This window comes from Mirounga leonina, unplaced genomic scaffold, assembly GCF_011800145.1.
Source record: "Mirounga leonina isolate KUSES-001 unplaced genomic scaffold, KU_Mleo_1.0 Mir_53, whole genome shotgun sequence".
Lineage (NCBI taxonomy): Eukaryota > Metazoa > Chordata > Mammalia > Carnivora > Phocidae > Mirounga > Mirounga leonina.
The window spans coordinates 99,848,094-99,900,521 of NW_023270807.1; the positions used below are offsets into that span (position 1 = coordinate 99,848,094).

General features: G+C 39.0%; 1 protein-coding gene across 4 annotated transcripts; it reads right to left on the reverse strand.

Annotated features, from left to right (window-relative positions):
• Nucleotides 1-383: 383 nt before the first annotated feature.
• On the reverse strand, nt 384-52,114 carry LATS1 (large tumor suppressor kinase 1). Of its 4 annotated transcripts, XM_034990993.1 has the most exons (9): nt 51,873-52,114; nt 50,938-51,020; nt 29,723-30,211; nt 24,002-24,149; nt 16,035-17,545; nt 13,448-14,030; nt 9,560-9,742; nt 9,290-9,396; nt 384-4,224 (listed from the first exon to the last, which is right to left on the reverse strand). In XM_034990993.1, exons 3-9 carry the CDS (start codon nt 30,062-30,064, stop codon nt 3,715-3,717), a joined length of 3,384 nt encoding a protein of 1,127 aa, XP_034846884.1. In that variant the 5' UTR covers nt 30,065-30,211; nt 50,938-51,020; nt 51,873-52,114; the 3' UTR covers nt 384-3,714. The 4 variants fall into 4 exon arrangements, with proteins under 4 accessions (XP_034846884.1, XP_034846882.1, XP_034846883.1 ...); XM_034990991.1 differs by lacking the exon at nt 50,938-51,020; XM_034990992.1 differs by lacking the exon at nt 51,873-52,114 and having other exon boundaries at nt 50,938-51,704.
• Nucleotides 52,115-52,428: the final 314 nt, after the last annotated feature.

Genomic DNA, 52,428 nt, shown 5'->3' on the forward strand with positions numbered 1-52,428 from the left:
CACTCTCCCTGCTTGTGTTCCCTCTCTCGCTGTCAAATAAAATATTTTAAAAATAAATAAATAAATAAATAAATAAAGCAGACTCAAATGATACTAAATGAGTCTGATAATTAGAAAGGTTTAATTCTGTGCTAATCTAAAGGAAGCCTTTAACATGAAATATTTATTGTACTTATGTTGGGCAAAATGAAAACATTTTACTGGGTTACACTAACTCTCCTCAGTTTGCCTTAACCCTATTATCATTAGTTATATATATTTTGATTTTAAAACACTGAATTTTTAATCATAAATTATCTCTGAGGAAAAAAGATTAAAATATATTTTTGAAAATGAAAATCAATATACGTTAAGTGCCTTGATAGTCAGCTTTCCACACATAATTGAAAGATCTGAATTTCTTTTTTATTATTATCCCAGCAAATGTTACACTAGAGAAAATGATTGGGAAAATACAAATAGAGTCATTAAAAACACAGGCTGATTATTCATATCTACTACATTCAGAAGTATGCAAAACAATTTAGTTATATTGCAAAGCTGTAATTCCTTTTCCTAACAAAGCATTATTTTATAAAACTGTAGTGTTGTATTGATTCAATTTTAATACAAAATACTTATATATACAATACAATATAAAAGTAAACTGTGGGACAGTGCCTTCCGCAAAGGGATATATTAAGGCGCTTTACAAATATACTAATATATTGACCCAAATTATTTTTTGCTTTAGATTAAAACAAACAGGCTAAATAAATGTTTCACTTTAAATACCAAAGGGATTTTGTTTATTTTCGTTTATTAAAGAAAAATTTCTAAAGTACCTTAGGTAACAGCAGCAGCAATATCTAAAACTCCTCCCACTGTATTCTCTAATTTCTAACATATTATTAAGTCAGAATAAAACATTTTCACTCACAGTTTTGCACTTTGCAACAGCAGAAGGTAATAACTTTTTAAAAAAGTCAATCTCAAAGTGACTTCTTAGTCATACATTCTATAGTTCCTATTACAAATAAGGTAGAAAAGATACAGCAATAGGGCCTGCCTTAGAGTGTCACTGGACAATACATAATAGTATCTACAATTACATAATTATAGAACACATTTTATAAATACTATTGATATACATAAAAAGGGTAAGTATAAGAAAGACAGCAAGTTTTTTAATAAGTGGAAAATTATTTGAAAAAGAAAACACGTATAACCAATGTTTTCACTCTATTTCAACTGAAAGCATATAGGTTTTTTCATGTTGTTCTCATCTTTTTGGTCAGGAAGCACCAGATTCTGTGCTCTAAAAACTGGATATGTCTGGGAATAAAACAGCTAATAAGTATATCCAAACTGTTAAAACTGCAAATATCAAACTGCTTTACATAGACAGCAAAAGCTTATGTTGTCAGAGGAAATTTTAAAAGAACACAAAATTTGTAGTGTCAACACAGATTTTGTGGGGAGGGTGGGGGAAGAGAAAGCACCTTAGTTTTCCTACAACATAAATGTAACAAAGTTGGTTTTGTACTGCATTGCACCACAATCCAGAAGTAAAACAACCAAATGGAAATTTCACTAAATCTGACTGAGAAAACCCAAAGAGCCACAGGGATATCTTAAAATTTGAGTACTGAGCTAAAAATTCTTGAACTACTTTGTTTGGCATAGGATTTTACAGCACTAATCAAATGTTCCATGAAGTGAAGGCTGCCAACTCATTATGGTGCCTTTTCTTACAACTCTCTGATTAGCAGTCCTTCAGAAATATTTCCGTTATCAAGCCTGTAACATGCCAAACATCTATTTCAATGCCCTCAAGAGTATGTTTAGAATGTCTTAGTGCTGTACCAGCAAGAGAGAGGCATTCCTAGGGATATCTTAATACATGGTACAGACTTTTCCCATCACAAATTATCAGTGTTTATACAAGATGTGCGAATCTGAGTACTAATCAGTAAATTTAAAGCAAAGTTCTTAGTTTAATATATCAGTGTTCTTACAGGACAGAGGTCCTTAACCAAGTTTGTGAGTTTTCAACATGTCCAGAATTCCTAAGACTGCATGCGGCATTATATATGTGTGTGTTGATGTGTATTTTTCTGGGAAAAGAATCCCCACCTTTCATCAGATTCTCAAAAAACCCAATGAACTCCAAAGACCCGTGGTTTACAAGCTGAGCTCTGAGAGGGACACCTAGAGAAAGCTGGGAAGTGTAAGCTAATAAGTCTTTGTTGCCCGTCCCAGTTCAACCAGAACAGCTTTGCCTTTAATTTTACTTACACATGTGACTTCCACTAGCTTTTTTCTATTAGTTTGATAATCACTAAAATTATGCCTCTTCTTATCCAGACATATAAAATTTTGATAAAACAATTCCCCACCAGTGGAGTTTAAAGAAAAGGAAGTAAAATACAAATTTTACTTATGTCAGAAAAGAGCCCTTTTCCCCTTCCTAAAAGAGAAGCTAAATGTATTTTGGTATGAAACCACAAGTGTTCTTAAAACCTAAACATTATATATAATAGGCATGCTGAAAAACATATTATTTAACCTTAAATTAAGTTAGGAGGATTTGAATTTTCTACTAAGACCACTATGTAACTTTTTCTGATTACTAATGGCCACCTTAATTAAGAATTAAATAATAATTAATTTTTTCACCAGTTAACCTGTCTATAGGTAAAATATGGCCAAATAGCCAGATTTCCTTTGCCATAACAATCCATGTATACAGCACTGTTCTGAAAGAGGAAACGTGTAACATTACTGATGACATAACCAAAACTGTCACTACAAAGAAAAAGTAATTTTCTAGTGAGTACCCACAAATACATTTTCTAATTAAAGTTTCATATGAAACTGAAAATAATCTCTCTGCTTAGGATGGTAGAAACTTTAAAAAAATTTAGAAGTAAAAATATGGAAGAAGGTTAGCATTCAGTACTGTGAATTTTGACTTATGGCAACTTTGTTCCCTTTTAAAAACTAGAAGCAGCATTAAAAAATACCGGTATAGAAGGAAAAATAGTAGTGCTTTGCTTCTTTTAAAGCCAGTAATTCATGAGAAATAAATGCTAGAAGATTAAATATTCCACAGAGGGGGGAAAAAAAAAACCCCAGATAATCTGCATTATTTTTTCTTCTGATGAACATACTATTTCAACCCTGTATTTCTCAGTTCCAAATGTAAATTATCAGATTATCATTAGCCTAGGAACACTCATCACCATCATGGCTTTATTTCTATAGCTTATTTGCACCAAAAACAAGGTTATGGGGTTTAAAAAAAAAAAAAGAGCTCTTTGAATGTGGGGTACATTTCATATTTGGTTAAAGCAAGATAAAACTAAACCTGTCTTTCAAAAAAGTTTCAAACACTCTTGTCTTTTAAAATTATTTAGTGTATGTACAAATAGATACCAGGCTTCTCCTTTTAAACAAAGCACTATTTTTTTAAGTACTTTAAGTACCCAGAACTGACTATAATATTCAGTTCATAATTTACTTTATAACAATTTTTTCTAAATTACTGATTAAAAAGGCTGGAATAAATTAACATTTTAAAAAATTTTTCCATAATTTAGGAACATAAAATATTGTACACAGAGCACTCATACATAGCTCTGTCACATTTGCATAATTTTACTCTTAGAGCCTCAAAAAACTCTGCGTTTCAGGTCTTTTTGCAAATCCTCATTACAATAATTTCCTAGTGTGTTAAACATATACTAGATCACGATTTTTGATCTCTGAGCCTGTGTGATGATCATCTTCATCTGACTGTTGCTCTGAGCCTTGTGAATTAATATATTCATATTCAATAGGCTTTGGATAATTATATGGGTAGCCATTGTCATCAAAAAACCTCCGAAAGGTAAATTCATAGAAAGCATGTTCAGGGTGCTTTCCATTTTTATACCATCCGTTGAGAGTGTCGTTTACATTTTCTTCCTCATTATCATCACTCCATAACTTATCAGGATCAACAGGATCAAAATTTGATGTATCTGTTGGGTGTGTGATTTTAGGAATATATGAAGCCGACTGCTGTCTCAGGTCACTGGAGAAATCAATTGTTTTAAAAAATGGATGAGCTTTTATTTCATCAGCCCCATTCTTGCCTAAGCGATCTTCTGGTCCTCGGCAAAGTTTAATAATAAGATCAGACGCTTCAGGACTCAGCTTAGCTTGAGGTGGAATGTGAAGAGATGTCTGCCAGTTGATAACCTTCAAAGAGGATTTTTAGAAATTAGGAGGGAAGAGATAAATAAGAAAAACAAAAATTTCCTCCAGGTTTTATACCAAAAAGTTTTACCAGACTATTCGCATCTTTAAAAAGAAATCACATGGTATTTTGCCTTCCTTACCTTTAATAATAAATGAATCAGTGGTGGGAAATAACCTTTCCTTCCATTCCCTCCACTCCAGGCAACTTATACTCACATTACAAGACTCATCATTTTAAGTTTTAGCTCCCCTGTTAAGCTCTTCTACCTATGGCAAAAACGACTTTTTCTACTGTGCCTCCCATTCTATGTATTTACTATTACCATAGTATCTTTAATACTTTGTGGCACCTATTTATGTCTGTGTCCTTCTACCACAGAAAAAATTCCATAAGGCTATACACCATGTTTTGTCTTTGTATTTCTCAGTGTCTGGCAAGTTGCCTGGCACATAATGAATAGATATTCAATAAGTATTTATTCTGCGGGTGCCTGGGTGGCTCAGATGGTTAAGCATCTGCCTTTGGCTCCCAGGTCATGATCCCAGGATCGGGCCCATTAGGCTCCCTGCTCAGCGTGGGGCCTGCTTCTCCCTCTCCCTGTCCCCCTGCTTGTGCTCTCTTTGCCTCTCTCTCAAATGAATAAATAAAATCTTTAAAAAAAAGAGAAATATTTATTCTGGCTTTGAATAAAACAGAATGAGGGAGAGAGGGAAGGAGGAAGGAAAGAAGGAAGGAAAGAAAGAGAGGGAGGGAGGAAGGGAAGGAAGGTAGTAGGTAATGAAGAAATATTTGTTACTACTGAGTTTTGAAAGTTCTTTTTATAGTCTAGATACAGCCCTTTCTGGGAAATGTGATCTGCAAATATCTTCTCCCAAGCTGTAGCCTGTCTTCATTGTTTTGACTGTGTTTTGTTTAGTTTTTAAAGACTTTATTTATTTGAGAAAGGGTGTGCATGACCGTGCACGTGCATGCTGCGGGGGATGGAGGGGGCCTGCGGGGCAGGGGGGAAGAGCAGAGGGAGAGGGCGGGGGAAAGAATTTCCATCAGACTCCTAGCTGAGCGTGGAGCCCAACACAGAGCTCAATCTCATGATCCTGAGGATCATGACCTGAGCTGAAACCAAGTCAGACGCTCAACTGACTGAGCCACCCAGGTGCCCCTTGACTGTGTCTTCTGTATACTGAAAGTTTTAAGTTTTGATAAATTCCAATTTCTCAACTTTTTCTTTTATGGATCATGATTTTGGTGTCATTTCTAAGTATTCTTCATCTAACCCTAGGCCATAAAGATTTTTGCCTATGTTTTCTTCTAAAAGTATTATTGCTTTATGTTTTATCTCTAGATCGATGATCCATTTTGAGTTAATCTTTGTGTAAGGATGAAGTTTACATTGAGTTTCAGTACTTCTGTATATGGCTGACCAATTTTTCCTATATCATTTGTTGAAATACTATTCTTTCTCCACTTGCACCTTGTCAAAGATCAAATGGTCATATTTGAGTGGTTCTATTTCTCCATTCTCTATCCTGTTCCTGACACTTGATTTATGTTTGTGTCCTTTTGCCAGTATCACCCTGTCTGGATTACTGTAAGTCTCAAAATCAAGTTGATTCCTCTTTCTTTTTATTTTATATTTAAATAAATAAATAAATATTAAGTAATATTTAAATAATAAATATTTATTTTTAAGTAGGCTCCATGCCCAGCGTGGAGCCCAATGTGGGGCTTGAACTCACAACCCTGAGATCGAGACCTGAGCTGAGATCAAGAGTCAGACGCTTAACTGAGTCACCTGGCAGCCCCTTTGTTCTTCTTCTTTTTTTTTTTTTTTAAGATTTTTTATTTATTTGACAGAGAGAGAGAGCACAAGCAGGCGGAGTAGCAGGCAGAGGGAGAGGGAGAAGCAGGCTCCCTGCCGAGCAAGGAGCCCGACGCGGGGCTCAATCCCAGGACCCCGGGACCATGACCTGAGCCGAAGGCAGTTGCCTAACCAACTGAGCCATCCAGGCGCTCTGTTCTTTTAAAAAATTGTTTTCATTATTCCAATTCCTTTGTCCATCCATATACATTTTAGAATTGGCTCATCTATGTCTACAAAAATTAGAACAGAATTGGGCGCCTGGGTGGCTCAGTTGGTTAAGCGACTGCCTTCGGCTCAGGTCATGATCCTGGAGTCCCTGGATCGAGTCCCGCATCAGGCTCCCTGCTCGGCAGGGAGTCTGCTTCTCCCTCTGACCCTCCCCACTCTCATGTGCTCTCTCTCATTCTCTCTTTCTCAAATAAATAAATAAAAAATCTTTAAAAAAAAAAATTAGAACAGAATTAAATCTACAGATGTTTTTGGAGATAAGTGATAGCTTTACTATGTTGAGTCTTTCAATCTATCAACATGGCATGTGTCTGTATTTATTAAGATCTTTCTTGATTTCTTTCATTAGAGTTTGTAGCTTTTAGCATACAGATCTTGTTCATGTTTTATTAAATTTATACCTATATATTTCAATTTGGGGAAGCTTCTATAAATGGTACTGCTTTTAAATTTCAGTTTCTGGTCATTTATTGCTTGAATACAGAAATACAATAGATTTGTATGTATTACCCTTATATCCTAGGACCTTGCTAAACTCACTTAGTAGTTCTATGGGTTTTTTCATAAATTCCCTGGGATTTTCTTTTTCTTTTTTTTTTTTTAAGGTTTTATTTATTTATTTGACAGAGAGAGCACAAGCCCCAAGGATATCTGTTCTTACCAGTCTTATTAAGCATAGTTCTGGAAGTCTTAGCCAGTATATAATATAGCAACAAAAGAAATAAAAGGCATACAGATTATAAAGAAAGAAAAACTTCCCCTATTCAGAGATCATGACATAATTTTCTATATAGAAAATCCCAGGGAGGGGGAGCCTGGGTGGCTCAGTCAGTTAAGTGTCCACCTTAGGCTCAGGTCATGATCCCAGGGTCCTGGGATTGAGCTCTGCATAGGACTCCCTGCTCTGCAAGGAGCCTGCTTCTTCCTCTTTGCTGCTCCCCCTGCTTGTGCTTGCTCTCTCTCTCTAATAAATGGGTAAAATCTTAAAACAAAAAACAAAAAAACCCCCAAATATCCTTGCCTTGTTCTTTTATTTTTTTAAAGATTTTATTTATTTTAGAGAGAGAGAGAGAGAGAGCAGGAGTGGGAGGGGCTGAGGGGAGGGAGAGAGAATCTCAAGCAGACTCCATGCTGAGGGTGGAGCCTGACGCGGGGCTTGATCCCAGGATCCCAAGGATGACCTGAGCTGAAACCAAGAATCAGATGCTTAACCAACTGTGCCATCCAGGTGCCCCATCCTTGTTCTTGATTTTAAGGAGAAAGCATTCAATTTTTCACACAGACACACAAACACACACACACATTTTTATATACATATATATATATAATTTTCATATATACATATATTACAATGAAAGTGAAATAAAGACACTTTCAGACAAAATAATCTGAACTAAACCTGAGGGAATGCATTACCAAAAGACCTATACAAAAGAAATCTAGGGGTGCCTGGTGGCTCAACTGGTTAGGCAACCGACTCTTGATTTTGGCTCAGGTCATGACCTCGGGGTCCTGGGACTGAGCTCCGTGTTATGCTCCAGGCTCAGTGCAGAGTCTGCTTGGGATTCTCTCTTCCCCTCTCCCATTGCCCCTACCCCGCTCGCGTGCACACGCTCTGTCTCTCTCTCAAAAATAAATAAATAGGGGTGTCTGGGTATCTCAGTTGGTTAGGCATCTGCCTTCGGCTCAGGTCACGATCCCAGGGTCCTGGGATCGAGCCCCACATCGGGATTCCCTGCTCAGTGGGGAGTCTGCTTCTCCCTCTCCCTCTTCCCCTCCCCCAGCTCATGCTCTCTCTCTCTCTGAAATAATAAAATCTTTTTTTTTTAAGATTTTATTTATTTGACAGAAAGAGACAACGAGAGAGGGAACACAAGCAGGGGGAGTAGGTGAGGGAGAAGCAGGCTTCCCACCTAGCAGAGAGCCCAATGTGGGACTCGATCCCAGGACCCTGGGATCATGACCTGAGCTGAAGGCAGACGCTTAACAACTGAGCCACCCAGGCGCCCCTGAAATAAATAAAATCTTAAAAAAAAGAAAGAAAAAATATAAAGGAAGTTATTTTTATCTTATTTATTTTTAAGTAGGCTCCACACCCAACACAAGACCAACATGGGCTCAAACCCACAAGCCTGAAATCGAGACCTGAGCTGATATCAAGAGTTGGACACTTAACCAACTGAGCCATTCAGGCGGCCCAGAAGTTTTAAATATAGTATATTAAATGCAATAAAGAAGTGGTTACAACTTAGGGGGAAGCATCATAGAAGAGATAACTTCAGATACTTAAAGGATGATTAAGAATGAGTTAGTTTAGTAGTTAACCATGTTTAAGAAAGTGGGGAGGGTTGTGGAAGATGGGAAAGAAAGGAGGACATTTCAGACAGAGGAATGGTATGGACAAAGGAAAAGAGGGTAAATTTGGATTTTAATCCATGCACATGGGAACCACTGAAGGGGTTTTAATGGGACTGTTTACGGTCCAAATCAAGGGCAACTTCTCATTTAAGTGCCAGAGGTAATTTCAAGTGGAGATACATACTTTGTTTGTAGTTTGGGGGTAGAATGTGCATGGAAGGTAACAAAGCCAGGAGCCAGAAGGTGACAAAAAATAAATTAGGATAAATCTGCAAATAGTACTAAAGACTTCCATGAGAATGAGTGAGGGGGAATATAATAGTATGACAACAGTAGGATGATGCAGAGTAAAATGCACCTGTGGAATTTTAGTGGCTTCCTATAACCTTACAAGTTCATTTTTTTTTTTTTTATATAACTCTATCCCCAATGGGGGCTCGAACTTACGAACTCATGACCCCAAGATCAAGAGTCACATGTTCTATCAACTGAGCCAGCCAGCAACCCCCTTACAAGTTCATTCTTAAATTCCAAATTAAGATGCTCTAAGTAAAGGACTGCTAAAAGTCTGTGATATAAGGACTTTGTGAAATTCTTTGGTATAGATTCTAGCTTACCTTCATTTGTGTTTCTAATGGTGTTTGTGCCAAGAAAGGCGGCTGTCCCACCAGCATTTCAAAAAGAATTACACCAACACTCCACCAATCACATAACTGTGTATAGCCTAAAATAAGATACCAAAGTTATAGTATACAAAGTTATAGTTTCTACAGCTTATGCTGTAGAAATTAGTATTTTTACTATAAACCTGAAAAATAAGCCACATGCTAATTTAAGTTTCAGATGGTTTAAAGGACTATTGAGATATTATGAAACTAATGTTTTACCTGTTCGTAACAACACTTCAGGTGCAATGTAATTGGGAGTCCCAACCAATGAGTGTGCAAGACATCGCTGGTGCTGGCGTGCAGCTCTCCGCTCCAGTGGCTTCAATCTGTCTCCACATCGACAGTTAGAGGGGTCACCCCACTCATTACTGAAATCCATACTGTCTTGCCGTGGATGGTCACCTGTGTAGGAAATAGGTAAGTAAATAAAAGCATCAAGAACAAGAGCGTACCTAAAGCCTGTTTCATCTTTTAGCACCACGGTTTAGAGTTAACAAACTTTTCTTTTGACAAACAATGTGTGCCTATCATTGATGGTATTTATTACTGACTAGAGCCTGTGCTCTGAGATATCAATAGGACAGGTTTTAGTGTAAGATTCAGTAATTCACTCAATGTTAAATGATGATAATCAAAGTCATGAGTAGGCAGGACCAGGAATCTGTTATTCAGATTGCTCCCCATTACTAATCTGAACGAAGTTTCAAACAAATTACATCAGTGTTTCATTCACTCAACAAATGATAAGGATAAATAAGAAAGACAAGGTTCTTCTCTCAGGTAGCTTCTCTGTATGGGACAAACACAACCAGTACATATGTAATCCATATGCATCCTATTCGGAGAATCAACATAGGGTGATATGACAACTATACCAGGGTGGCTCAGGAAGACTGAGGTGACATTTGTAAAAAAACAAGAAAGACTCAACCATTTGAAAACCAGGGCAAGGCATTCTACACAGAAACAGTAACAGAGCAAAGACCAGTGCAGTTAGTAAAGGAGAGAATGGTAGACAACAGAGTGGGAGCCAGTGTACATGGGTTTTATAAGCAAAAGAAATGATTTGCCTTTTACTCCAAATACAGTGGGAAGACAGCGGAGTTTGATGGAAGAAAATGACAAGATCTGATTTACGTTTAAAAAAGAAAACACTAGCTGCTGTGTAAAGACTAGTTTATAGGGAGGACAAATGTGAAGAGAGACCAGTTCAGAGGCTATTGCAGTTAAACTTGGACTATGACTGGGGCGCCTGGGTGGCTCAGTCGTTAAGCATCTGCCTTCAGCTCAGGTCATGATCTCAGGGTCCTGGGATGGAGCCCCACATCGGGCTCTCTGCTCAACGGGAAGCCTACTTCCCTCTCTAGCTGTTTCTCTGTCAAATAAATAAATAAATAAAATCTTTAAAAAAAAACAAAAAAAACAACTTGGACTATGATGGTAACAGCTGAGACAGAGAAAAGTGAACAGATCCAGGGTATTTTTAGAGGTGGAATAAGCAGGATTTATTGATGGACTGGATGTAGAGGGTGTGGAAGAAAAAGAATCAAGGATAACTAAGTGGGTGGTAGTAGTGCAATTTACTAAAATGGGGAAGACTGGAGGGGGAGAAATTAAGAGTTGTTTATTGGTAACGTTAAGTTTCAAAGGCCCATTAGAAACACACATGCGGTGCCTGGGTGGCTCAGTCAGTTGAGCCTCTGACTCTTGGTTTCGGCTTACATCATGATCTCAGGGTCCTGGGATCGAGACCCGCATTGGGCTCCATGTTTGGCACGGGGTCTGCTGGAGTTTCTCTCCCTGTGCCCCTCCCCCTGCTTGTGCACTCTCTCTCTAAAATAAATAAATAAATCTTAAAAACACACCACACACACACACACACACACACACGAAAGGGAAGAGGCCATTTCTAAAGAGAAATTTGGAAGTCGCTGATATGAGATGGCATTTAAAGCCATGACTGGCAGCACCTGGGTGGCTCAGTCGGTTAGAAGTCTGCCTTCAGCTTGGGTCATGGTCCCAGGGTCCTGGGATCCAGCCCCGCATCAGGTTCTCTGCTCAGCAGGGAACCTGCTTCTCCCTCTCCCTCTGTCTGCTGCTCCCCCTTTTTGTGCTCTCTCTGTGTCAAATAAATAAATAAAATCTTAAAAAAAAAAAAAGCCATGACTAGATGAAATCATCTAGAAAAATACATCTGAAATTAACCTGACTGTAATAATCACTGGGGATGTTTGACTAAAATACAGTTTTTTGGGGCGCTTGGCTGGCTCAGTTTGTAGAGCATACAACTCTTAAACTCACGGTTATGAGTTCAAGCCCCACGTGAGGTGTAGAACCTACTTAAAAAAATAAAAAGCAGGGCGCCTGGGTGGCTCAGTTGTTAAGCGTCTGCCTTCGGCTCAGGTCATGATCCCAGGGTCCTGGGATCGAGTCCCACATTGGGCTCCCTGCTTGGCGGGAAGCCTGCTTCTCCCACTCCCCCTGCTTATGTTCCTGCTCTCGCTATCTCTCTCTCTGTCAAATAAATAAATAAAATCTTTAAAAAAAATAAAAAATAAAAAAAAATAAAAAGCAAACTTAAAAAAAAAATACAATTTCTCCCCTCCAGTGAATATTTTCAATCAGAAGACTGGAATAGAGCCTAAGAATCACATTTTTAAGAAGAACCCCAAGTAATTCAGGTGAATCTGGGGAGACAGGTTCAGGTGTCTCAGTTCTATCCATTTAATGTTCAATTTACTGTGTTCACTTAAGCACAGAAGGCTAATAAGACTTACCTCAGAAGACTGCTTTGACCCTTAAGTTAGAATATATACAAAGAACCTAGTCATAATAAGTATTCAAGAATTGTTAGATCGACTTACACTTCCATTAGGCGCTTTGAAGGGATCTTGGTGAGGCAGTGTGGTGTAGTAGAAATAACACGGGCCCTGTAATCAGACAAACCTGGGCTCAAAGCCTAGCCCTTATACTTCTTTTCTGTCTGACTTGGGCAAGTTATTTCATCTAAATAAGCCTCAGTTTCTTTATCCTGTCTCACAGTGATATTGTGTACATAAAGTGTTTACATTTATTTATTTTAAAGATTTTATTTATTTATTTGACAGAGAGAGATAGCGAGAGCAGGAACACAGCAGGGGGAGTGGGAGAGGGAGAAGCAGGCTTCCCGCCGAGCAGGGAGCCCGATGCGGGGCTCGATCCCAGGACCCTGGGATCATGACCTGAGCCGAAGGCAGACGCTTAACGACTGAGCCACCCAGGCGCCCCAGGTGTTTACATTTAATAAGTTGTAGTCATACAATGGAATCCTAAATAGTAGTGAAAACAGATGTCATATGCAGTAACACAGATCAACCTCAAACACATAAAAGAAGTGAACACAGAAGAATACATACAGAATAGTTACACGTAAATAAAGGTGCAAGAGTAGACAAAATGAAAAAAACATTGTTCAGGGTTACAGACATTATGTAGAAAAAGTATAGAGAGAAGTAAAGAACTGATTACAGAGTTCTGAAATAATAGTTACCTCTACGGAGGAGAAAAGGGGAAGCGGTCGTTTAGGGGCTACAAAAGTACTGATAACTGGTTCTTTTTTTTTTTTTTTTAAGATTATTTATTTATTTATTAGAGAGCTTGTGCATGAGCGGGGGGGAGGGGCAGAGGGAGAGGGAGAAGCAGACTCCCCGCCGAGCAGGGAGCCCGATGCGGGACTTGATCCAGAGACTCCAGGATCATGACCTGAGCCGAAGGCAGTCGCTCAACCAACTGAGCCACCCAGGCGCCCCCTGATAACTGGTTCTTAAGTTGAATGGCAGGTATGGGGTTTCATTTCAAGATTTTTTAAAATGTTATTTGTCTGACATATTTCAAATTAACAAAATTTAAAGAGATTAACTCAAGAATATTAATGATATTTAGAAATAATTGAATCTAACATATTCTTTCATTTTATAAGACTAGGTGTCTAAAGGATTCACTCACATTTATCCAATAGTCAAGACCTGAAACCAGGACTTCTGGCTTTCACCCAGTGATAATACCATCTTATATCTTATTGCATTAATACATCATATTAATATGTACAAATTTTATGATTTTACTCACCACTCTGATAGTACTTAGAATCATGTGTCCATCTGAAGCCAGTGCAGAGGCCGAAGTCAGTCAGTTTAATATGACCATCACGATCAATCAAAATATTATCAGGTTTAATATCTCTATGTATAAAACCCATTTTATGAACACTTTCGACTGCACAGGTAAGTTCTGCTATGTAGAATCGTGCCAGGTTTTCTGGAAAGATGCCCATCCTAATTAATAGGCTCATCATATCACCCCCAGGAATATAGTCCATTACAAAGTATAAATTGTCCTTATCTTGGAATGAGTAATATAGACGAACTACCCATTCATTGTCAGCTTCGGCTAGGATATCCCTCTCAGCTTTAACATGAGCAACTTGATTTCGAAGAAGAACATCTTTCTTTCGAAGAGTTTTTGTTGCATACAAAGCCTTAGTATCTACTTTTCTTGCTAGACAGACTTCACCAAATGCTCCTATTCCTAGTGTCTTTATCTTCACAAACATAGACTTGTCCATTTTGGCCCTCTTAAGACGGATGTAATTAGACTCTTTTTGGCAAAGCATCCTTCTCATTTGATCCTGTGCATCTTGAGATAATCCAACCTAGGCAAATAAACTAAAGGTTAAATGAGGAATTATCTTCTATACCAAATATTTAAAAATAGTTTGGAAAAAATTCAGGCATATAAAGGTTAAATGCATAATAATTTTTAATAAAGCATGTTAGAAATCTAGAAAATACTTCAGAGAAAATTAATTATCAAAAGTGCAGCTTAAGGGATAGTTAACAGGATATACGAAGGTGAGTATATATGCAGATTCTGCTGTGGAGAGCAAGAAGACGATACCAACAGTCAGCCTTCAACTGCTTTCTAATGCACCCCCAAAAAAGTTCCCAATGTGCAATAACCAAACATCTGTTAACATGCATCCTCATCTATCTCTCCATGCATATTCATCCCAAATTATGTGATTAGATTGCCTTCATTATATGCTTCTCTTGTGGAATGCCTAGGATTAAAATATTCTATTTTACCTTTCATGAAAAAAACCTCTTCCCATCCAGATCATTTACTCTAAAAAATTGATGTATTAAGAACAAAAGAACGCCTTCTCTAACCAAACCACTCATTAATAGTCCATCTTTCCTTTCATCTTTCTTTTATTTTTCTCAGGCATTAGAGTAAGGGTAGGACTCACAGCCACCACTAATGCAAAATGCAAAGGCTTTCTCCTACCTTATTTAAAAGGGACAACTTGTTTGATTATAAGGTATCTTTTAGACATTTTGGAACATTTCAAAGGATAGTCATGGTGACTTATGAAGATACCAAAACACAGATTAAAAACAAAAGCCAACTTCTGAGTAGACATGGACTACCTGGATTTAGAAGGAAGTTTATTTTTGGCTAGTTCAATAAAGAACTAATTTAAGGGTTTAAACAGAAAAGGAATTAAAGAAGTAGAGTCTAATTCTAGAAATGCAAGCCTAATTAGAATATAGCAACCTCATGCTTCTGTTAGGATGCGCATTTCCATGCAAAATCTTTAAAGAAGGGTGGCATGCCAGACTTAGAACTGTTTCTCTTAAAATCTTACTTGCCTACACAGTAATGGAGGCTACAGAAGTCAGCAAAGCTTCCAACACCATAAAAGTTTAAATCAGCTATTAGTGAAAGTGAAGAGGAAAAAGGAAAAATAAACTAAGAAAATACATAGATAGACTTTAGTAAGAAATCCTAAGAACTAAAATATGGATAAGTCCTACAGATTATCATGGTATTTCTCATCTAAGAAAGTTCAATTAATAGCAGGAATGACATAACTGTGAAATCAGATTTAGAAAAATTATCTTAAAAGACTGGCTCTCAAGTTATGTGAGAAAGTTTTATCACAAATTTAAGCCTCCTGGATTCTGAGTGATAGATATAAGATTGGGAGTCAACCTCTGAACTGTAAACATGTGACAAAAATATCAACAATGATGGTACCACCATAACAACTAGTGAAGATATATATATGGAATCACAACAGAGATTTATCTAAAATGAGTGAGCACTAACTCTGGTCTCCTTTTTAGTAGTTTAAAAATTTCAGCACATTTTCCAGTACATTATAAAAATAAAATTAGAAGATGAAATAACAGAAGGAACAGGTCTTTGACACTTTCTAATGAGACCAACCAAATGAATAAGCCTGATAAATAAAGCCCCAAAACTACTATAAGTAAAAACAAATGTTTCAAAAGTATATAAAGAGATGGGACCCAGATATTTCTAGCTTATTTTAAAATTGTGTAAGATAATGTGTAAAACCTAGAAAATAACCTTTGCTCCTATTTCCATATAAAGGGATTATGAAACTAAACAGCACACTATAAATTATATTTTTTTTAATTTATTAGAACTTCATTCCAGGAAATTCTGAGTAAATCTTGAAATACTAAAACAAAATGGCATAATCAAAAGTACTTTAATTTATTGACTTTTAAATAACTGATAATATATTTAGGTATAAAAAGAAAGAAAAATACTGGACCAATATTTTAAAATAAACAGTAAGCAAATAGATGATCAAGCATGAAATGGGCATTTTAAAAGGTTTTACCCGCATCATTTCATTCTCTAATTGTTTTTTACGATGTAGACGCTGCTGATGAGATTTGAGTACATTTTCTACATGTTGCTCCATAAAGAATTTAAATGCCTGAGGAGAGTAACTTTGAATACGAGATTCCCTTCGCTCTTCATCTTTCTTGTTTTTCCTAACGGTGATAGGTGAGGTTGTAATCTGTTTCTTTTCTTTATCCCCACTATCAACATTTTCATAACTTTTTTCACTCTCATCTTCCTTGGGCACGCTCGCCTGATCCTCTTTGCTAGATTTACTGATTGATTCGTATGGAGGAACAGATGGGTTTTGGTGTAGCAGATGCTTGGGATAAGGTGGAGGTGGACCTTGATAGGTTGGAGCTTCAGCAACAGGAGGCATAACGGTCATATTTGAAGTGGTGCCCTCAGAAAAAGGACTAGGTTGAACCGTTTGAATTGGCTGTGGTATCCAAGAAGGGTGTGTAGGGGCTAATGCAGTCTGTAGCTCTGGTTTTAATACACGTATACTTTTCACAGGCTGTTGAATAGGAGCTGGTGTAATAGCAGTGACTGTTGTAGCTGAAGGCTGAGAATTAGCAGGATGACTTGTTCTATTTCCTAATGGATTATTAAAGGAATTGGACCTCACTGGTATGTTAGGCTGCCATGTGGGGATTTCATGCCCACTGCTTGGGGACGACTGGGCTGGAGCAGAAGATGACTGAGGCCAAGTTGTCTGCAGTCCAGGTGCATTCATGTTATAAAGTTCCATGTTATGACTGTTTCTGTTTGGCACCATCATAGATTGGGGAAGATTTCCATTTGTATATGATGAAGGAGCAGCAGATCCCCCCGTTTGTAGAGCAGAAGAGCTCTGTCCATTAGCTGGGGCCAGAGGATATGGAGGCGGTGGCTGCCGATTCACAGTGCCAGCAGGGACATTTTGGTGTATCATAAAATCAGTCTGTCCACTACCATTCTGAATTCCAGGTCTTCCTGGTGGAAAGTTAAATTTGTTGGAACTCTGCATGATGATTGGTTGTCTGCCAACAGGAACAGAACTAATGCCTCTCTGACCCTGATTAGGAGGATTCATTGCGGACGTGTTCAGAGGTGGTGGAGGATAGCCCTCCTGCCAGGCTCCAGGTGGAACAGGAGAGATTCTGGAGATTACATATTCCATGTTCCCGGAATAGCGCTTTGTTTGAGAGTTTGGTTCCCATGAGGGGGGAGGTGGAGTTGTACCTCTTGGAGGAGGAGTCTGGCCTCTGGGAGGTGGTGGAGGAGTGACACTCCTTACTTGAGGAGGTGGTGGGGGGTTCACTCTCTGTCCATTGCTAGGGTGAGCTTGAGCAAAAGCCGTTATACCAGAGCCTGACAAAGGTCTTCCTACATCTGTCTGCGAGTTAGGACTTTCAGAACGATAGGCTACACTTTCTCCTAGTGGTGGGCCATGTCTCTGAGGAACTAAGGATTCTTTGGAACCTTTCCAGCTTTGTTTGCGGTTAACTGATTGTTGCACACTCCCTATGGTCATAAAACAGAGAAAAAAAAACACGTTTTTAACCTCTTATTTTTGAAAAATTTAGCTTGGAATTCTGACATAGCTAAATGGTAATTCTCTTTTGAGAATTATAAAAATCAAATTTCAGTTAAGTGGTTTTATGTTACCTTTCAAATTTTTACTTGACTAGGTAATACATTCTCATAGCTCAGAATTCAAGAAGTACAAAAGTATACCCACCTCTGTCCTTTAGCCAACCAACTTCCTTCCTTGAAGGTAATCAGTGTCATCAGTAAGATATATTGGGGATATGCAAGTAAATACACTACCTCCTATGTATACTACTGTGCCTGGCTCTTCTCATTAAAATATTGAAGATTCTATATCAGTATATAAAGTGTTTGCTTACTTTTAAAAAGTTTACCACAGTTTTCACTGTATGGATGTACCCAAATTTAATTTTTTTTAAAGTAGGCTTCACACCCAGCATGGAGCCCAATGTGGGGCCTGAACTCATGACCCTGAGATCAAGACCTGAGTTGAGATCAAAAGTCAGCTGAGCCACGCAGGTGCCTGGATGTACCCAAATTTAATCAGTTTCCTTACTGAAGAATAGTAAGGTTGTTTCTAGTCTTTTGCTGTACAAAAAAAGAAAAGGCAGTGAAAAATTTTGTACAGATACCATTTTTTTTTTAAAGATTTTATTTATTTATTTGACAGAGAGACAGAGAGAGAGAACAAGTAGGCAGAGAGGCAGGCAGAGGGAGAGGGAGAAGCAGGCTCCCCGCCGAGCAGGGAGCCCGATGCGGGGCTCGATCCCAGGACCCTGGGATCATGACCTGAGCTGAAGGCAGCTGCTTAACCAACTGAACCACCCAGGCGCCCCCAGATACCATTTTTTAAAATATTTTTTTTAATAAAGATTTTATTTGAGAGAGAGAGCATGCGCAGGGGAAGGGGTAGAGGGAGAGGGAGAAGCAGACTCCCCACTGAGGAGGGAGCATGACATGGGGCTCAATCCCAGGACCCTGAGATTATGAGCTGAGCCGAAGGCAGATGCTTAACCGACTAAGCCACCCAGGCGCCCCCAGATATCATTTCATATATGTTAAGTAGATAAATTGTCAGAAGTGGCATTATTAAGCCAAAGGGTGTGTCCATTTGTAATTTTAATAGATACAACAACTACTTTTAAATATATTTCAAAGATACCAGGAGACAATTAGCTGAAATAAGATACAGATTTTATAGTTTCTCTTTACTGGAATTTCCAACTATGAAACAGGCAAGAAAATAAATGATACAAAAAAAAAAAAAACTGAAGTATTTAAAGTAGTCTGACTACTTGGAAAAAGATCTTTAACACATTTAAAAATACATAAAATGCATTTATATAAAATGCAATACATATAAATAATACATTCCAGATAGAGAATATACAGTAAAGATAATTTACAGATCTAAATACATAAAACATAAAACACTTAGCAAATTCAAAACAAAACACATATGAGGAAAAATTGGTAAATGTTCAGAATGTACAGCTTAACACTGTGTTTCATCGAGGCTGGGTAGCATTCTGGGCCTATGACTTCAGGAAAAGTCATCACTCCAGGCAATCCAAGCAAGTCTTCTGGCCACCAACCTCAGTTTCACCTTCCTCAGATACTCAGCTGAGGCTAAATACAACAGGTCTTCACTCACTAAGCTTTTACCAGTTAAAATATTAGTCTCCGCGAGCCTAGAGTATACTGCCATCTCTGTTCTGCACCTCTCATAAAGCTCTCCGTGCTCTCCCACTTCCCAAACCCTCCCACTATTGCCCCCCAGACGTGCTTGCTCTGTTCTATAACTAACAAATGCTCCTATATCACCGTCTGCTCCAAGCTTTCCCACCAACTCCTTAAAGCTGGTTATCTTCTGCTGACACTAGTTCCTTTTCAGCCCTTTGCAATTAAGGTTTTCTTTAAAAATAAACTGGGCTAGGGGCACCTGGGTGGCTCAGTTGGTTAAAGGTCCGACTCTTGATTTCAGCTCAGGTCGTGATCTCAGGGTTGTGAGATCGAGCACCATGTCGGGCTCTGCACCTGGCATGGAGCCTGCTTGAGATTCTCTCTCTCTCCCCCTGCCCCTCCCCACCTCCCTCTCGCTCTCCAAAAATAAATAATTAATTAAAAAATAAATAAACTGGGCTAAAGGTGGGATTCTACCTCTCATTATTCTTTCATACTCTTTTAAAAAAGCCAGCTCTTTGGATGCTCTTTCTATCTGGGAGGCCACATTCATTCCTCTCAATTAATGAACTCTTATTTGCTTGTCCTCATTCACCCATAGTTTTGACATTCAGTCTACCCTAAGCCCTGCCAACATTCTATAACTTCAACATCCACGTGGACAAACCATCCATCACCCTCACCTCAGTTTCTTGACCTCCTCCCTCAACCTCCAATATCACTCCTAAGATCATATTTCTAATTTTGATATTAACCATATCTGCTTTTTTCAAAATCATTTCTTTAAAGTTTATACACTTGGACTACAACTCTCCTTTCATGTTTAACTACCACTACAAACATTTTTCAACTTCACCAAGACCTTCATATCCCTACTTCACTAGTCCTCCACTTTCTTTATGCGACACTGCGGCTAATTTAATTCCATGGTCCAGTAGTTCTTTCTCCCCTCTGTATTCCTTTTCTCCTCCCCTCACTTCTATTCATTCATTAAATTTTTATTGAGCATCTACACCATCCAAGTACAGTGGTGAACAAATATCCATGGCCCCATGGAACCTCCATTCTTGGGGGAGAAGACTGACAATAAACAAGTAAATAAATAAGGTAACATCTGGGTATGATAAATCCTAGAAGGAACCATAAATGGTGTCAAAATGGTAGAGAGTAAAAGGGAGATAGAAAGGGATGAGATTCAGCAGTCAGAAAAGGCTCCACCAAGGAGATGACATATGATCTAAGACTAGGCAAAGGTCCTGAAGGGGGAGCTTGGTATTTTCCAAGAACAAAAAGAAATTCAGCATGGCTGGAGAGCAGTAAATGAGGGAAAGTGGGGGTACTGGAGGAAGTCTGACAGCAGCAAAGCCATCAAGAGGAGTCTGGAAGGAATGAAAAGCCCCTAACAGCAGAGCAGGAATATGCCTTGATTAAGGATTTAAATCACCCTTTCAGCAATATTCTGTCCTCCCTTTATCTATCTTATTTTGTACTTGTTTAGTAGAACTCTAGTCACAGATGATTCCAGCTATCTAACTTTTTTTTCATGCCTGCTAGAAAAGGTGATGTAAAGTGCAGATTGATTCCACCATAAATTCAATGATCAGCATCATCAAATGGCTTTAGCACTGCCAGGAAATCCTGTTTCTTTTGGTCTCCACTACAACTCTCTCTAGTCCTGGGTCTCCTCAAATTGCCTGTCCCATTCCTCACACACCACTCTCAGCAGATGACCTGATTTTCCACTTTGGAGAAAACTGAAGGCATCAGAAAGGAACTCCCTTATCTTCCCCACATAACCTGGGCCTGTTAGTTCCTGTTAGAGCAAAATGGTTGATTCCTCTTCCTCTATAAGGCTAATAGTCTGTCATCCTATGCTTTGGATCCTTTCTTTTCCTGGCTTCTCAGGAACCTTACTTGATCCTTTTCTCTTGAGTATTTAATTTCTTTATCTTAACTGGAGTTTTGCAATTATCTTTTAAACATGCCTAACTCTTTACTATTAAAACAAACAAACAAGGCTCTCCCTCCATTTTCATCTGGAGCACTACCTCAAAATGTTGCTACTAGTCCACTAGAAGTATGGAAGTGGAGAACAAAAACTTAGAAACCTTTACAGAAATCTAACAGTGAAATTTCATGTCTGTTAAATATAATAATAAACTATTTGTACTTATATATGTCATTTTAAATTTATATTTTGGAATAATTCATCATTATTATATTTTATAAAATTAGGGCCCACCCTAAGTGACCTTATTTAACCTTAGCTGCCTTCTTAAAGACCCTGTCTACAAATATAGTCAAATTTTGAGGTACTAGGAGTTAGGACTTCCTGAATTTGGAGGAGGGAGGACACAGTTCAGCCCATGACACATGGGGTAATTTGTTTCTGTTCAGTCATGGGAGCATAATTCAGAATGGAATGGGTTGAGGAATAAATTGATGTGAGGTAAAGAATTCATGTATAAAAAAAAAAGAATTATGTATAAACAACACTTTGAGAAGTTTTTCTATGAGGGTACAGTGAGGACATTAGCAAGTGTATGCTTCTTACACAGTGAAGATCTTTTTATTTTTTAAATTTCCAATTCATTACAGATTAATAATTTTATAAAAAACACTCTTGGCTTTCAAGACACTTTTTTTTTCCCTTCCTCTTCAGCTAATTCTTCTGTCTTTGCAGGCTTATCCTCTCCTGCCAGCTACTAAGTAATAGGCTTGGTTCTAGGCCATCTTGTCATTTTTGTCTACATAATCTCCCTTAATGACCTATTTCATATACAGGGCTAATTGTACATATATCCATCCAGCTCCCTACCTGACATCTTCACTTGGGTAACTCAATGAACCTAACTCAACCTGAGGTAAAAAACCAGACTTACGATCTTTTTCCATCAAATCCTGTTCTCTCTTAGCATTCACTTTTATAGTGTGGGGTATCGCCATACTGAATCTATATTTCTGCACCAGAAGCATAGGAATCATTCCTCTCCATTATCACCCCTTGTATGTAATTTATCACCGGGTCCTTGTCAACTTTACCCCTCTCATCTCTCTTAATTCATTCACTTTTCTCCACTGCCCTCTTCCAGTCTAAATAACCCTTGTTTCCTGGGAACTACCGTATCTCTTATCCAGTCTATCCCAATACCCAACCCCCAATCCATTCTTATCCACTGCAGCCATCTTTTTGAAACACAAATCTAATCATATCATTACACTGCCTGAAGTTTCCCTAACTTCCTGCTGCTCTTAGGATAAGATCAACACACAGTCCTGCATAGTCAGGCCCTATGTATTTCTCTAGTCCTATTGCATACTCTTGTTTTCAGTTCTTCCAGTGTAGCATCAAAACCTGCCAAACAGGCCATGCATAGGGACACTGTTCCTCACTAAACATTTCCCATTAACCTTAGTCTTTCTTCAGCTATCAGCTCTACTATCAGTTTCACAGGAAGGTTTTCTCTGATCTCCTTAAGTCAAAAAACCCTTTATGATATGAGTCTACAGTACCGTATAACTCACCCCACTTCATTCACATGTATGTAGCTGTAATCCTATGTGTATTTATTTGTGAGAGGGTTTGATCTCCCTTACCAGAATGTCAGCTCTACAAAATGGCAAGAACTTTATACCCAATGCTGAGCAAAGGGCCTGAAACAGTGGTGAACAATAAAATTTTGCTGAATGAAAAGAATGAATAAATAAGGCCTCTTATAAATCAATAAAAAAGGATGAACACAAAATTAACAAAGAATAAAAATGCCAATTAAAAAATAACCAATAAATAAATAAGTAAATAAAAATAATTGATAACCAAATGTTTAATACCAGTGATCAAAGAAATGTGAATATAAAACAAGACAGTAATTCCACAGCCATTAAATATATAAAAATCATAATACCTAGGATTTATAAATATAGGCATTCTTATATTAAACTGATCAGGAGAATATAAGTTGGGAATACCTTTCTAGACAGCAATATCTAAGAAAAACCTTAAATTTTTGCAAGACTGAAAATTTTCTTCACAAAATCATCAGGAATGTACAAGATTTAGGTACAAAAGGATTTACTGCAATGCTGTCTATAATGGCAAAAAAGACAAACAAGGCAAATGTCAGAGAGACTGGTTACATAAGGTATGTGATAAGTCTAACAAAATGTAGTTACTAAAATTAATTTGTAGACCATTTAATAACAAGGAAAGTTATGCACAGTATATTAAGTGAATCAAGTAGGTTTTAGTATGACCCCATTTTTTTGCTTAATCAGTAAGAATCAAAATACACATGTAAACCCACTCAGGTTTTCCACAGGAAAGAAGACTGAGAAACAAAACACACCAAAACCTTGTAGGTATTTATAGTGATGTCTTCTTTTTCCTTTACTTACTTTCTAAATATTCTGTGATGAACACCTTTCACTCTTATAATAAAACAAGATTATAAAAAGAAAAAAAAGAATAGTTTGAATATGGTATCTGTGGTAAAAAAAGAAATATTTCAGCTTCAGTATAACCAATCAAGTAGTTTTCAACCTCAGCGGCCGCTTATCGAATTACTTATGAAACCTTAAGGGCCCCATCCTCAAATTCATTTTGGTATAACACTATCATGCTATTACCTTGACTAGACTTTCACTTACTGCGATGCTCTTAACAATTTCTAAGACTAAAGAGTTGACGTAGATAAATATTTTAAAACAATACTATAAGAAACAAGAAAAAAATGTCTGATTGATCACCTGGTTTCAAGCTGGCATTGACAGGTCTGGCAGCTGCTGCGGCCATCTGTTCTCGGCGAGGATCTTGGTAACTCATTTTACTAATGAATTCAATTGCTGCCTCTATACTTCTGTTATTAGTTTTCTGAAGAGCTTGTATAACCATATCCTGATATGAAGTTTAAAAAAAAGAAACAAAGCTTAAACTTTATAATTAAGAGAGAAAGAGCACTATGAGCTTCACTAGAGAAATTCATAATTATGAAGCACAGGGCCCCAAACAATAATATTGATGTCCTGTTTGTAAAACTTCTATAAACATCCATATAATCTCAAAGTAAAAAAGAAAACAAACGCTCAAATTCCTCAAATGTTTCTTTAATATTTTCACCTTTATGTAACGTATCACTTTTTTCTTATAGGATTAGCTTCTGGGGACAATCATAACAACAGAACTCTGATTATTTCTCATTCTTTATTTCATCTTTATTTGTTTGTATAAGGAGACTATCAGATTCTTAAAAAGGTATCAATCAAAATACTGGAAACCACTCTTTTGTATCATTAAAACATTTTAGTAAAGCACCTTTGTCACTGGGTTTACTAAAAAAGCTATGTAGTTCTGATTTCTATCAGATTTCTATCTAAAAGAGCTATGTAGTTCTGATTTCTATCCTCTTAGAGCTTACATTTTCAGAGAACCTTATTTACAAGGACATAAATCTAGGACAAATGGTATAAGAAAAACACTTACAGTGTATATGATTATGTGATGATGACTTTAGGAGGCTACATGGTATGATGAAAAAGCAGAGTCTGGAATCAAACAGAAGTGAGTTTGAGTTCCATTACTATGCTTTTGTTTTTTATGCTTAGAAGCAAAAATACACTCCAGTGATTGCAGATTTATTTACTTTAGAACTGTGTGAACTCTGGCAGATTATTTAACATTTTAGAGCTTAATTTCTTCATCTGCAATACACTTACAGAATTGATGTGAGGCCTAAATAAGAAAACATGTAAAAGCACGTAAGTACAGTGCCTGGAGATTAGATGTGGGTTGTCCTCCTGCTCTGCTCCTTGCCCTTTAAATGTAAACATAAATCATACACTAACATACAGAACGCATACAGATAGGCTTTTTTCAAGAGAGAAGCAGCTATTTACTTGCCCTAGAGGAGCTAGTATTTCAAACAGTATTTTTAAATGGGAATGGAATAGTAAGACCAGTGGGTGAACAGGCTACTGACAGATGATCCTCCTAAAGAAATGACTAGGGTGAGACCAACCACAAAAAAAAATGGTTGTGGCAGGGGCACCTGGGTGGCTCAGTTGGTTGAGCATCTGTCTCCGGCTCAGGTTATGATCCCAGGGTCCTGGGATCAAGCCCTGCGTTGGCAGGTTCCCTGCTCAGCAAGGAGTCTTTCTCCCTCTACCCCTCCCCTCTGCTCGTGCTCTCTCGCTCTCTCAAATAAACAGAATCTTAAAAAAAAAAAAAAAAAAAGGTTGTGGCAGAGACTTGCTGCCTATTCAAGATTCATTCTCCCTTTCCTAGAAAAAGTTACTGATTTTGTTGGAAGAATCCTTCCTTATAGCTACAGTGGCCACATGACAATTCTGGCAATGAAAGAAAAGCAAGGGTTTCTGGAAAAATGTTGCTATCCCTGCTTTAGGTACGAGTACTTCCTGTATCCTGTTTCCTAGACGACAGATCTCACATCTGTGCTACAGCATGATGCCACAAAGAAGGAACATTCAAGAAATTCTTAAGAGTCCTAGGTTCTCACATCTTTAAGAGTGGACCAATACTAGCTATATAAACTGAGTCATCATTTTGTTTAGAGCATTATTATTTGGATTTTTGTTAAAAGCAACCAAACTCAATCCTTAACTGATAAAAAAGTACAGTGTGATCACATTTTACGCCAATCAGATTTCCGCAAGTTTGTAGTGAGATACAAAGGAATTAATTAAGTCTCACTTTGTGTGCAAATTTAAAATAATTCAGGGGCACCTGGGTGGCTCCGTCGTTAAGCGTCTGCCTTCGGCTCAGGTCATGATCCCAGGGTCCTGGGATTGAGCCGTGCATCAGGCTCCCTGCTCAGCGGGAAGCCTGCTTCTCCCTCTCCCACTCCCCATTTGTGTTCCTACTCTTGCTCTCTCTCTGTCAAATAAATAAATAAAATCTTTAAAAATAAATGAATGAATGAATGAAATAAAATAATTCAAATCACTCCAAATTAAAATTCAACAGGGAGGGCTTAACTTCAAAACTGTTTAAGCCAAATGAACTGTATTGATGCTACTTTCACACAGCAGTGTCATCTCACTTGGTAAGAAAACTGGCACCCACCATCCTTTTTCAATATTGTGGGAACGATTTTTTTTTTTAAAGATTTTATTTATTTATTTGAGAGAGAAAGAATGAGAGAGAGAGGGCATGAGAGGGAGGAGGATCAGAGGGAGAAGCAGACTCCCCTCCGAGCAAGGACTCCAGGATCATGACCTGAGCCGAAGGCAGTCACTTAACCAACTGAGCCACCCAGGCGCCCCATGGGAACGATATTTTTGTTAAATGCACTAGAATTTCAGCTGGTGACTAATATGCTGCCTTTTATTTTTGAATATTATTGCTGTTATGTTAAACTGTTTCTGGCATCTGTTAATAATATCGACCAAAGTTCTGTAGGTGGGGGTGTTGGTGCCAGTGTGAAAAAGAGCACCCTTAAATCAGTAACTTTGGAATCGAAGTCTTATGTGATAAGAAAACATCATGTCCACATTACTATGGTTTTTTCCATGCTTAGCAGCAAAAATACACTCATTGATTGTAGACTTATGTGCCCCAAGAACCCATCAATTCCGTTTATCATTTATTCCTACAAAGAAACTAATCTTGAAATACTTGATTTCAAGTACTGATACTTAATTGATACTTAATTTTTACAGGCTACTAGAAACATTCTCAAAAAACTGCACTGCCTTGAACCTGACATAGCTAAAGGAATAAATAGGGTTTATGAAACGATAAAATAATGAAGTGAAGACTAGATAAAAATTTTATTTTTAAAAAAAATTTTTAAAGATCTATTTATTTGAGAGTGAGTGAGCAAGCAAACAAGTGGGGGGGGGGGAGCAGAGGGAGAGGGAGAGAGAAACCCAAGCAGGCTCAACAGAGTGCAGAACCCAACAAGGGCTTGATCTCACCACCCTGACATCGTGACCTAAGCCAAAGCCAAGAGTTAGACACTTAACCAAATGCACCACCCAGACGCTCCTGGATAAAAATTTTAAAGTACCAAGTTAGGATTTTAAACAAATTCTGCAATATAATAAGAAGCTATCAGAATGAGTGATTCAAGGAGACAGAAGTAAATATTGCCATATGCTTTATATCACCGTGGGGATAAATAATACCCTAACTTCTTTATTTGGACAAATGAGAATTGATAAATGTCTAAATGCTTTTAGGAAAGCAACCTTGCTTAAGGGGTTATTAATGTCATAAGGTGACAACTGTGAAATGTGTGATTGTAATAAAGCTAACGTATCTTTGTAATGAGAAGCAATTATTATTATTTCCAAGAGATAAAGAATAGGGCATTGACCTAAGTGAAGTAAGTCAGAGAAAGACTAATACCATATGATTTCACTTACATGTGGAATCTAAGAAACAAATGAACATACAAACAAACAAAAAAACCATACTCAAATACAGAGAAAAAACTGTTGGTTGCTAGTAGGGAGGTGGCTTGGGGGATGAGCAAAATAGATAAAGAGTATTGAGAGTACAAAGTTCCAGTTATAAGTAAGTCATGAAGATGGAAAGTATAGTACACAATATACTCAGTAATATTGTAATAACATTGTATGGTAACAGATGTTGACTACACTTATGGTGGTGAGCACTGTGTAATGTAGAGCTGTCTATAGAACCGTGGAATCAACATGTTACATACCTGAAACTAATGTAACATCATATGCCAATTATGCTTAAAAATAAAAACAACAGAGCATTGACTAATGCTTAGATTTCTTAAAACTGTCTACATTACAAAGAATTTTTAAGTACCTTAAAGGATATAGACCATGTTTGGTGTATGACTCACTACAGGGATCAAAGGGTTCACACATAGTAAGAGCTCCAGAAATACGTATCTATTGAGGTGACTTACCTGACATAACATAACACCACTTAAGGGCCTTTACAGCCATGTGATTTTTTTAAACTCTCTTTCCCTAGCAATATATAATGGGAACAAATAAGGTCAATGACTCATTCCTTTTTTTTTTTTTTTTAAGATTTCATTTATTTATTTGAGAGAGAGCATGAGAGAGTATGAGCGGAGGGGAGGGGAGAAGGGGCCTGCAGGGCTCGATGCAGGGTTGGATCCCAGAACCCTGGGATCATGACCTGAGCTGAAGGCAGACGCTTAACAGACTGAGCCATCCAGGTACCATGATTCATTCCTTTCATTTTTCTTTGCCTTCTGGCTAAGAGATTAGGAAGAAAGTACTCTGGAGAAACTCCATGTTAAGCCATTTCCTTAATCCTCCAACTACTAACCAGGAAAACATCACAGGTCCTCTCCTCTTTTCTCTCTCGATATTTTCAGGTGCAAATCCAATTATTTTTAGAACACTTAACATAAAAATGATAGGAAATAATGTTAGTCAAATGGATGAACGGGGTACGCCAGAAAAGACTCATCTTTTTTCTCTATAGTTTGGTTGAAATCTTCCTTTTCAAATCCTCTACTATAATGCATACTTAAGTTCTGAATTTTAACTGTAGAGATCTCTGAGAATGTGGTCACCAAATTATTAATGATAATGAAAGAATTTTAAAGGTAATTATGTAGTAGAGCTAAAGATAATTTCCAGTGTTTTCTTTACACTTTTTAATTTTTAACAGGAAATAGGTATTTTTATAAGCACAAAAAGTTACTATAATTTCGAAGGAAAACTTAATTAACACTTGCTCATTCACATTTAGTTACATTTTCCATGGCAATTTGTATCCAAAATGATCTCTGCCACCTAAAATATTCACAGAAAGTATGTTATCATGGAAAATAAATTTTATAATCTAAACATTAGATTACAGACCTAAACATATATGATTATAAATATATATATGTGCAATGAAAAACATTCAATGTGAATTTTAAAGGTAAATATTAAAGATTTGGCATAACCAACATGAACTAAAATTTCATTACAATAAAACTTCAAAATTCTAGCAGACTGAGCAACATGTAAATTTTTCGTTTTCGTGAATTTGAGATTTAGACCTGAGAATGATGTGAACATAGCTGCTTAATGAAATCCTGATTTAAAAAAAAAAATGAAATCCTGATTCTACTTCTTTCTCTGTAGTATGAACTTAAACTTCATAAACTGTCATTTTCACACAGCCACTTGGCTCCCCAGAGCTCCTATAGCAGAGACCTCCCTCCCTACCTACTCTGTCCTCCCCTGTAGCTTTCTTCAACTGCACTTCCATCTGACTTCATGACTTGACCTTTTAAATCCCAGAAACCACAGAGAAAACTAAAGAAATAATTATTTTGTTTTACTAATTAATGGAATTGTAAACAACATTCTTTGCTGATTAGAATATACAAATTTGTATACACAGTTAAATTCTCTCAATGGAAACATTTGGGTAGGAGATTATCAAAATAGTCTTATGTAGTGTAAGTAAGAAAAATCCCTTCTTTTGTCTTTCAAAATTCCTACCTCATCAAATCCAGCAGCTTGCAAGTCTTGAAGCATTTGTGGATTAACTTCTGAAGTACTCCGACTTGTTTCATTTGCAAATGGTTGTAGAGAGTTTCGAATTTCCAGCAAGGCTTTATGATGCGTCCCAAATTTGGGTGGATTTCTGACTTGTCGAGGATCTTCAGCTGACATTTTATTCATGTTATGCTCAGCCTTAGCAGCATCTGATGGTTTGGATAAATTCCTAAGGGATTCCCGAATTTCTTGCAACATCTGCCGGCTACTGCCAGTGTAGTTACTGGCAGGAAAGGTCTTAGGCCTCATTTGTCTATATCCTTCTGGCTTTTCACTCCTCTTCATGAAAACATCTATATTTATAACCCACACAAAGGATTTCTTTAAGACCTACTTGATAGATCCAGAACTTTCTCTTGAGCAAAACTGAAAAAGATCCTTTGCAGAAGTCCCCAGGAATGATGAAATTCTTTACAATCTAAATAATTAACCCTATAAAAGAAAAAAAAAGCCATAAAGTGATTAACTGATAAAGTAGTACCATGTGTTTGAGGGAAAACAGAGTAGAGACCTGGGTTATAGTTCTGGCTCCATTAAGGATTACTGTACAGGGGGCGCCTGGGTGGCTCAGTCGTTAAGCATCTGCTTTTGGCTCAGGTCATGATCCCGGGGTCCTGTTCTGTGGGAAACCTCCTCCCTCTCCCACTCCCCCTGCTTGTGTTCCCTCTCTCGCTGTGTCTCTCTCTGTCAAACAAATAAATAAAATCTTAAAAAAAAAAGCGGGGGGGCGCCTGGGTGGCTCAGTCGTTAAGTGTCTGCCTTCGGCTTAGGTCATGATCCCAGGGTCCTGGGATCGAGTCCCACATCAGGCTCCCTGCTCTGCAGGGAGCCTGCTTCTCCCTCTCCCACTCCCCCTGCTTGGTGTTCCCTCTCTCATTGTGTCTCTCTCTGTCAAATAAATAAATAAAATCTTAAAAAAAAAAAAATTAAAAAAAAAAAGATTACTGTACAGCCAGGAAAAGTTAGTTAACCTCTCTGTGCCTATTTCCTAATCTATAAAATTACATCAAGTACTGGTTATGATAAAATATAATTTTAAGAGTGCTTAGTAAACTGGGGTGCCTCGCTGGCTCAAAGACCATGCAACTCTTGATCTTAGGGTCATGAGTTCAAGCCCCATGTTGGGTGTAGAGATTACTTAAATAAATTAAAAACTTAAAGAAAAAAAGGAGTGCTTAGTAAGCATATAAAGTATATACAGATACAAGGATTACCAAGTGAATGATACAATGGACAGCTCTCATTAACTTCACCTTGCAGTTCCAATTCTAGATTTTAAAATTGGACTTTGGGGCGCCTGGGTGGCACAGTCGGTTAAGTGTCTGACTCTTGGTTTCAGACTCAGGTCATGATCTCAGGGTTGTGAGATCGAGCCCTGTGTTGGGATCCATGCTCAGCACAGGGTTCTGCTTGAGATTCTCTCTCTCCCTCTGCCCCTCCCACTCATGCTCTCTCTAAATAAATAAATCTTAAAATAAAATAAAATTAGACTTCAAGTATAAGATTTCTTTAGAAGAAACAGTACTGTTGCTTTAGAATGGTTTTTAAACCACTAGTCCAGAAGGTACCTTTATGCTTCAAAAAACAGATGCTTGAGCTTATTTCACCAACTGTGGACTAGGACTCTAAGTTTATTAATGACAGGACAGGGAAAGGATGTCTGTGGACAACTTGTCTTATGCCTCACTTAATGCATGAATGTCTTTTAAAACACACTAGAATTTGCAATGATGTGGATGGAACTAGAGGGTATTATGCTAAGCGAAATAGAGAAAGACAATTATATGATCTCACTGATATGCAGAATTTAAGAAACAAAACAGAGGATCACAGGGGAAGAGAGGAAAAAATAAAACAAGATGAAACCAGAGAGGGGGGCACCTGGGTGGCTCAGTTGTTAGGTGTCTGCCTTCGGCTTAGGTCATGATCCCAGGGTCCTGGGATTGAGCCCCACATCGGGCTCCCTGCTCGGCAGGAAGCCTGCTTCTCCCTCTCCCACTCCCCCGGCTTGTGTTCCCTCTCTCGCTGTCTCTGTCAAATAAATAAATAAATAAATAATCTTAAAAAAAATAAACAAACAAACAAAAAAGAAACCAGAGAGGGAGACAAACCATAAGGGACTCTCAATCATAGGAAACAAACTGAGGGTTGCTAGAGGGGATGGAGGTAGTGTGGGATGTGGTAACTGGGTGACGGACATTAAGGAGGGCATATGATGTAATGAGCACTGGGTATTATATAAGACTGATGAATCACAGACCTGTACCTCTGAAATCAATAATACATATGTTAATTAATTGAATTTAAATTAAAAAAAAAATAAACTGGGAAAAAAAAACATACTAGAAGAACAGTCACCTAAACTCTACTTAAATATCCTCACTGATAGGGTAATCACTAATGCAAGAAAGCCATTCTACTTGTGACCTGCAGCAAGTGTTAAAGATGTTTTCTTTCCATGGAGCATCGTGAAATCCCACTCAGTACATGTTGAGAGGCTTTTATGGGCTGGTAATAAATAATTTTGCCTACATCCTTATTTAACTATCCTAACAGCCCTGTGAAGAAGGTTTACTATCTCTGCTTTGTACATGAGGAAACAGGTTCAGAGAGTTTGGGAAAAACAGATTGTAAGTGGTACCACTGGGATGTGAAACATTGCTAATTATCATCTACTAGGAGCCTATTTCTATTATATTTTTTTAAGTAATCTCTACACCAATGTGGAGCTCGAACTTACAACCCCTACATCATGAGTCACAAGCTCAGGGCGCCTGGGTGGCTCAGTAGGTTAAGTCTCTGACTCTTGATTTCGGCTCACATCATTATCTCTCAGAGTCGTGAGATTGAGCCCTGTGTTCAGCTCTGCGCTGGGCATGGAGCCTGCTCGGGATTCTCTCTCTCTCCCTCCGTCCCTCTCCCAGCACGCACATGCTCTCTCTTCCTCTCTAAAAAAAAAAAAAAAGATCGACTGAGCCAGCTAGGTGCCCTATTTCTATTCTTATAAATGTAATCACCATTCATGTTACATAAAAAGGTCTATAGGCAAATATAAATACATCCTCCTAGTCATTTAGGTCTCAGCCTTATGTTACCTCCTCAATAGCTCTCAATGACTGGTCACCTAATTACCCTGTTTTACTTTCTTAATAGTACTTATTACTATCTAAAATTATCATAATTGTTTAGTTGTTAATTGTCAATCTTCCCTCACTGACATAAAAGCTCCATGAGAACAGAAGACGTTATTTGTCTCATAACCACTGTCTGTTCAATGCTATCAGAGGCTGACACATAGTGAGCCCTCAATAAATGTATATGTTGACAAATGAAATACACGTGTCTCCTAAACAACCCCAGTTCCTTTAAAGATTTATTTATTTGAGAGACAGAGCAAGCATGATTTGGGGAGGGGCAGAGGGAGGGAGATAGGAAGAGAATCTGAAGCAGTCTCCCCACTGAGCATGGAGCCCTACTGGGGGTGGGGGGCTTGATCTCATAACCCTGAGACCATGACCTGAGCCAAACAGAAGAGTTAGATGCTTAACTGACTGAGTCACCCAGGTACCTCTAAATGTTCCTAATTCTAGCCATACTCTTCTGGATAATGCTCTAGTTTGTCAAAATCCTAGAGGTGCCAGAAAGTAATGGAAAAACAAAAAAATTATTCAAGTACCTGTTCTGTTAATTTTAGCAATGTGAACTTAGGTATTTATTTCTCTCAAAAACTGTCTCCTGAGGCATAAAATGGTTGGAATAACAAGGTTTACCTTAAGGCTTGAATAAGGATTATGAGGAACAGTGCAATACAACTAAAGGAACACAAGGGTTCGAAGATGAAGGATGCTCCTTGCAACACCATTTATAACGGCAAAACATGATTATCAGTCTAGATGCTCATCAGTAATTGAGCAACTGACAGTACATCTGTATGTGATGAAGCAGATGTTAAAAAGAATGATGCGGGGCTCCTGGGTGGCTCAGTTGGTTAAGCGACTGCCTTCGGCTCAGGTCATGATCCTGGAGTCCCGGGATCGAGTCCCGGGATTGAGTCCCGCATCGGGCTCCCTGCTCGGCAGGGAGTCTGCTTCTCCCTCTGACCCTCCTCCCTTTCATGCTCTCTGTCTCTCATTCTCTCGGTCTCAAATAAATAAATAAAAATCTTTAAAAAAAAAAAAAAGAATGATGCAATTCTATCTAAATGTACTGACAAGAATAGATACCAATAACACATTCTTTTTTTTTCTTTTTTTATAGATTTTATTTATTTACTTGACAGAGGGAGAGAGAACACAAGCATGGGGAGCAGCAGAGGGAGAGGGAGAAGCAGGCTCTGCGCTGAGTAGGGAGTTCGATGGGGGGCTCAATTATAGGACCCCGGGATCATGACCTGAGCCGGAGGCAGACGCTTAACCAACTGAGTCACCCAGGTACCCCCTCATAACACATTCTTAAGCAAAAAGGGCAAGTTTCAAAATGCTACAGATAAAATAAAGCCATTTTCTATTTTAAAATTAGATTATTATTATGGTTGTATAGCTCTGGAAATGAACCCTGAACAACCACTGAATTGTATACTTTAAATGAGTAAATTTTATGGTATATAAATTATATCTTATAGCTGTTAAAAATAAACACTTTTTGGGGGCTCCTGGGTGGCTCAATCAGTTAAGCGTTCGACTCTTGATTTCGGCTCAGGTCACAATCTCAGGGTCATAAGATTGAGCCCCATGTCAGGCTCTGTGCTGGGCATGGAACCTGCTTAAGATTCTCTCTCTCCCTCTCCCTTTGCTCCCCTCTCCACCACTCTTTCTTCTCACAAACAAAAAAACCCACAAACAAAAAACTAAACACTCTTCTATTTTTAAAAATTACACTTATGAATGTTAATTATACATACACATAAACAACTGTTTGCAGCAGGCCTGAAAAAGGATGAAGTCCTGAAACAGACTATCAGAGGCAGTTTCGTGATGACTTTGCCTCAGTAATCAGTTCTTAGTTAATTATGATCAATCCAATTCTACTTAACAAGCAGCACGTATTTCATTTTTTTTTTAAAAGATTTTATTTATTTATTTGAGAGAGAGAGAATGAGAGACAGAGAGCATGAGAGGGAGGAGGGTCAGAGGGAGAAGCAGACTCCCTGCAGAGCAGGGAGCCCGATGCGGGGCTCGATCCCGGGACTCCAGGATCATGACCTGAGCCAAAGGCAGTCGCCCAACCAACTGAGCCACCCAGGCACCCACGTATTTCATTTTTTAAAAACAAAAATGAACTCTGTCATTGTACTGCTGAAAATTACACATATTCTGTCTACAACATAACCCAATCTACTGATAACTACTTCATAAATGAAATAAAGATGGACACATCTTATGCTTTTATGAAGGAAGCTGGTCCCTAATGATAAGCAGTTTTCCCCTAAGCCTTCCCAAAATATTAATAGCCTACTAATGAAATTTTTTAGGTTTCACATTTAGCTCACCAGTCTAAAATTTACAGAATTCCCCTCTTGCCCTTCCTGAAAGTGAAAATATTTTCCATTTCCTGTTCCGCAACCTATCATTTCTCTGCAATCAAGGATTAACGATAGTGGTTATGCAATGTCATGTGTCAGTTCTCTCAATATCTGAGTTATATTTCATTCATAGCATCTAAGCATTCCATTACTAAGTCACTTATTTTGGGTTTCAACTCCAAGTTTAGTACCATTTTACTATAAGTATTTTACCATTTCCAGTATCATTCTCCTTGACAGAGAAGATAAAAATTAACAAAATAAGCATAACTTGCTTTTCTCTGTAAATATACAACATTTGCTTCCATTCCTAACACAGAGCCTGGTAAACAGTAAGCAGTGCAAAAATATCTGCTGAACTAATAAATGCAAGTGATTTATCCCTTCTTTTTACTCTTAAAAAACTATAATCTTAGTTTTTTCTAATTATACAAAAATGCATCCTTATTGAAAAACTTAAATATTATATAATATAAAGTAGAAGTCCCTCATAATTCACCTCCCTCAACAGTAAGAATCACTTCAGTAGCCTGAATAATGGCATCCTAAAAGATATCTACTTCCTAATCCCTAGAATCTAAATGTTATCTTACTTGGAAAAAGGGACTTTGCAGATGTCATTAAGGATTTTGAGATGGAGAAATTATCATGGATTATTCAGGTAAGCAGTACACACAATTACAAGTGTTCTTCTGACAAGGGGGAGATCGGATACACACAGAAGGGGAAGAGGCAATGTGTCCGAGGGGACAGAGACTGGAGTGATGTGGTCAGAAGCAAGGAATGCCAGCAGCCAAAATGGCAAGGAACAGATTTTCTCCTAGAGCCTCTTGGAGAAGAGTGGCCTTGTCAACACCTTGATTTTGGGCCAGTGATACTGATTTTGGATTTCTGGCCTCCAGAACTTTAAGAGAATAAATGTATGCTTTTTAAATCCTCATGTGTAGTGATTTGTCATGTAAGCGGCACAAAAGTATATTAATACTGCATATTCTAGACATTTTCAAAGAAGACATACAAATGGACAACAGATACATGAAAAGATGCTCAACATCACTAATCATCAGGGAAATGCAAACCAAAACCACAAGAAGCTATCACCTTATACCTGCCAGAATGGCTAGAATCAAAAAACAAGAAATAACGTTGATGAGGATGTGGGAAAAAGGAACCCTTGTACCCTGCTGGTGGGAATGTACTTTGGTGCAACCACGGTGGAAAACAGTATAGATGCTCCTTAGAAAATAAAAAATAGAAATACCATACAATCCAGTAGTTCCATTACTGAGTATTTACCCAAAGAAAACGAGAACCCTAATTAAAAAAGATATATGCAGGGGCACCTGGGTGGCTCAGTCGTTAAGTGTCTGCCTTCAGCTCAGATCATGATCCCAGGGTACTGGGATTGAGCCCCACATCGGGCTCCCTGCTCTGCGGGAAGCCTGCTTCTCCCTCTCCCACTCCCCCTGCTTGTGTTCCCTCTCTCATTGTGTCTCTCTCTGTCAAATAAATAAATAAAATCTTTAAAAAAAAAAAAAGATATATGCATCCCAATGTTTACTGCAGCATTATTTATCACAGCCAAGATATGGAAGCAACCTAGGTGTCCAATGACAGACGAATGGATAAGGATGATGTGGTATACACACACACACACACACACACACACAACGTACTATTACTCAGCCATAAAAAAGAATGAGATCAGGGCAGCCTGGATGGCTCAGTGGGGTATGTGTCTGCCTTTGGCTCAGGGCATGATTCCAGGGTCAAGGGATCATGACCCTGGGATCAAGCCCCATGTTGGGCTCCCTGCTCAGCAGGGAGTCTGCTTCTCCCTCTCCTTTTGTCCCTCTCTCCCGCTTGTGCTCTCTCTTAAATTAATAAATAAAATCTTAAAAAAAAAAAAAACCAAAAAACCAAAAATGGGATCACAAAATATGACATCATTTTATATAATACATGAATTTATAAGAAGAAAATGCTGTGTTGCCCAAACTTCTCTGACCAAAGAACTTTTTTCCTTCCGAGCATTTCATGAGATTCATTTCTATGGAATATATTTTAGAAGATGCTGGGCCAGGGGCACCTGAGTGGCTCAGTTGGTTAAGCGTCTGCCTTTGGCTCAGGTCATGATCCAGGAGTCCCCGGATCAAGCCCCGCATCGAGCCCCACATCGGGCTCCCTGCTCAGTGGGGAGTCCACCTCTCCCTCTGCTCCTCCCCCTGCTCATTCTCTCACTTGCTCACTCTCTCAAATAAATAAAATTAAGAAAAGGAAAGGAAAGGAAAGGAAAGGAAAGGAGAGGAAAATGCTGGGCCAGTCATTCTAATCCTGTATTCTGTAACTCTGTACTTGAATGATGTAATTTCTAACAGTGTTAACATCTGAGTATACAATGGTCCAGAAATGACTGAGGTCTGGTATATGTGTAATAATGTGTTTTAAGTTAAAATAAATGAAAAATTAGTTTATGCTTATCTCTTTCATCTACATGTTGAAATATGAATAAAATATGATGTCTGGAATTTATTTTAAAATATGACATCTGGAATTTTATTTACTTATTTATAATTGGGTTTTGTGGTGAAGTGGAGACACAGATGAGACAAACGTAGCTGATGACTGCTGTAGCTGGGTGATGGGCACATGAAAGTTTGTCATACTATCCCCCTTACTTTTGTATGTGCTTGAAATTTTCCAAAACAGAAAGTTAACAACTAAAAAAGAAAGGAAATGACTACAGTGCTCTGGATCTTGAAATGGTTCTGCTGCAGATTATTCTTACACAAATACAAAACACACAAAGAACACACAGGATTTCTTTAATTTAAAGGAACCATTAATTCCATGCAACAACATCATTTCAACATTAGCTTTTCAGGGGAAATAACAGAGACATTACATTTATCTTTTTTTTTTTTTTTAAGATTTTATTTATTTATTTTAGAGAGGGAGAGAAAGCACAAGCAGGAGGGACAGGCGGAGAGAGAGAATCTCAAGCCGACTCCATGCTGAGCACAGAGCCCAATGTGGGGCTTGATCTCACGACCCTGAGATCATGACCTGAGCTAAAACCAAGGGTCAGACGCTCATCTGACTGTGCCACCCAGGCACCCTGAAACATTACGTTTAAATGTTTGTTTCAAAAGGTAATCCATACCATCTGATTTCAATAATGATGGAATGGACGAAATGTGGCATATCTTTATCTAATTGCTCTTGATAAATCCTTGTGCCAGAGACTATCTTCACATACTGCCCTCTATTTCCTAAATTAGTTCTGGCCAAAGCTCTGTGAACTGATGTAATGTGTCAATTCTAGGTTGAGGCAGTTAAAAGCCAGGGCTTCTCCATCTCTCTCTTCCTGCTTCAATAACAATGCTGGTCACATTTTGAGATGGTAGCTTCACAATATGGAGGGAATATGGGTTCCTAAGCCACTGGATGGCTTACTACTGAACCCCACTAGACTCTGTGTAAGGAAGGTAGGAATCTCTGTTGTGTTATACCACTGATATTTTGCGATATTACCACAAAACAGCCTAATATTATTGTGGAAATAAAGACCATCCAAGGGACGCCTGGGTGGCTCAGTCAGTTAAATGCCTGACTCTAGATCTCAGCTCAGGTCTTGATCTCAGGGTCATCAATTTGAGCCCTTGCAATGGAGTCTACTTAAAAAACATTTTTTTTAAATAGATAAATAAATACCAGTGAAAATAAGCAGAGTCTATTTATTAAGAGCCTGCCATAGCAAGGGAGGCAGCCAGCCACCATCTCTTTGGCAGAGATTCAAAGGCAGGCAGGGGAGCGGAAAAGCTTTAAATTGAATAAAAGGGAAGACATCAGGTATGCTCTGCCACAAGAAAGCTGGAGGCCAGCTAACTTGAAGCAGGGCAACCTATGTGATTGGTTGGGGGGTGTATTTGTCTTTCCCTGGTTGGTCCTGAGTTAGAAGTTGGCAGTTACTGACCAAGACCTGGCTGTTTAGGCCTATTGCTACTGAGGCTGTGGGTCACAGTTCTATTTTCATGTATGATCTGGCCATTGTCTATCTGCCTATTTAGTCTCTCACTCTCCTAATACAGACATTGGTACCTAGAAGTGACATGCTACTATAACAAATACCCTAATATAGTATAGAGTTAGTAGTGAGGCAAAGGGCTTCAAGGAAAGTGATGCTGGGGGCTGGAAAAATGAAGAACCATGTTTAACCGTGGCTAAATATTTGATAAAGCTGTTGTCTGTTATAACTTACAAGGTGACAAAGAGTCTACTGAATTTGTAGTTCTATAAAAAAGAGTTTGAGAAAGAGAATCTTAGAAGTGTATGTTGGCTGCTATTGGCTATTTGGCAAAGCATTATAAGTAAATGATAAGGTCAGGAAAGCAGCAGCTGATTTGCAAACAGAAATAGGAAGGAATAGACAGAATTCAGAAATTTAAAGTCTTGTTGGAATGCAGCTTGCTTCTAGACCCCAAACAGGAAGAGATGGAATTAAAAGGCTGAGCTCAGATGCCCACTGGCATCTCTCAGCTGGATGAAGTACCTCAGTGGTAAAACCCACACTGAGGGGATAGCCATCTCTCAAACAACCAACTGAGTAGAGAAATGGGAGCCCTCAATCTTTGGAAGAGGTTACTAACACATGTGAACTTATGGTTAGGGACACATGGAATTGACTAGAACTAAACACATCAAAGGCTTACTAACTTTGAGGAAATTGCTTTGTTAAAATTGTATTTATTTACTTATTTATTTTTAAGATTTTATTTATTTGACAGAAAGAGACAGCCAGAGTGGGAACACAAGCAGGGGGAGAGGGAAAAGCAGGCTTCCCTCAGAGCAGGGAGCCCGACACAGGGCTTGATCTCAGGACCCTGGGATCATGACCTGAGCCGAAGGCAGACACTTAAGGGCTGAGCCACCCAGGCGCCCCAGTTAAAATTTTTTTTAAAAAAACTACTCAAGCTGAGACTAAAAAAGCCTTTGACTATTCACAATTTAAACCCCTGGGGCTCCCAACTTCCATGAAGCATATTCTAGATGAGAAGATTTGCACCTTCCAAAGAGGACTAGTCTCCCAAAGTTCACACAGCCCTATGTGGCCAAGGATGATAATCGGAAAAAGAACCCCAAGGAGGTTCTTGGAAGGAACTATGGCCAAGGGTCACAGAGAACAATGAATGAGGGAGTTCTTTCCATATAATTGGATTAAGGTCCAATTAAGGAAAATCCCTACCTCCAAGGCTGGTTGCTTGCAAGACCTATGGTTGTCTATAGAGGTATCAAAATTATTACAGAACAGCGATTGCTGCTATTTCCTATTCTCCTTTTCTAACAGTAGTGCTTACTAAGGCCCTGCCATTCTTGTTATACCACTGTGTACTTAGTGGTGAGTGAATGAGTGAGAAGAGATGGAGAGGAGGACAAAGAGTGAGAGCAAAGATAACTGAACAAGTCTCTGGACCAAGAGGAACCATAGTTGTACCTGAAGGGCAGATTACTGGACATACGGGCCACAGGGCCTGTGAATCTAGCTATTGCCGCTTAGGGCCCAATATACTATCAAAAGAATAATGTAATACTATGAACATCTTTCGACAGTAAGTACAGTGTTTTCTTGATTCTAAGATACATGCTTTTCCATATTCTAGTATTTCTGAAATTGAGTATATACAAAAGTCAGTATTTATTTTTAAAGATTTTCTTTTTTCTATTTTAAGTAGGCTCCATGGCCAGCATGGAGCCCAAAGCAGAGCTTGAACTCATGACCCTGAGATCAAGACCTGAGCTGAGATCAAGAGTGAGATGCTAAACGGACTGAGCCACCTGGGAGCCCCTTAAGATTTTTATTTTACTTTTAAATATTATTTTTTCCCGAAGATTTTATTTCTTTATTTTATAGAGAGAGAGCACCTGAGTGAGCAGGGGGAGGGGCAGATGGAGAGAGAATCTGAGGCCGACTATGCATTTAATGCAGAGCCCAGCACAGGGCTCAATGATCTCATGACTATGAGATCATGACCTGAGCCAAAACCAAGAGTTGGTCGCTTAACCAACTGAGCCACCCAGGCTTCCAAGATTTTGGAATTTCTACACCCAATGTGGGGCTCGAACTTACAACCCCGAGATCAAGAGTTGCACGCTCTACTGACTGAGCCTGCAAGGTGCCCCTTAAAGTCAATATTTAAAGAAATTTTGCCAGCTCCAAAGCAGAGAAGTTCTGGAACAGCAGACAGTGCACATAGCTAATTTGACCATAAATACGAGGTGAAATTTCCTTGTCATCTCAACTCTGTGTGTGTGTTTTTAAGTAGGCTCCATGCCTAGCATGGAGCCCAATGTGGGGCTTGAACTCAGGACCCTGAGATGGAGACCTAGCTGAGATCAAGATCTGACGCTTAACCGACTGAGCCACTTATGTGCCCCAACTGTGTTATTTTTACAGGCAGCACCACATATAGTTGAATCTAGACCCTTGATTAATAGTCAAATGTCTTTTTTTCAAAAAGATTCTATGATGTAGCATTTTGTACTCAGGCAATGCAATTAAAGGTATAAAGAATTGCCAAATTTAGGTGAGATCACATAATTTTCAAAGGTAGGAGAGATTCATAAAGTACATGCACTCAGACATGAAACAACTGTCAAAGTCGTCTGAGTTATCATCATCAAATGTTCAATTTCCAGCAGTAATTCACTTAGCTAAGAAAAAAATAGTTTAAGCAAAAAGAAAAGACAAAACCCTAGTATTCTTCAATATGCCTCAAAATTATATACTTAATCATAAAAAAAAAATAAAAGTAGTATGTCCCCATATTATGTGTTAACTACCCCAAAGCCCAAAGAAATTCAGCCTTATTCACATTCAGAATTTTTTCAGAATTTTTTCTGAATGTGAATAAGGCTGACTCAAACTTTATTGCCATTCAAAAAAAAAGGGGGGGGGTTCTACAATTGACTGGATAAATGTATGCTACTGAAGGTTAATAAAAAACTATGTTTAGGGGCGCCTGACTAGCTCAGTCAGTGGAGCACGACTTTTTTTTTTTTTATAAAGATTTTATTTATTTATTTGAGAGAGAGAGAATGAGAGAGAGCACATGAGAGGGGGGAGGGTCAGAGGGAGAAACAGACTCCCTGCCGAGCAGGGAGCCTGATGCGGGACTCGATCCAGGGACTCCAGGATCATGACCTGAGCCGAAGGCAGTTGCTTAACCAACTGAGCCACCCAGGCGCCCAAGCACATGACTCTTGATCTTGGGATGTAAGTTTGAGCTCCACAATGAGTACAGAGACTACTTAATTTAAAAAAATTTTTTAAGAAATATTATTGAAAAAATTAACTATAGGGGCACCTGAAAAAACTATAGGTGGCTCAGCCGGTTAAGCGTCTGTCTTCGTCTCAGGTCCTGATCCCAGCATCCTGGGATCGAGCCCCATGGCAGGCTCCACGCTCAGTGGGGAATCTGCTTCTCCCTCTCCTTCTGCCCCTTCCCCTGCTTGTGCTCTCTCTCTCTCAAATAAATAAATAAAAATTTTTTTTAAAAAAAGAAAAAATTGACCATAAAAAAACTATGTTTCTATTTCTTTCCCTGAAATACTGTTACTAAATAGATGGTTTTAGACTTACTGTTTAGAATTTCTTGAAACTGAGAAAATATGACAATTCAACCTTATTTTTCTAAATAACTAAATACTGAATACATCATGTATATGTACCATAATTTATCTATCCCCTACTCATGGGCATTTAGGTTGTTCCCAATTTTTGCTATTATGATGTTTCAAACATTGATAACTTCAGCTGTATTGGTAATATTCTAGTTCTGAGGATGGGTGGAGAGTTCATGAATTTTTTTTATTATGATCATAGCTTACACGTATATAACATATTCCTTGTAAATATAAAAACTAGTTCATTAAAAAATAAAACAATAAACTGTTGTGCAAACATTGTTGAGCATTTCCCTTAGGACAAATTCCCAGGCACTGGGTGGCTTAGCTGGTTAAGTGTATGACTCTGGATCTCAGCTCAGGTCTCGATCTCAGGGTTTTGAGCTCAAGCCCCATGTTGGGCTCTACGCTGGGCATAGAGCCTACCTAAAAAAATAAATAAATATTTATATATATTTTATTTATATATACTCTATATATTTATTTATATATATTTTATAATAAATAAAAATACATAAATTCCCAGAACTGGAATTACTGCGTCAAAAAGAATGCATACAGGCATATCTAGTTTTAGTATACGTGCTGCCGAAGTGAGCACCAGGCATACCTAGTTTTATTTGGCTCCTCTTTATTACATTTCAGACACTGCATTTTTTTTTTTTAACAAATTGAAGGTCTGTGGCAACCTTGCCTTGAACAAGTCTATTGACACCATTCTTCCAACAGTATTTACTCACTTCGTGTCTCTATGCCATATTTTGGTAATTCTTTAAGTATTTCAAAACTTTTCATTATTGGGCGCCTGGGTGGCTCAGTCGTTAAGCATCTGCCTTCGGCTCAGGTCATGATCCCAGGGTCCTGGGATCGAGTCCCACATTGGGCTCCCTCCTCGGGGGGAAGCCTGCTTCTCCCTCTCCCACTCCCGCTGCTTGTGTTCCTGCTCTCGCTATCTCTGTCTCTGTCAAATAAATAAATAAAATCTTAAAAAACAACAACAACAAAAAACCTTTTCGTTATTATTTTATTTGTTATGGGGATCTGTGATCAGTGATCTCTGACACTATTACTGTAATTGATTGGGTACACCATGAACTGCACCCATACAAGACAGCAAATTTAATGTTGTTCTGACTGCTCCACCCACCAGCCATTCCCCCATCTCTTCAGGCATCCTGATTCCCTGAGACACAACAATACTGAAATTAGACCAATTAATAACCCTATAATGGCCTCTAAGTGTTCAAGTGAAAGGAAGAGTTGCAGCTCTCTTGCTTTAAATAAAAAGCTAAAAACGAATAAGCTTAGTGAGGAAGGCATGTCAAAAGCTGACATACCAAGAGGAACCATATTTGGACCTGAAGGGGAGATCTCTGAAATTGAGTATATACAAAAGTCAGTATTTATTTATTTATTTTTAAAGATTTTCTTTTTTCTTTCTTTCTTTTTTTTTTAAAGATTCTATTTATTTATTTGAGAGAGAGAATGAGATAGAGAGAGAGCATGAGAGGGGGGAGGGTCAGAGGGAGAAACAGACTCCCTGCTGAGCAGGGAGCCCGATGCGGGACTCGATCCCAGGACTCCAGGATCATGACCTGAGCCGAAGGCAGTCACTTAACCAACTGAGCCACCCAGGCGCCCAAGATTTTCTTTTTTCTTGTGCCAGTTAGCTAAGTTGTAAATGCAAAGGAAAAGTTGTTGTTGTTTTTTTTTAAGATTTATGTATTTATTTTATTTTATTTTATTTAAGATTTTATTTATTTATTTGACAGAGACAGACACAGTGAGAGAGGGAACACAAGCAGGGAGAGTGGGAGAGGGAGAAGCAGGCTTCCTGCTGAGCAGGGAGCCCGATGCGGGGCTCGATCCCAGGACCCTGGGATCATGACCTGAGCTGAAGGCAGATGCTTAACGACTGAGCCACCCAGGCACCCCAAGATTTATGTATTTATTTTAGAGAGAAAGAATGAGAGTGCGAGCAGGGGTAGGGGCAGAGGGAGAGAATCTTTCAAGTGGACTCTCCACTGACAAGGCGCCTGAGGCGGGGCTGGATCCCACATCCCATGAGATCATGACCTGAGCCAAAACCAAGAGTCAGACACCCAACTGACTGAGCCATCCAGACACCCCAGGAAAAGTTTTGTTTTGTTTTTTTAAGATTTTTTATTTATTCATTTGAGACAGAGAGAGAGCATGATCAGGGAGTCCACGTGAGGCTCGATCCCAGGACCCTGGGATCATGACCTGAGCCGAAGGCAGACGCTTAATCATCTGAGCCACCCAGGCGCCCCCCTCCCCCCGGAAAAGTTCTTAAAGGAAATTAAAAGTGCTACTCCAGGCATGCCTGGCTGGCTCAGTTGGTACAGCATGTGACTTGATCTCAGGGTTGTAAGTTTGAGCCCTACGTTGGGTGTAGAGAGTACTTGAAAATAAAAATCTTTAAAATAAAAAAATAATAAATCAAATCAAAGTGCTACTCCAGTGAATGCATGAATGATAAGAAAGCGAAATGCCCTTATTGCTGATATGGAGAAAGTTTTGGGGGTTTGTGTTAACAGATCAACCAGCCACAACATTACCTTAAGCCAAAGACTAATCCAGAGCAAGGCCCTCCCTAACTCTCTTCAATTCTGTGAAGACAGAGAGGTAAAGACAGTGCAGAAGAAAAGTTTGAAGCTAGCAGAGGTAGGTTCTTGAGATTTAAAGAAAAAAGCCATTTCCATAACATAAAGTGCCAGGTGAAGCAGCCAAGTACTGACTTAGAAGGTACATCAAGTTATCTGGGAAATCTATCTAAGATAATTAATAAAAGTGGTTCCACTAAACAACAGATTTCCATTGTAGGTATAACAGCCTCTATTGGAAGAAAATGCCACCTAGGCCTTTCATAGCCAGAGAGAAGTCAATGCCTGGCTTCAAGGCTTCCAAGAACAAGCTGACTCTCTTGTTAGAGGCTAATGCAGCTGGTGACTTTATCTTTCTAAAAATCCTAGGGCCCTTAACAGTTACGCTAAACCTACTCTGCCTGTGCTTTATAAATGTAACAACAATGCCTGGATGACAGAACATCTGTTTACAACATGGTTTCCTGAATATTTTAAGCCCATTGTTGAGACCTACTGCTCAGAAAAAAAGATTCCTTTCAAAATATAACTGTTCATTGACAATGTACCTGGTCACCCAAGAGCTCTGATGGAGATGTACAATGAGATTTATGTTGTTTTCATGCCTGCTAACAAACATCTATTCTGCAGTCCAGGGATCAAGGAGTCATTTCAACTTTCAAGTCTCATTATTTAAGAAATACATTTCATAAGGCTATAGTTGCCATACACAGTGATTCCTCTGATAGATCTGGGCAAACCTTTTCCAGAAAGGTTTTCCATTTCCAGAAGGTTCCAGATTCACCATTCTAGATGCCATTAAGAACATTCATAATTCATGGGAAGAGGTCAAAACAGCAACATTAAGAGGAGTGTGGAAGAAGCTGATTCCAACCCTCATGGGTGATTTTGAGGGGTTCAAGACTTCAGTGGAGGAAGTAACTACAGATGTGGTACAACCTCATGATAAAACTCTAATAGACGAGGGGTTGCTTCCTTATGGATGAGTAAAGAAAGTAGTTTCTCAAGATGGAATCTACTGCTGGTGAAGATGCTGTGAAGATTGTTGAAATGACAACAAAGGATTTAGAATATTACATAAACTTAACTGAGTTTCTTAACTTAGTTGAGAAAGCAGTGGCAAGCTTTGAGTGGATTGGCTCCAATACTGAAAGAAGTTCTACTGTGGTTAAAATGTTATCAAACAGCTTGGTGTGCTACAGAGAAATCGTTCATGAAAGGAGGAGTCGATCGATACAGCAAACTTCACTGATGTCTTATTTTAAGAAACTGCCACAGCCACCCTAACCTTCAGCAACCACCACCCTGATCAGTCAGCAGCCATCAACATGGAGGCAAGACCTTCCATCAGCAAAAAGATTATGACTTGCTAAAAGCTCAGATGATGGTTAGCATTTTTTAGCAGTAACTTATTTTTTAATTAAGGTATATATATTATCTTTTTAGATGTAATGCTATTGCACTATCAAGTAGACTATAGTATGGTGTAAACATGACTTTTATATGCACTGGAAAACCAAAAAATTCATTTGACTCGCTTTATTACAATATTTGTTTTATTGCAGTGGTCTGGAACTAAACCTGCAATATCTCCAAGATATGCTTGTATTTAAAATCCTGACATCTGAATCGCTAAAATCAAAAACACAAGAAACAACAAATGTTGGTAAGGATGTGGAGAAAAAGGAACCCTCTTGCACTGTTGGTGGGAATGCAAACTGGCACAGCCACTGTGGAAAACAGTATGGAAATCCCTCAAAAAGTTAAAAATAGAACTACCCTTAGATCCAGTAATTGCACTACTGGGTATTTACCCCCAAAATACAAGAACACTAATTCAAAGGGATCCGTGCACCCCTATGTTTATAGCAGCATTATTTATAAGAGCCAAATTGGGAGCAGCTGAAGTATCCATCAATAGATGAATGGATAAAGAAGACGTAGGGCGCACATACACACTGGAATATTATTCAGCCATAAAAAAGAATGAAATCTTGCCACTTGCAAGGACATGGATGGAGAAACAGACCTCTAATTATAGAGAACTGATGGTTACCAGAGGGGAGGTGAGTGGGGGGATCAGTAAAATAGGTGATAGGGATTAAGGAGTGCACTTGTGGTGATGAGCACTGGATGATGTATGGAATTGTTGAATTACTATACTATATACCTGAAATATAACACTGTATATTAACTACACTGGAGTTTAAAATAAAATACAATTCTTGAAAAAGGGAAAAAAAAATAAAAGATATGCCAAAAAATAAAATGAAATGAAATAAAATTCTGACACTTATTGTCAGATTGCCTTCCAGAAAGGTGTACTAATTTATAATTCCAACCACCAACAAGATATGGTCAACACTGGCATTAACAAATCTTAGTAATCTTTGGGGCGCCTGGGTGGTTCAGTCATTAAGCGTCTGCCTTCAGCTCAGGTCATGATCCCAGGGTCCTGGGATCGAGCCCCATGTCCGGCTCCCTGCTTAGCAGAAAGCCTGCTTCTCCCTCTCCCACTCCCCCTGCTTGTGTTCCCTCTCTCACTGTGTCTCCCTCTGTCAAATAAATAAATAAAATCTTAAAAAAAAAAAAAAAACTCAGTAATCTTTGCTAATTGCAAATGTGAAAATTCAAATTAATAATAAGTAAAGAGAGTTTTTAAAAGAATTCTTCAAAAGCTATTTTGCTTTGAAACACGCTAACTCATGTTACACTGGTGCCAGATTAATCTTCCAAATAAATAGTTCTGATCATGTCACCCTCAATGACTCCTTTAAATTAGTGGTTAGAGAGCTTTGGAGTCAAACTGCAGAGTACAAATCCCAGTTCTACCACTAACTGGCTGTGTAATCTTGGCAAGCTGTGCCTCAGTTTCTTCATCTTCAAATGTGGGCAATAATGGTCCTATCTAATCGGGTTATTTTGAGCATTTTGCTCAAAATGCAGTTTAATACAGTTGACCCTTGAACAACACAGGAGGTTAGAGGTGCCAGCCCCCTATGCAGTTGAAAATCTGAGTATAACTTCTGACTCCCCCAGAACTTAACCATTAATAGCCTACTGTTGACCAGAAGCCTTACTGATAACATAAACACAGTTAACATATACTTTAAGTATTATACTCTATATTCTTACAAAACTTTTTTTTCTTAGTTTTTTCTTCAGTATTTCTAGGTTATACAATTCATCTGTTTTTTTCATTTTTTTTTTCAAAGATTTTATTTATTTGAGAGAGAGAATGAGAGAGAGAGAGCACATGAGGAGGGGAGGGTCAGAAGGAGAAGCAGACTCCCTGTTGACAGGGAGCCCCATGCGGTACTCGATCCCAGGACTCCAGGATCATGACCTGAGCCGAAGGCAGCCGCTTAACCAACTGAGCCACCCAGGCGCCCTCATCTGTTTTTTCAATTTGTTGCAAATCTCCAAAAAATTTTCCAATATATTTAATGAAAAAAGTCTGAGTACAGGTGGACCCGCACACTTCATATCTGTGTTGTTCAAGGGTCAATGGTGCATGTCAAATGTTTAGAATAAATGCCCATTGGGGCACCTGGGTGGCTCAGTCAGTTAAGCGTCTGCCTTCGGCTCAGGTCATGATCCCAGGGTCCTGGGATCGAGCCCCAAGTCAGGCTCCCTGCTCAGTGGGAAGCCTGCTTCTCCCTCTCCCACTGCCCCTGCTTGTGCTCCCTCTCTCGCTATGTGTCTCTGTCAAGTAAGTAAATAAAATCTTAAAAAAAAAAAAATAGAATAAATGCCCCACTCAATTATCTTCTTATCTCTTTTCACTATCTCACTGGACTCTCCCCAGTGTACCTTATACTCTAACCAAGCCAAACTACTTGCTCTCAGCTTTTCTACCTCTGCTTTTCTACCTTCATGTCCTTACTCATCCTGTTTCTTCTTGGGAGAGGCCCTGCCATATATTTTTCTTACAGAAATTATACCCAACTTTTAAGGTGCCATTCACATGCTGTCTTCACAAAGATTTCATTGAACTGCCTGTTTGTTAGCCTTCTCTGAACTGTAAATGCACTTTGCATGGTCAAATAAAACCTATGTTTTTGCCCTACTTTTGTAGTTGTCTCATTTTTCCTACTAGATCACAAATTCATAGAGAATAGGGTATCTTAAATATATATATCCCACCCCCCCCCATACACACTCCAGATGAGGAAATGGATCCAGAGAGATAAACTGGCCTAAGTTCACACAGCCAGCTGGAGGTCACACTAGAAATAGAATCCACACATCCTGAACTGGCCCAGCGCTCTTCTCATCAGAACCTGCATCTTGAGTTTCCTAAAGGCAGGGATCATGACTCACTCATTCCTTTAAGGAACATTTAAATTGGTTAAACTGAACAGACAAAACCTCCGTTTCTTTGAAACTTCAGACCTTCATCAAATATGCAAATGTCAGCAAACCCAAACAGTTTTTGTAGATACCTCGTTCAACTTGGGGAAAAACCAGGTACCACTACATAATAAGATTTCAAAGTGTTACCTCTGGTTGAATTAGGTTTATAAAAAAAGATGGCCTGTCTCAGTGCTTTGACTAAGTCAGTTATGAGAGTAGCAACAGTAGTAATATGTACTGTTTCTTTCTGAGCAGCATATAGTCTCAGTTGCTTAGACAGCAATATTCAAGACTCTATTGCTTACTGATGACAGTTTCTTCAACTCGCTTTCTACAAAGCTGATCAAAAGTGAAAACTACCACTATATTTTATTTTATGCTGAAAAATGCCATTTCCACTTGATAAAAATGTTGTTCAATGACTAAATAACTTTGTGGTCTACAAAAAAGCCACTAATCTAAATATAACATCTAGAATGAAAACTAAATACTCAGAGTTAGATCTATTCCAAGGCTATATTTATACAAAATAACAAGGACTATCATTAAAAACAAAACAACCTATAGGAGAAAACAGATACCATACCAAAAAAAAACACTTCTAAATTTTTTCATACCAAAAAAAAAAAAAACACTTCTAAATTTTATCATACCAAAAAAAAAAAATTGTAGAAGTACTTTTTTAATTTGCCTTTGGAGAGTGGCAAGGCATATTCAATAGATATTCAAGCACAGAAAGAATGCGCCTTCCCCAGCATGTGCCACGATCCAGTTTCTTGCAGCATCATCTGATCAGCAGAATACAATGCCGCTACTTTTACTGTTAAAAATCAGTCAAATTCCTCCACTGCCTGAGGGAATCAACTAGCTCATTTTACCTGCCTATGAACATTTTAAGGAAAGAAATAACCTTACTTAAATCACAAATGTAGCTATCTTAGCAGAGAACATTCATTCCAATTATAATGTCCTACCTTTTCTTCCTCATGAAGGAAATTTGATAAAGAATTTTAATCTTCAATAAATAATCCATAAAGGCCTGACAAGCTTCATGATCCTGGGTGAAGTAACACAATATTTGTGTGTGAGACTGTATTTATTTACTTATTTCTCACTAGATTTATGAATAACGTCTACACAGCGATATATATTTTTTAAGTCATAGTAACATATGGGGCGACCAACATTAAACCTTGTTCTCTTAGAAAATAACTTTCAATTGGAGAAGTGAGAGAATGGGGTTAAATCAAATCACCGGAGAGTCATTCTTTGAGATCCAAGTTCTTTTTGAAGTCATAACAAATAATATTCCTTTCCTTTTCTTTCCTTCATTTTATTTAGGTACACAGTCCTACTCCATAAAAACCCTTCCATCCCTCCTACCCCTTCCAACTATGAACCGTAAGCTAACATTACAGTGGACTGGAAACAGAAATTCCCACGCTTTCTTCAAGGTAAATCCAGGACCGACTCTCTCTGGGATGCAAAGAACTGCGGCTCTTTCACTGCAATTTTCTTTCAGAACCACCTTTCACTTTCCTTCCTTCCTAAACACTGACCCGTCCGTGTTCGGGATAAGGGTGGAAGCGGGAGACACTCCGCGCAAAGCCTCCAGCAAGTCAGGCTCTCCCCAACCTAACCCGCACTTCCAAGGCCGCGGTGCCTGCGGCTCTTCCTTCAGCCCCGGGCGCGGCCAACCCTCGCTTCCCCAGGGCAGGGCTCAGCTCAGGTCCATGCAACCAGCCAAATCAGGCCCGCACCGGGCCGACCGGGCCCGGCCCACCCGTCCGCAGCAGCCCCTGGACCCCCGCCAGCGGGGCTGGGCGTGGGCCCCGGCGGCCACCGCCCCGCTCACTCGGTCTCGGGAGGAGAGAGTGAGCCCCACCCGCTACGCCAGCCCCAGACCTACCTGCAGGGGAGACCGGGGCTCCTGGACAGCGGCCACGGGCCCGAGGGCGGTCGCCCAGGCGGCTGGAGCCCGTCCCAAGGACCCCAAGTGTCCCTGGTGGGGCAGGGCGGGGAGAGACGGCGGGGAGCTGCCCCGGGCCAACGCGGCCCGTCGCGAGGGTCGCGGGGACCTGGCTCTCCCCTCAGCACCAGTCCACCGCCGCCGCCGCCATTTTGCCTTCCACTCGGTGTCGCCGCCGCCGCACTCCGCCGCAGGTTTCCCGGATGTAGGCATTTCCCGGCGTCGCTTGCGCGGGGGCCGAGGACTGGGGGCTTCTGTCCGCCCGGCCGCCGGCAGCCCGCGCGCCGCCTGCAGCCTGCCAGCCGCCTCCGGTCGCCTTCTCCTCAGCGTGTTGGCGAGCGTCGCCTCGCGTCGCCCCCGCCTGGTGCTGCCCAGGTGACTCGTCCCGGCTCGTGGGATCAGGCTCTCCCCCTCCCAAGTCCACTCATTTCAGTGTCTCTCTTTTTTTAATTGAGCTCTTCTGTGCACGGATAGAGAATAAGACGCACATCTCAAG

Coding starts and splice junctions, on each gene's coding strand:
- LATS1 (XM_034990991.1), bottom strand. CDS start 30,064: ATGAAGAGGAGTGAAAAGCCAGAAGGATATAGACAAATGAGGCCTAAG. Junction 17,546..24,001: donor CAATGCCAGCTTGAAACCAG/GTGATCAATCAG, acceptor TTATGACCATAG/GGAGTGTGCAACAATCAGTT. Junction 9,397..9,559: donor TGAAGTGTTGTTACGAACAG/GTAAAACATTAG, acceptor ATCTTATTTTAG/GCTATACACAGTTATGTGAT.